The sequence below is a fragment of the Trichosurus vulpecula genome, chromosome 3 (assembly GCF_011100635.1).
Source record: "Trichosurus vulpecula isolate mTriVul1 chromosome 3, mTriVul1.pri, whole genome shotgun sequence".
NCBI lineage: Eukaryota > Metazoa > Chordata > Mammalia > Diprotodontia > Phalangeridae > Trichosurus > Trichosurus vulpecula.
Window position 1 is genome coordinate 412689747 of NC_050575.1, and position 70124 is coordinate 412759870.

General features: G+C 52.1%; 1 protein-coding gene across 1 annotated transcript; it reads left to right on the plus strand.

Annotated features, from left to right (window-relative positions):
* The first annotated feature begins 18911 nt into the window (after nt 1–18911).
* On the plus strand, nt 18912–47483 carry SDC1 (syndecan 1). The gene is made up of 5 exons (XM_036748382.1): nt 18912–19339; nt 43237–43318; nt 44525–44955; nt 45930–46068; nt 46902–47483. Exons 1-5 carry the CDS (start codon nt 19271–19273, stop codon nt 47069–47071), a joined length of 891 nt encoding a protein of 296 aa, XP_036604277.1. The 5' UTR covers nt 18912–19270; the 3' UTR covers nt 47072–47483.
* The last annotated feature ends 22641 nt before the right edge of the window (nt 47484–70124 follow it).

The window sequence follows — 70124 nt, forward strand, 5'->3', positions numbered from 1 at the left end:
AGCTTCTCCGGGGGGGGGGGAGGGGGAGGGGAAATACCACCAGGCGAGGAAGCTGATGAGGTATCTGTTCCTACACCAGACCCCTAGGTACATGATGATCAGGAAAGTCTAGCCTACAGAAAATGTGACTTGGGGGCCACAGGATAGCTGCCTTCAAATCACTTAACCTCCATGGCCCTCATGGAAGTTTCTCATTTATCAAATGAAGGAACCGAGCTAGACTGTCTCCAAGGTCTTCCGGCACTTCTGGCACGAAGTTTTGGAGAGTTAGAGACACTCTTTCTCTACTAAGGGGAGTCATCCTCGTCCTTCCTGACCCGGATTGTAGAACCAGGAGCCGTGGGAGAAAGGAACACTGAGGTCACTTCAAGCTTAAAGAAAGGAAACACGTCTTACCATTATTAGAGTGATGCCAAATTGGAATAAACCTATTCAGGAGGTGGTCTACATGGTAAAAGGGATGGGAACCATATTACTGCCTATTAGCCATTTGAAGCTAGATGTTCTATCACTATTTCAAACTCAGTGTGTCCAAAATAGATCTTATCTTTCCCCCCAAATCACTCTTCTTTTGTCCTCTTATGATTGAGGACATCAACACCTGTTCAGCCACCCGCTCTGTAACCTCATTGTCATTCTCAGCTCCTCTCTGTCTCTGTCTCTCTCTGTCTCTGTCTCTCTGTCTCTCTCTCAGTCTCTGTCTCTCTCTCTCCCTCCCTCCCTCCCTCTCTCTTTCTCTGTCTCTGCCTTTCACTCTCCACATCCAGTAAGTTGCAAAATCTTGCTGTTTGCACCTCTACAACCTTTTTTTCCCCTGTGCCCCCTTCTCTCCACTTCCATAACCACCACCTCTCTTCAGGCCCTCCATCATCTCTTGTCTGGACTATTTCAACAGCCTTCTAATGGGCCTCCCCACCTCAAATCTCTCATCTCTCCAATCCCTTCTCCATGCAGCCTCCAAAGTGATTTCCCTAAACCACAGATGTCACCATGTCTCCTCATCTGCACCCAATAAACTCCACTAGTTCTCAATTACTTCTGAAATCACATTTAAACTCCTTCATTTGACATGGAAAACTCTTCACACCCTCGTCCTGGCCTTATTACCCGTTACTCCTCTCTACATACTAACGCTAAATAGACATTTGATGTTCCCCACACCAGACCCTCCATCTCTCATCTCCAGACCTTTGCTCTGACTGTCCCCCATGCCTGGAACACCCTCCTTCAGGCCCCACTCTAATCTTTCAAGGAAACTCTCCAACAAAGCTTATGTGTGACTCATGTCTAGAGTCTCCCCTAAAAAGAGATTAACGTACTCAAGGTACAAAGTGTTTATTTTAACACAGGCAGCTATTTGTTTCTTCCACCAGAAAAGAAATGCTGAAAACACAACAGATACTAAAAGAGCATGAATTGGAATCCCTGATTTTCATTAAAATTCAGTTCAAGTGCTATCTATGAGATTAGCCCTTTTCTGGTTTCTCCAGCCCCTAGTTCCTTCTCCTCCTCCTCTTCCTCTCCCTTCTCCTCCCCCTCTTCTTCCTCTGCCCCCTCCTCCTCTCCCTCCTCTTCTTCCTCTCCCTCCTCCTTCTCCCTTCTCTTCCCCCTCCCCTCCTCCCCCTCTCTTCTCTTCTCTTCTCCCTTCCCTCCTCTTCTTCCTCTCCCTCCTCACCCCACCTCCTTCTCTCCCTCTTCCTCCTCTACAGGGTAGTTTGAATCTAAAGTATATGTATCTCTTCATGTCTATGCTGTCTTCCTAGTTAAAATGCAAATGCTCGGAGGGTGGGAGTTGTCTTGCTTCTTTGTATCCTCAGCCTCTAACACAGGTGGGGCTAATTTATTTGTATTTTGTTCCAGATGCCGGTTTAGAGGTCAGCCCTGTGCCCCAGGAAGGTGAACTGGGCAGCTCTGTGGAGGATGGATGGGAGAGAGGGGGCACGTTGGAACATGGAGGGGGGCCAACACTGAGCAAAGTCCGTCCTCAGCCTCCACTGCTGTTAGTCACTGTGCTCCCAGGCTCTGAGTCAGCTTCTTAGACTTCGTCATCCCGGATGACAGCAGTCAGATGCCCTCAGGCAGACAGATTTTCTCAGAAATGGCGCAGGCTGACTGGAGTTCTGGGGTGGCCCCGAGAGGAGGCACCTAGGAAGACCAGACACTTATTTTGGTGATGTCATCGGGTCATCTTGTCCAATCCCTTTATTTTACAGGTGAGGAAACTGAGCCCCACTGACTTACATCCGAGGTGGAAAATGAAACCAGGTCTTCTGACTTCAGAGACGGTACTCTTTGCGCTGCGCCATATTCGACAGTCCATCTCCCATCTCTGAATCTTTGCTCAGGCTGTGCCACTCACCTGGAATGCACTCCTTGCCCACCTTCATTTCCTCTTGTATACAGTCTTCTTACCCATGGTGTTAGAGTGGTGGGGCAGGGGTGGGAGATCTGGTTTTCAGCTCAAGCCAAGCCTGGATTCATCTGGGGGTGGTCTGAACCCAAAGAGAGAGAATTAAGTTTTCCTCCCACTCTCTAGTTCATTATGGCCCCACCTTGGCCTTCCAAGGAAATTTTCTTAAATAGAACTTATGTATGTCATGTTTAGGGTCTCCCCTAAAAAGAGATTAATAGAGAGCCTTCTAGAAAAAAGTAACTCATTGTAGGAAGTAGATACCAGATAGAGGACAGCTATTCATTTCCTCTCCCAAAAAAGAAATACTTAAAACAAACCGACACATAAAAGAGCACGAGCAAATGCTTAAATGAGAAACAATAACCCATTGTGATCATGCTTTTCCAGGAAGCAAAGGTAACTCTTCAGGACTGTTAGGGAGATAGTTCTTATTCATCTTGGATCTGCCCTGTCTGAACAATTGACAAATCCGCACCTTCTGGGTAGCCAGGACGTGCTTTCTGCCTTTTTCACCTGCCAAGTTACAGCGCTCTTCTGAAAATGGTCATCTTTGATGTATTAGTTGAGATATTATTATCCCTGTTGAGCAACCAAACCACGATTTCAGACACCATACTTTCACTCCCTGCTCTCTGGCCATCACCTTCCCAACCACTTTGTCCTCTTCCCTCTTGCCCACAGATACCCTTCCTCCCAACTCCATCCCTACCCCAGTTTAGGACCCACAGACTGGGCCAAATCAACGGTGCCATTGTTCCCGGATGGAATCGATCTACTCCCCTACAATCCCACCGATTAGCCTTGGAACTTTGGGGACCAAAGTGTCCCTTCCTGTCCACCATTCTTTGTGCTTGCTCTCCCGTTAGAAGGCTTTCTTTCTGGTTTTGTGTTTTTAAAGAGATTTTTGTACTTTTCCCCAACAGCCAAATGTGTTTCAAACAACATTTGTGCCATATCAGATCCCCAAGTTAATAGCCCAAGATTCCCTCCCAAAGAGTGCCAATTATTTGGTCTGTTTGAAAACCCCTGAATAATACACAAGAAGGATGGCCACAAATCCTTGACATCCCATCATATAACACTGAGCAATGAACATCTCAAAATGATCATGAGAGTCTCAGAAAAAATTCAACCCCAGGTTAAATTTCTGCAATATTATTTCTATATAAAATACTGGGAATTTTTTTCTTAAAAATAAAATATTGAAATACCAAACCAATTATATATGGGGTGCTGGGTCTGGAATCAGGAAGACTCATCAGCCTGAGTGCAAATATGGCCTTAGACACTTACTAGCTGTGTGAGTTCCTGGACGAGTCACTTCACCTTGTTGGCCTCAGTTTCTTCATCTGTAAAATGAGTTAGAGAAGGAAATGGCAAACCACTCCAGTGTTTTTGCCAAGAAAACCCCAAATGGGGTTATGGAGAGTTGGACATGACTGACAGCAACAAGGGAATGACACAAAATATCCAGTCCTTTGCTTCTCTGTGGGCAAGAAAAGAAGTCAGATCATACATTGTAGTCTGTGAAGGCATTTCAGGCAAAGCCACTTACTCATGACAGACTCAGAAAATGTTCACGGCCTGGTTTACATTTAGAGGACAACTGAGCAGCTGGAGGACAATGTTGGACTTCAGTCTTCAAGTAGAAATCTTATGTTTACTTCAGTGGGCAGAAACTGAAAATGATTTTTTTCTGATGCAGTAGACTGTGTCATTTTTTAACTCTCCTGCTCCAAGTCCTGAATTTGTGAATGAATATAGTACTGCTTTGTCATCCTCTCCAGCTGATTGGTCCATTGGAAGGTGGGAGAGCCCCTGGAAGTCTTTTCCTTGGTTTACTACTATGGCGAATGTTACTTGTCCGTACAGTTAGGCTCAGATACCAGATGGAGGCCGACTGAGCAGAGCTCGAAGGAGCAGCGCCTCTAAGGACTGAATCACCTGGATTATAAATCTGCTGTGCCCTGTCCACTGCACTGCACTGGGTTAGAGGGATTGTTGTTTGCATTCAAGAACTTTTCAGTAACCCAAAGTGTCATTGGTGCATTTTAACTCCAGAGTAGGAAGAATGATTTTCCTTCTTTGCTGCCAGTCTTTTCAGCCTCAGTTTCTTCAGGACCAGTAAGGAACAGTGCATTCAGTCATAGCAGAGAGAAGCTGAAGAAGGACAAACACAGATTCGGAAAAATAGCCACCCAAGGGAGGAAGTAGCTTCAAGGGAGATTATTCTCTCACAGCCGAGAAGAAGACTGACTGTGTACTCCAGAAAGGCTTTCTGGCAATCAGGAATTGTGGCTTTATCCACTGGCCACATGCATTCTCCATCACTTTAAGCGTGTGCCCAGTCTTCCCAAGGACCCATGTGTATTTGAAGGAGAGTGTGCTCCAGTACTTTGAGGAGATGCTTGTTTTCTTACTATCAATATATTAATAAATGCCCTTTTCTCAATCAACAAACATTTATTAAATGCCTGCTATGTGCCAGGTACTGTGCTAAGGCAAATGATAATCTGGCTGGCTAATGTTAATGGCAAGCACACCAGTGGGGGCTCATAAGAGACAGTACTAAGAGTCTAGGCCCTCAAGATTACCCCCAGAACCGTACACAGTAACAGTCAGCTGCCATCTGGAGGGAATTAGGAGGGTTATTCCAGGGTATTACATTAGAAGTGCTAAGTGGTGCTGGTGCCAAGACAGAACCAATTCACTCCACTGGAGACCTTCTGCCAAGCTGATGTGGAACCATTAATGACTTCCCTAAGTCTAGCCATTCAGCCAGGTCCAAATCCATCTGATTGTTTTACAGTCTAGTCTAGACCCCTCCATCTCTTCTACAAGAATGGTAGACTTCTAAAAATGCTACTGAAGTCTAGGAAAACCAGCCTGTGGTGCTACCCTTAGCTACAAGGTTGGCAGCCCTGAAAAAAGAAAGACCATGAGCTGAGTCTGACCTGACCTGTTCTGGATGAAGGTGCTGGTTCTTTGGAACCCTTGCCTCCTTTTCTAGGTCCACCTAGGCTGGGCCACGTAAGCCACGACCCTCCTTTTATAGAGCAGAAAATGGAAGCTCCCAAAGAGGACGTTCTTGCCGAGAGTCTCACGGGTGGGGATTCATGGAGCTGACAAGTGAACCTGGGTTCTCTGACCCCAAATCCCTGCTCTTTCAGTGAGTCACCACTTCACTCTACTCAGGAGCAAACGAGTCACCTTGTTCCACTCTGTCGAATGGGGACGACAGGCTCTGCCCCACTGGCCTGGAAGGATGGTGTGTGTGTGTATGTGTGTATGATGTGTGAATGTCCATTAGTGAGTATGTGTGTGAGTGCTGTGTGTATGTGTGAGCATTGAGTGTATGAGTATTCTCTGTGTGTGTGTGTATGTGCTAGTGTGTATGTGAGTATTGTATGTGTTAGTGTGTATGAGTGTTCTCTGTGTTAGTGAGTGTGAGTGTGGTATCAGTATGTGTGTTAGTACGTGTGGTGTGAGTGTGTGAGAGCATGTGTGAGTATGTGCAAGTGTTAGTGAATGTAAGCATGTATGTTGTGTGTTAGCGTGTGAGTATGCATTGTATGTGTATGAGTGTGTTAGTGTATGAGTGTGTGTTAGTGTGTGTGTTAGTGAGCATGTGTGCATGTGTGTGGTGTGAGTGTGTTATGTGTGTATGAGTGTGTTAGTGAGTGTGTGTGATGTGTGAATGTGCATTAGTGAGTATGTGCGTGAATGGTGTGTGTGTATTGAGTGTATGAGTGTTCCACATGTGTGCGTGTGTGTGGTGTGTTAGTGAGTGTGTATGTGAGTATTGTATGTGTTAGTGTGAATGTTGAGTGTGTGTGAGTGTTCTCTGTGTGTTAGTGAGTATGAGTGTGGTATGAGTATGTGTGTTAGTATGTGTGGTGTGAGTGTATGAGTGTGTACAAGTGTTAGTGAGTAGAAGCATGTATGTTGTGTTAGTGTGTGAGTGTTCGTTGTATGTGTGTGTTAGTGAGCATGTGTGCATGTGTGTGGTGTGAGTGTTATGTGTGTATGAATGTGCGTTAGTGTGTGTGACTGTGTGTTTGCCTTTCCTTCACCTCTGCTCCATAATTCACACATCTTTGAGAGACAGGACGGTAGAGTGGGTAGAGTGGACTTGGGTAGGGAAGATTCAGGTTTGAATCCTGCCTCTCGTCACTTCGCCTCTTTTGTCCTTCATTTCCCACCCTGAGAAATGAGGGAGTTGGACTAGCTGCTGCTGTAGCTCCTCTCAGCCCTAACTCTGGGATGCTGGGATTCCAAAGTCCTTCCCGAAGGATCCCGGGAAGGACAACCAGCTTGGGGAAGTCCAGAGGAGAGAGTTGGGAAGGCAGATTGATGGACTTTGTGACAAGCCCTACTATGGAGGACTGAGGGTGAAGCAAATGGCCCACCTCCTGCCTCCCTCAGAGAGGGGATGGGCTGGGGCAGGCTGAGACATCAATTGTTTTGGATATGTGCAGTATCAGTTAAGTTGGGTGTCTTTGATTGAGTCTTATTAGGTGCTAAACCCCAGGCCCAAAGCACTATCTACTAGGTGCTAAACCTATGTGGGCATGAAGCCCTCGGGGTCCTAAGGGGAGTTGCTAAGACAGAGCCAATAGTAGGAGCCTGAGTTCTGGTTGCTCAGATGACGTTTGATGACGGCTAAAGAGTGTATAAAAAGAGAGAACAGAGCTATTTGCGGGAGCTCTCACTCTCAGAGATGTGTTGATGTGGAGACTCCGGGGCAGCTGTAGTTAAGAGCCCCCCAGCTTGTAAACCTGGATGTTCAGGCTTTGTTAAACCCAGGTTAACTATGCACTGAGATTTGAATCAGACAAAGTCTGTCTGTTGATGTTCGTAATTTGTTTGTATTTGCTCTGAAGTTCAGGGTGCTGGCTTTTCCCCCTGAACTAAGTGAGTGACATTTGTATGTTGGATTGAAATAAGTTGTCAACCCCCTTAACACTACTTCCCTTAGTAAAGCAGATCAAAAGAACCTGTGTTGGCAGCTTTCTGTGCGCTGGTTGTTGGTGGGTCTTACACCCCTACAGCAGCTGTTAGCAGATTGTTGCTACAACGTGGCCAATGTGGGAATTTGTTTTGCATGACTAAGATTTTGTTTGTTCTTTTAAACTGGAGGGTGGGAAGGAGAGAAAACAAATGCTCATTGATTGAAAATTTTTTTTAAAAAAGAGGGAGTACCAGGGGGAGGGAAAGAAACAGAGGGAAGGAGAGAGAGAGAGGGAGGGAGGGAAGGAAGAAGGGAGGGATGTTTGATAATGACTCTGGGAGTTAGGGGGCTTCCTGGAGCTTCTGGGGCTTCAGAGGGGGCCAGGAAACATTTGGAAAGGATGAAGAGGGTGCCAGGAGCAAAGTCTGCAGGACACTTATGCTGGCCATCTCTTCACTCCCAGAGCCTGACAATGCCTAAGGCCCACCCTCATCCGCACAAGTGATGAGGAGAGGATTTGCCAAATCCCTACTATGTATGTCAGGGCAGGAGACAGCCCCCACTCTTAGGGAACCTAACAGGGGAAACAACATGCCAGCCACAACGTGCGCGTAAGATGTACGTTGAACAAACAGGCGACAATCTCAGAGGACGGTGCCAGTGCCAAGCTGAGCTGGGGAAGGCTTCTGGCAGAAGAGGCTTGAAGGAAGCCAGGGAAGTCAGGAGCTACAGGTGAGGGTGAGAGGGTAGGAGGCAGGGAAGAAAGTGGGTGAAAATTTCCTGAGGCAGAAGGCCAAGAGGCAAGTGCCACCATCTGTCCCATGCAGAAGGGAGCCTTCCCCTTGCTTCTAAAAGCCCCAGTACGTGCACAAGGGGGTCCCATTCCATCCAGTTGTCTGCCCCCCCTCCCCAGGCATCTCCTCCCTCTCACTTTCCTCCAGTCTCTCCCCATCTGCTAGCTCCACCACCCTGGTTGGTTGTTGTCCTTCATGCCTCAAAGAGGACCAAAATGACATCCCAATCTTGTGGTCAAGGAACACTGTGTCCGACTGTGGCTGATCAGACTAATGTGAGCTTGGAAAACTCTACCCCAGGTCGGGCACAAATAGTCCGTGTGAACGTTTGGAATGGAGGTATATCTGAGTTTGTGTATCTCATGTGTCTTTTGAGCTACTGCAATTCTGCTTTGCTCATAGAGCATGGCGCCATCTCTGCTAGGCGGTCCTGTGCCAGTGTCTCCCGTGTCATGCAATCTATTCCAAAATTCTTCACAGAAACCTTAAGAATGTTCTTGTATCACTTCTTCTGACCACCATGTGAACGCTTGCCCTGTGTGAATTCTCCGTAAAATAGTTTTTTTGGCACGCTTATCTTTTGCATTCAAACAACATGGCCAGCCCATCAGAGTTGCGCTCTCTGAAGCAGAGATTGAATGCTTGGCAGTTCAGCTAGAGAAAGGACCTCAGTGTCTGGCACCTCATCCTGCCGGGTGATCTTCAGAATCTTCCTAAGACAATTCAAATGGAAGTGATTCAGTTTCCTGGCATGGCGCTGGTAGACTGTTAGCAGAGGATTGTGAACTCAATGCAGCCTTTGAGGTTGAGATGCAACAAAGTATGGATAGATTCTCTGATGCTTTTGCTAAATTTAGCCCAACAATTAATACCAAGAAAACATAGGTTCTCCATCAGTCAACACTACACCATCCGTACATGGAACCATTGGGTACAGGAAATGGAGAAGTTCTGAATGCGGTGGATAAGTTCACTCACCTTGGTAGTGTACTTTCCAGGGATGCACACATCAATAATGAGATTGATGTATGCATTGACAGAGGTAGCCCAGTGTTTGGGAGGCTCCGAAGGAAAGTGTGGGAGAGAAGAGGTATTAGACTGACTACCAAACCGAAGGTCTACAGAGCCATTGTGTTAACCTCACTGTTGTATGCCTGTGAAACCTGGACAGTCTACTGACGCCAGGCAGGAAACTGAATCACTTCCTTCCCCCTACTACCTAAATACATAACCAGGTCTTCCCCATCCTCAAAAAACTCACTTGATCCATCCATCCCCACTAGCTATATATGTATATATATCCATCCATATATATATATATGGATGGATATATATATCCATATATCCATGTATCTATATATATCTGTCTATATATGTATCCCATGTGTCTCCTCCCTTTTGTGGCTGAATTCCTTGGGAAGGCTGTTTACAACAGATGCCTCCATTTCCTTTCCTCTCCCTCTTTTCTTAACTCTCTACAGTTTAGCTTCTGACCTCATCCTTCCACCAAACGCTCTCTTTCTGTAAGTTACCAGTGATCTCTTAATGGCCCTTTTCCTAATTCTGGTCCTTCTTGACCTCTCTGCAGCCTTTGGTGCTGCCAATCATTTCTCCTGCACACTCTCTCCTCTCTAGGTGTTCCTGCCCCTTTGATCCTGGATCTCCCTCTCATCTCCTTTGCTAGATCTTATCTAAACCACACTGGCTAATCTTCAGTGACCCGCAGGGCTTTGTCCTGGTCCCTCTTCTCTTCTCCCTCAATGCTGTTTCGCTTTCTGATCTCATCGCTTCCCGTAGATTCACATATCATCTCCAAGCCCTATCCTCTCTGCGGACCTTCAGTCCCACATCTCCAACTTCCTATTGGACATCTCAAACTGGATGTCCCATAGATGTCTTGAACTCAACATGTCCAAGACAAAACTCATTATCTTTGCCCTCAAGACTTCCTCTCTTCCCTGTAACTGTTGAGGGCACTACTATCCTGCCAGTCCCCCAGGCTTGAAACCTAGGCATCATCCTTGATTCCTCTCACTCTTTTTCATTCCCCCGTATCCAATCAATAGCTGAGGCCTGTCAGTTTCACCTCAGCATCATCTCTCTAATACTTCCCCTCCTCTGACACTGCCCCCACCCTGGTACAGGCCCTTATCACTCCATACCTGGTCTATTGCAATAGCCCAAGAATCAGCAAATCATGGCCCCTGGGGTTTTTATAGGCCTTCGAGCTAAGAATGGTTTTACATCTTTAAGCGGTTGGAAAAAATAAATATCAGTAGAAGAATATTTCTACATGAAAATTATATGAAATTAAAATTTCAGTGTCCATAAATAAAGTTTTGTTGGAACATAGCCACGCTCATTTGTTTACATATGTTCTCTGACCACTTTCAGGCTCCAGCAGCAAGTGGAGCAGCTTTTACAGAGACTACATTTGGTTCTTCTCATTGGTTCCTGCTGTTGCTTGGTGAATTATGAATTATAGTGACACAGTTATAACCTGACCGCCTTTCGACTGCCATGTATATTGCTGTACTGAAACTTTTAAAAACTTACCAGTGCAAACTCATTATGTCAAAACAAGAAAAGAAGAGGAAAAAGTTTAGGCTTTTTGAGCTCAGAGCCAAGATTGAAATTTTTTCTGAATGAGAACCACCGTCAGCCACCATTATCAATACTGACTGAATGGTTTGGAGACCTGACTTGCTTTTTTTTTTCCCGAATCTTTTTTTTATTTGAGGGGGGAAAGCAGGGCAATTGGGGTTAAGTGACTTGCCCAAGGTCACACAACTAGTAAGTGTGTCAAGTGTCTGAGGCCAGATTTGAACTCAGGTCCTCCTGATTTAAGGGCTGGTGCTCTACTCACTGTGCCACCTAGATGCCCTGACCTGATATTTCTTAAGGAATTCAACCTAAAATTACAAGGCCAAACAGCACACATATATAATATATTTATGGCTGCAGTGAAGCCAATCTGATGACAACTGACATTTGAATCACACATTTCAAGCTGTTTTAGACATTTGTTTTAACAATCTGGCTAGCAGCTTCTGTGGGGGCATAAGATGCACCCAGGAGGCTGCCAGCATGCCGGGAAAGCACAGGTTCTTTTTATTAGCTTAAACAAGGAAAGCACGGTGAAGAGGTTGACCAGCTTACTTTAATCCAGCATTCAGTTAGTTCAGGGGAGCATACAGACAAGCATCAACAGACAGACCAAACACAGATTCATTCAGATAGTTCAGGGGAACAAACAGCCAGCACCCTGAACTTTAGGACATTCATTTAGTTCGGGGGAAAACAAAACCAGCACCCCAAACTTCAGAACAAAATACAAACAAGTTACAAATATCAACAGACAGACCCAATACAATTCATAGTTACCAACATCTGGGCTCAGCCCAAGAGCAAGGGCTGGCCCAGAGTCACGCTCGCCACATTTCCTGTGCTGTTAAAATTTAAAAAGAGAAATGAGATCTCCATTTCCACACCAAATTGCACTGGGTACATTTTCTGAGCTCAAACTACAGTTCCAACAGCATTGATCAGATCTTGCTGCCAGTGCAAAAGAAATGTCCTTGTTTGACATTCTATTCACTGTGCAATTGAAAAGCTTCTAGCTAAGCTGAATGGCATAATAGCTGTTGCTGAATGGCATGCTGAATGGCAAGTAACAGGACAAGAATCTAAATGAGTTCTGTAAATGCCTTCCAAGTGATGAATGTGCTCAATTTAAATCATGTATTTTTTGTATTGTCCCATCATCTAACTTATACCCATGCCCTCTGTCTACATATACTCCTTCTAACTGCCCTAATAATGATAATGTTCTTAGGGGTTACAAGTATCATGTTCCCATGTAGGAATATAAACAGTTCAACTTTATTGAATTCTTTATGATTTCTATTTCCTCTTTTCTCTTTTATATTTCTCTTGAGCTCTGGTATTTTCATCAGGAATGCTTGAAAGCCCTCTATTTTGGTAAATGTTTTTCCCCCTGAAGGATTATACTCAGTTTTGCTGGGTAGGTGATTCTTGGTTGTAATCCTAACTCCTTCACCTTCCAGAATATCATATCCCAAGCCCTCTATTTCATTAATGTAGAAGCTAATAACTCCTGTGTAATTCTGACTGTGGATCCATAATGTTTGAATTATTTCTTTCTGTCTGCTTGCAATATTTTCTCCTTGATCCAGGAGCTCTGAAATTTGGCTATAATATTCTGGGAGTTTTTATCTTGGGATCTCTTTCAGGAAGTGATTGGTGGATTCTTTCAATTTCTATTTTACCCTCTGGTTCTAGAATATCAGCATAGTTTTCCTTGATAATTTCTTGAAAAATGATGTCCAGGCTCTTATTTGATCATGACTTTTAGGTGGTCCAATAATTCTTAAATTTTCTCTCCTAGATCTATTTTCCAGGTCAGTTGTGGTTTGTTTCTTCTTCCAATTATATGGTTCATATTTTCTTCTATTTTTTCATTCTTTTGATTTTGTTTTATTGTTTCTTGATGTCTCATGTAGTCATTAGCTTCCAGCTTCCCAATTCTAATTTTTAAGGAATTATTTTCTTCAGTGAGCTTTTGTACCTCCTCTTCCATTTGGCCAATTCTATTTTTTTCTCCTAACAGTTATTTTATTATTTAATATTTTAGTTTTCAACATTGATTTCTATAAGATTTTGAGTTACAAATTTTCTCCCCATTTCTGCCCTCCCCCCACTCCAAGATGGCAGATATTCTGATCGCCCTGTTCCCCAGTCAGCCCTCCTTTCTGTCACCCCACTCCCCCCATCAGCTTTCCCCTTACTTTCTTGTAGGGCAGGATAGATTTCTATGCCCCATCCCCTATATATCTTATTTCTCAGTTGCATGCATAAACAACTTTTTTTTTTTGAGCATCGCTTTTAAAACTTTGAGTTCCAAATTCTCTCCCCTCTTCCCTTCCCACCCACCCTCCCTAAGAAGACAAACAATTCAACATAGGCCACACATGTATCATTATGTAAAACACTTCCACAATACTCATGTTGTGAAAGACTAACTATATTTCCCTCCATCCTATCCTGTCCCCCTTTATTCAATCTTCTCCCTTGGCTCTGTCCCTTTTCAAAAGTGTTTGCTTTTGATTACCTCCTTCCCTGCCCTCCCTTCTATCATCCCCCCTTTTTTATCCCCTTCCTCCTACTTTCCTGTGGGGTAAGATACCCGATTGAGTGTGTATGTTATTTCCTCCTGAGGCCAAATCCAATGAGAACAAGGTTCACTCATTCCCCCTCACCTGCCCCCTCTTCCCTTCCACCAGAACTGCTTTTTCTTGCCACTTTTATGTGAGATAATTTACCCCATTCTGTCTCTTCTTTTCTCCCTCTCTCTATATATTCCTCTCTCATCCCTTAATTTTAATTTTATTTTTTTAGATATCATCCCTTCATATTCAACTCACCCTGTGCCCTCTGTCTATGTGTGTGTGTGTGTGTGTGTGTGTGTGTGTGTGTGTGTGTGTGTATTCCCTTCAACTACCCTAATACTGAGAAAGATCTCATGAATTACACACATCATCTTTCCATTTAGGAATGTAAGCAAAACAGTTCAACTTTAGTAAGTCCCTTATGAATTCTCTTTCTTGTTTACCTTTTCATGTTTCTCTTGATTCTTGTGTTTGAAAGTCAAATTTTATATTCAGCTCTGGTCTTTTCACTGAGGAAACTTGTTTGTTTCTTTTTTGCTCATTTTCTAGCCTACTTCATGACTTTTCTTTTTAAATTTATTTATTTATTTTTAGTTTATGACATTCAGTTCCATAAACTTTTGAGTTCTGAATTTTCTCCCTCTCCCTCTCCTTCCCCCACCCCAAGATGGCATCAAATCTGATATAGGCTCTACATATACATTCACATTAAACATATTTTCACATTAGTCATGTTGCAAAGAATTACAACCATGGAGTGAACCATGAGAAAGAAGAAACAAAACAAAACAAAACAAAAAAGAGAAAGCAAATAGTATGCTTCAATCTGCTTTCAGACTCCATAATTCTTTCTCTGGATGTAGATAGCATTTTCCATCATGAACCTTTTGGAGTTGTCTCAGAACCTTGCATTGCTGAGAAGAGCCAAGTCTATCAAAGTTAGTCATTGTACAATGTGGCTGTAACTGTGTACAGTGTTATGACTTTTATTTTATATTAAAGTTGGACTCTGCTCTTGAGGTGGAGGGGGCACTATCCCAAGATTCTGGTACTGGATGTGTGGGGTTGCACTGCTAGCCTGCTGTGCTGGGCTTCAGCACCTCTCTGCTGGCCTGCTGCAGCAGGGACTGCTGGACCTCACTGCTGGCTTGCCCGGAAGCCACTGGCACTGGACTGTGCTCCCCTTTCACCCAAGTGAGATAGACTTTTCTTCTAGGTTATCTTGAGCTGGCAAAGTGTTTCACCCTATCATTTTGTTGGTTCTGCTGCTCCAGAATTCATTCTGAGGCATTATTTTATAGTTGTTTGGAAATGAATTTGGGGAAAGTTCAACTGAGTTCCTGACTTACTTTGCCATCTTGGCTCCACTCCTCTATATAGTTAGTTAAAACAAGATCTGGAGCAGACTGTGACTCACATCGTGAGTTTCTTATTGGAAAATTTGGACCTAAACTGAAGAAGGTAGGGAAGACCATCAGACCATATAGGTATGACCTAAATGACATCCCTTATGAATATGAAGAAGAAGTGATGAATAAATTTAAGGGAGTAGATCTGGTAGACAGAGTGCCCGAAGGACAACAGACAGAAGTTTGCAATACTGTAGAGGAGACAGTAACAAAAAACATCCCAAAGGGGAAAAAAAGAACAAGAAAGAAAAATGGTGACCTGACGAGGCTTTAGAGATAGCTGAGGAAAGAAGGAAAGTGAAAGTGAAGGTGAAAGGGAAAGATAGACCCAACTGAGTGCAGAATTCCAGAGGATAGCAAGGAGGGATAAGAAGGTTTTCTTAAACAAGCAATGCAAAGAAATAGAGGAAAACAATAGAAGGAGAAGGACAAGAGATATCTTCAAGATAATTAGAGAGATCAAGGGAAAATTTCATGCAATAATAGGCATGACAAAAGACAAAAATGGTAGGGACTTAACAGAAGTAGAAGAGATTAAGAAGAGGTGGCAAGAACACAGAGAAGACTATGCAAGAAAGATCTTAACATCATCAGTAACTAAGATGGTGCCGGTTACTGATCTAGAGCCAGATATTCTGAAGAATGAAGTCAAGCAAGCCTTAAGAAGCATTGCTAACAATAAGACCAGTGGAGGTGATGGAATTCCAGCTGAGCTATTTAAAATCCTAAGAGATGATGTTGTTAAAGTGCTGCACTCAATATGCCAGCAAATTTGGAAAACTCAACAGTGGTTACTGGGTTGGAAAAGATCAGTTTACATCCCAATCCTAAAGAAGGGCAATGTTGAGAAATGTTCAAATTACCAGGCAATTGTGCTCATTTCACACATAAGCCAAGGTGATGCTTAAGATTCTGAAAGCTTGGCTTCAGCAATATGTGAACCAAGAATTACCAGGAGAGCAGGCTGGTTTTCAAAGAAGCAGAGGAACTGGAGACCAAATTGCCAACATTCACTGGATTATGGAGAAAACAAGGGAGTTTTAGAAAATCATCTACTTCTGCTTCCTTGACAACATGAAAGCCTTCGACTGCGTGGTTCACAGCAAAATGTGGCAAGTCCTCAAGGAAATGGGAGGACCAGATCATCTTACTTGTCTCCTGAGGAAACTGTATGCAGGCCAAGAAGCAACAGTTAGCACTGAACATGGAATAACTGATTGGTTTAAGATTGGAAAAGGACTAGTGTGGAGTTGAACATCGAAAAGTCACAGTAGTCTACAAGAAAGAAAAAAACAAACACATGCTAACAGCCACATCTTTATGAGACCATCTGTACTAGAAACACTTCAGGAACTTAGAGATTTCTTGCATTCTTATATCAGCTGCAAAAAACAGATGAAGGAGAAATTCCTTCTTTCTTGAGATCATAATTATAAAGTCATATGGTTATACAAACAGCATCAGTGTGCAAAAACCCCCCAAACATGAGAAACATCTAGCTTATTATTTGCACCTGTTTATGTGGTCAGCCAGCAGGACTAAACAGATACCTTCCAGAGATCAAGACATGGTTTATTTAACTTCAATGACCTCAGAACTACAGTAATTCAAGGTGCAGTATCCTTTTGTTAAGGTCTAAGACAACAAGTCTTTGTGGGAGAGGGACCCAAGTCACAATTGGAAGTCTTTTTTCTTGCAATACTCATCCCTAGAGAGTCTAACTTTGTGTTCTGCAGCACAGTGGTCTAATTTGAGCTCAAAAGCTTTAACATTTTAAGTCTGCTCAAAATTTTAATCCTAACCATGTAGTTACCCATAGTAGATGAGCAGAAAGAGATGCCCTTGAGAATCCCTTGGACAACAAGGAGATCAAATCAGTCAATACTTAAAGAAATTAATTCAGGTCATTCACTGGAAGGCCAAATACTGAAGCAGAAGCTTAAATACTTTGGCTACATAATGAGAAGATGGGACCCATTGGAAAAGACCCTGATGTTGGGAAAGATTGAAGGCAAAAGGAGAAGGGGACAGCGGAGGAGGAGATGGATAGATAGTGTCATGGAAGCAACCAACATGAGCTTGGACAGACTTTGAGAGATAGTGGATGGTAGAAGGGCCTGGTGTGCTCTGTCTGGTCCATGGGGTCATGAAGAGTCAGATACGACTGAACGACTGAACAACCACATTAGTAGACCTGAATTACAAAAAAATGTACTCAATTACTATTATTTTTATTTTGAATTTCATCAACATAAAATTTGTGGAAGTGTGTTTTCTGTATCATTATATAAGTACCTATATACTATCCTTGATTTTTCCTCTTGGCTTAAAAAGCTTAAAATGTACCACCTGGCTCTTTATAGGAAAAGGTTGCTAACCCTTGCAATATCCTGCTTCTTAGTCTGCCTGCCACATGTCTCTCCCCCTTGATCAAAGTGATCTTCAAGCTCAGGTCTATGTCACCCCCACCACACCCCACTAAATTCCTGTGGCTCTCTATTGCCTTCAGGATCTAAGATAAAATCCTATGAAGTCCAAAGCCCTTCTTACCATGTGCTCCTCCTAGTTTTTCCATCTTGAACTCTGTCCCCACTTTCCCAGCTTATTCTGATCTCCAGGGTCACTGGCCACATCTCCTGGCTCAGAGCATTTGCACTGACTGGTCCCTGGGCATGGGATGCTCTGATTCCTCTCTCTTTCTCTCTCTCTCTGCCTCCAGGCATCCTTCAGGCCCAGCCAAAGGCTCCCTTTCTGGAACACACCTGTCCCAGTCCTCTCTAAGCTTAGTGTCTTTCTTTCTGGAGCCTTTCCTTCACTTTATCCTTTCTCATTCTTGTCCCCCCAGTTGTCTGCATGTTGTCTCCCCCATGGACTGTGAGCTCCTTAAGATCCGGGCCTTTCTGTGTCTTTCTTTGCATCCCCAGAGCTTAGGCACCTAGAACATAGTAGACTCTTAATAAATGTGTATTGACTGACTAACCAGAAGTCCATCTTCTACAAGAAGCCTTTCCTGATCCTGTTTTCCACTCCTGCTTTTCCCTTGTTGATTATTTCCAGTTTGCCCTGTCTGCAGGATGTTTGTACCTAGCAGTATGCACCTTGTTAGCTTGAGAGAGATGGCAGGGACTGCCGTTTGCCTTATTCTGCAATCCCAAAACTTGGAGTGCTTAATAAATACCAGCTGATGGACTGACAGCTGTAGAAGGGAGAAGTCTTTCAACCTGATGTTTCTTAGAACTGGATCAGTAAAGGGTGGAGTGAGGGGCTACAAAGGGAGGGTGGACCTTGGGAATCACCTCAGGACAAAGTAGTGACTTATCTTTTCAGAAGGGAGAGGCCATCCTGCCCCAGAGGGAGCCAGGCCTGGAGGCCCGAAGGTCTCGGTGCACCTGGGTTTCTGGTGAGCTGGGGGGACCCCTCCAGAGGGAGGTTTCTGAATAGCTTGGAGGTGGAGGGACCCCTCCCGAGGGAGGTCTCTGAGCAGCTTGGGGTGGGGAGGGGTCTTTCCCAGCCTCTGAGGGTCAGTTTCAGCATCTATCAGGTAAGAGTTGGGATTCTAGGCTCCCAGCCACCTTAGAGCCCGCCAGCCTAGGCACCCTTTAGTGGTCTGGACCGGGTTCGCTTGGGTGCAGAGCAGATAGTACAAAGGCCAGAACAGCCGAGTGCTGCGCTCACATCCCGCGGGTCCTTGGTTTATCCGGCTGAGCTGTGGTTCTCAGCCAAGTCTCCTGCGCACGGTACGTGCCCGGAGTGTGGGGTATACAGGCTCGCCCAGACTGGCAGAGGGCCTACGTGCACACATTAAGTGCTCAGTAAATAAAATAGGTCTGGAGGTAGGGGGACCGGATGGGGAGAAATGGACAGCTCTCTTCCAGGAATCCATGCCCCTGTCCGACCATACCCCCACCCTGCCCTGGCCGCCACCTCTGCGTTCGGTGACCCAGAGCAAGCCAAGACCCAGGGCCCCCAGGCAGGAGGGATGGCCGCCAGGTGAGGCGGCCGCGGCCCCGCCTCGGAAGCAGGAGGCGGAGAGGCTGGGCCCTCGCCAGGGGGGGCGGGGCCGCCGAGGGTCGGACCCTGTCAGGGGAGGGGGCGGGCAGGGGGCGTGGCCCGGGCGGCAGGGAGGTAGGCCGGGAGGCAGCTCCAGCGCCAGAAGCTCGGAGGACAGTTACGGCTCCGCCTTGGCTTTATTAGGAGCGCTGGGAGGCGAGCCAGCCCTGCCGAGGCGCCCAGGCGAGCGAGCGAGCGAACCCCCGGCCCTGCCAACCCAGCTGCACCTCGCCCCACCCTGGCCATCTCCTGCCCGTCCGAGGGGTGCAGTAGCCGGAGCCCGCCCAGTGAAGCTCGACCAGGCAGTCGGAGCAGCCCCAGCCCAGTTCGGGCACCCAGCAGCGGCGGGCCGGTCCAGCCAGAGCCCAGCGGAGGCAGCGGCACCAGCACCGGCAGCGGCAGCGGCGGCCCCGCTCAGTCCTGAGCCTAGTCCCGAGCCCGACGGCGGCAGCAGCACCAGCATCATGCCCGGCGTGGCGGCGGCGCTGCTGGGGCTATGCGCCTTGGCGCTCTGTGGGCAGCCGGCTCTCTCGGTGAGTGTGAGTGTGTGTGTGAGTATGTGAGTGTGTGTGTGCGCGTGCTCTGGGACACGTGGGGCCCCCCCTTTCTCTCTCCTTCCCCCACCCGCCGTCCGATCTGAGGGGGCTTTTCCGGCCGTGGCCCCGCTTGCCTCCGCCCCCGCCCCCCCATTCAATTATTTTAAACGGCCGCACGTGTGCGCCCCTCCGCCGCTGGGATGGGGACAGCCCGGGCCCCCGTGGGCACCTCCGCCGCGGGGCCCATCCCGCCCTCATCCCGCCCCCCCCCTCCCTGCGCCGGCCCTAATTCAAACCAGACCCGGGCTTGGAGCTCGCCTCCTCCAGAGCAGATCGGATTCCTTGCGCGCCAGTCGTCGTCGTCCCCCCCCCCCCCCCAACACCGTCCCGTTCCCGGCCGTCCTTTCCCTTTGCTTCCTGCAGCAGGAAGTTTTCCAGGAGGCGGCCCGCGGGCTCCCTCCTTGCCCCTCGGACTCCCCCTTCCCCCACTGTGGCTGGGGCTCGCTTAGGTAGGGTGGTCTCCCTGGAGAGAGAGGGCTGACGTGGTGGGGGAGCGGTGGAGTAGAGCAACCCCCAGGCCGTAACTTTGTCCCATGGAGTGAAAGGGGCGGCTCTTGGCATGGGGGTGCAGCTCTGCTCTTCCCCTGCTGGGCCCAGTTCGCACCGGTGATCCTCACCCATGCATTGAACCTCCAGGCTTTGAAGCAGGACCAGTGCGCTGGGGGCGCCCCCCCCACCTCCCCTTTGCCAGGGAGAGCCGAGGAGGAGGAGGCGGGTCCCTCCCTGTAAACTGCCGGGTGAGCCTTTGGGAGCCCCACCTCCACTCAGGGTGCCTGGGGGGTTGTTTCTGCCGTCAGCACCTTCCTATTTAGAGCACGCCCCTCTCCCAGCCTGACTTCTGTCTCCCTGACTTTGCTCCCCAAAAAGCTAAAAACTTCTCAACTGGGCTGCCTCTTAAGCGCTCGGAGCTCTCCGGGTGGAGGGTTCCCCTGGCTTTGTTCTTCTAACAACAAAAAGCAAAACACCCCTCCCCACCCCCAACCAGCCCATCAGGCCCCGGGGCCAGGATGGGGGCCCTTTGGAATCCCCTCGCAGGACTTGTAAACATGGCCGCCAGGTGGACCCATTGGGCATAGAGCAGACGAGGAACCTTCCCTCCTTGCCAAACACAGCTGGAGTCAGGCCCCCCGGGATTCTAGCATGAGAACTAGAACCCGGTCTAACCTCTCCTCTTACAGATGGGGGAAACTGAGGCCCAGTGAGTTTCCAAAGGGGGCTAAACCCCTCTTCCAGAGAGCCTGGCTCCTCAGAGAGCAGGTGTATGTGTGTATCAGGGTGGGGAATGAGGAGTGGGATTGTCAGTGGTCAGCCTGGTGAAGAGCCCCACCCCCAACTGAAGGCCACTTTTTTGGGTGACCTTTGCCAAGTCTCCATCCGGGAGGGCTTGGTACCCTGTGGCCCTTCCACACCTACATACTCCAGATCTGTTTCAGCTTCTAGGAGTCAGCTGTGATGGAGGTTTAGCCTGATGTTGGAGTGAGAGTAAGATTTTAATGATCTTGGCCAACAGGGAGAAAGTGTCTAGGTTCTAGCCCTTGGAGCTTGGCTGGAGGCCAGTTTGTCTAAATTGGCCCAGGCTGCTGGCTACAGCGACTGGCCTGGCTTGCCCTGCCCTGCTTGAGTATAGTGTCTGCTGCCTCATCTGGGCCTCTCCCCACCTGGGGCTACCTCAGGGCCATGTGTCACCCTAGCTGGGCACCTGAGGGCCTCTTGGATATGGGACAGACATAGCAGCTGGGCTTGAGGATGACCTGGTTTTATGCCAAACATGGTATGATGGGTCAGTTTTGAGACCCCTGGGCCTCTCTGTGGCAAATGGCTCTTGCAACTGGAGGTGGCTGATCTCCCTGAAAATGTGTGTGATTGTGTGTGTGTGTGTGTGTGTGTGTGTGTGTGTTTATGTGTGTGTGTGTGGAGGCAGAGGGAAGTCCATGAGCATCGTTCTCACTGAAGCCAAGTGGTCAGGGGACTTAGGGGGCCGTGACTGTGGACAAGTGATTGATGATGGATTTGAATTCCTATCTCTTGGTCTCCAAGTCCAGCCTTCTGTCTGTTTGAGGAGGGGAGGAAGAAGGAAGGGAAGACCTGGGTGCTGTGGCCCTCTATTGCTTAGGTTTGAAAGAGTAGTTGTTCAGTCTTCATGACCCCCTTTGGGGTTTTCTTGGCAAAGGTAATGGAGTGATTTGCCATTTCTTTCTCCAGATCATTTTACAGATGAGGAAACTGAGGCCAACAGGGTTAAGTGACTCACCCAGGGTCACACAGTGTCTGAAGCAGGATTTGAATTTGGGTCTTTCTGACTCCAACAGTTTGGGCAGCCCAGGGTCGTTTCTGTTATCATGGTCAGCTTTTGTCTCTCTGTTTAAGGGATGGTGCTTCCCAGCCCCAAGGCACTGAGTGGATGGGTTGTGGGAAGTACTTAGCCCCCTGCCCTGGTACCTGTGGAACCCCAAAGGTTGGACCTTAGAATGGGAGCCCCAGATGAGGGATGGGAGCCCCAAAGCCAACACAGAGAGGGCCAAGGTTGCTGGTGGCTTGGCTGCCCTCCCCTCTCAATGTGCTGGGAACGCTACCCAACGTGCTTAGTCCCCACAGCAAGGACTAGGGGCCACTGAATGGTTTCTGGAAACAGCCCCAAGAGAATCAAACAGGTTTGTCTGAAATAGCTTTCTCTCTGGGGACAGGTTTGAGGGCTGCCTGTCCCCCTTTCTGATCTTGCCTTCACTTCTGGCTATGAGTTCTTGGTCTAGAATAACTTTTTCCTTTTCCTTTTTTTTTAAAGAGGCATAAAAACGACTCCCTTAATGATGGGGGACTAGTAGAGACATTTCCCTGCATGGTTGGAGAGGCTCCTGGGGAAGGAGGGGAAGGAGCTGGCTCCCTGGCCTTCTGCTGCTTTCCAGAGATGATGTCACTCTTGGCTCGGGCTTCTGGTTTGACTGGGAAGCCACATTGGGTTGGCCATTCTCTGGTCGTTACCTGCGGCTGGGGGAGGGGGTGCCACTCTGACTCAGAGGGAGGCTTTGAGATCGGGAGCATGAAGAGCCCATCCCATCCCACCTTCTCATTTTAAGATGAGGCAGCCCAGAAAGACAGTGATTCGCCTGAGAGTCACGCAGCTAGTTGGTGAGTGAGGGGCAGATTGGAAAGCCAAGTCTTCTGGCTGCCCAGGAGTCCAACCAGTGTGGAGAATGGGGCTTGACCCCCTAGTTTTAGCCCTAGAATGCCAGGCCTTGGCCACACTTTTCCCTGAATGGGTTGCCAGCGTGTGGTGCTCTGCACACAGTAGGTTCCTCATTGAGGCTTGGATCACCAGTGTGTTCGAGGCTATTGCACTACTATGGGCTTAGGAAACTAGATCAAGTTTGTTAGAAATATACTTAAAATAAGGGTAAAGAGGCTTGAAGTGAGAGCCAACGAGACACTGCTGTCCTTCACGGTCCAATCTTTAGTTGCTTGGGGCCATTTCTTGCCTCTACCAGACTTGTGTTTTAGACATGGGTCTGTCAGAGGCAAGGGCTAGTCTGACCACTGGGCTCAGCAAAGCAACTCCAGTCAGTCTACCATGTCAGGTTAGATCTAATTTCGTGAGGAGATAAGGTGTCCAGATGGGAAGTCTGGGAGGTGTTAGAATATCCAGAAGGCCAGCGGCTATGGTGAAATCTGGGATTTGGAACCGGAGGGATGGATTTGGGCCATTCCCCTCCCCTCTCCCCAGCCCAGGGGAAGGGGAGGGCAGGAAAAGGAGCTCCCCAAGGTCCTGAGGATTCAAACCTATGTCTTTGGAGCCTATCTAGGGTTTTTTCTACAAGGCCCACCCCCTTCAATGTCAATCACAGAGATACAAAGTGTCTGCGGTAGATTGCCAGCCTTTATGTCCCCATTTTTTCTTACAAGAAAATTCAAATCCACCCAACAATCGTTGAATTAATGCTGACTGTGTGCCAAGCGCTAGGCCAGGGGCCAACTTGTTCCTGCCCTCCTGAAGCTTACACTCTCCCGAGATAACACCTCTACAGATAAGCAAACCCCAAGCATGTGCACAATTTCAAGTAATTTCCAGCAGATGTTAACAACTGGGGTGACTCTTGTGCCCACCTCCCTCTCTTCCTGCCTGGATCTGGGGGACGGGGATGATGGATACCCCCTGTGGCCATGTTCCACACTGTTTTGTACCGATGAATGGAAACCGTCCATGAGCTGCTGTGGAAGCCAGGGAAGTGGGGGACAGGGGCTCCTTGCGAGGGTTAGACGTCTCCTTCAGCCCAGCTGGGATGGAGGGTGGCCTTAGCCCACTCTGTCATGGGGAGGCATGCTAGACTGGCTTCTGAACCACTTTGACCATTGAAAGGGAAAGTCTTGGTTTCTCCCCATGGTAATGATTTCCTGCTTCCTGTCTTGCCTTTTCATGGTCCATCTGGGAGATCTTGGGGCAAACAATATAGAGGCAGAGAACCTGGGTCTCGTGTGTGCTAGCTTCCTGGTCATGTCTGCTTGGGCCTTGCTCTAAGAAGTCGGGGTGGGGGTGAAGGGCAGGGCAGGTACCTGGCTGGATTGAGCAGGGATTGAGGAAGGCCATGCCACCCCACAAAAGGGTGCTGGGCACGGGAATCCTAGGTTACACCAGGCTGGCACTCATGACTGGGAAAGGGGAGCCCATGTGCTTGTCAGCTCTGCCCGGGTTCCTGAGCCAGGCTAGGGATGGGGGAGGTAGACTTGGTCTTCGGTCCAGTGTGATATTCCCCTCCTCATTCCAGCCCCTGCTTTCTCCCCCACTAACAAGACTAAAAATGATTTACAGTCCTTTCCTACCCTGGCATATAGTAGGTATTTAATATATGTTTATAGATTGATTGATTGGGAGGTAGAGGGCTCAGTAGGAGCCCCCTGGAGTTAGAGGGATAATGCAGACCAGCCGGACAGTGATTGGGCCTTGTGCAGCCCCTTCCCCTCCTGCCACAGCCCTGGTGTAGGGGGAGAGTGGGCAGTGCAAAGGGTCTTATTGCCTTTGTCCAGAAGAATAAACTGAGAGCCCAGGGTTGCCCAGCTGGTAAAGAACGGGGCTGGGGTCAGGATCTAGGCCTCTCACCTCTGCCATCATGGTTCTTTCCATGATAATGATGATGATAGTTATGTTCTGTGACCTCCAATGTTTACAGCCATTCTCAGGGGAAATGCTATTATTCTCCCTGTCCTACAGGTGGAAAAACTGAGTCTCAGACTGGGGAAGGGACTTTAGAGGCACTGTGCTGTGGTCAGAGAAGGCCTGAGTTCAAATCCTCCCACACACTTGACAAATGGTCACGGGTTTTAGCTTGAGAGCTGCCAGGGAGGGGGGAAGTCGGCCTGCCTCTGTTCATCTGGAAACTCTCTGTCCATTCTACCTGCATAGCGTGAGCAGGTCTCTCTCTGGCCCTCAGTTCCCTCACCTGTAAAATGAGGATGTTTCCTTGAGGTCCTTCTCTGATCCCACAACTGGCCCTGGGTCACTCCATGAGAGTCAGAGACAGGATTTGAATGTGGATGTTGCTGACTATAGGTCCAGCTTGCTGCCTCTGGAGGAGGTTTCTGGAGTCTTGAGCACCTCGAATGTGCCAAACATGGGGTGGGGGGGGGCGGGCAGGAGAAGCTGTGGCTCCTGCTCTCCAGGAGCTTGCTCTAGTCCCAGCCAACATGGAAGGTGGCAGGGTCTGTGTGATGTGTCCCTGGCCCTCCAAGGTCAGACAGTCAGATTGGGCCCTGCAGAATGGGGAGGGGTCAGAGAGAGCTTGAATCTCCCTGAGGGCAGGCCCAGCACCCACTCTGGGGGCTGGCTCAAAGCAGGGCTGAGGATGTTAGGAGAGAAGGAAGGAGCAGGTTTGTATGGAGGTGGGGGAAGGGAATGGGGAGAGATTGGGGGACCCACTGGACCACACAGAGAGGTTTCATGGATTTGGAGTTTAGACCTGGGTTTGAATGCAGGCAGAATCACGGCTCCCTCTCCCTCCCTGAGCCTCAAATGGAGAGCCCATTCCCCCGGGCCCTGTCCCCAGAGATGAGGCCCTGGTTGGGGGCGGTCTGGAGGTCCACATCCATGGCCAGCTTAGGGGCTAGAGGGCAGCTTGACCATCTTTTAGCTGGGGGACTCTGCTGTTGACCCCTGTCTAGCTGTGGCACATCTGCCTCTTCTTTCCATTCCTATTTCCTTCCCCTGTCAGGCCTCTCTGTTAAGGCCTCGATGGCTGCCTAATGCTAGGTATTTGGCCCTTCCTCCTTCCTGGGGGTGACTCACCCAGGTGTGGGCCCCAGGGAAGGAAGTGGGGCTGTGTGTGCTGGGAGAGACCCGGGAGAGATTCCCATAGTTAAATCCCCAGGTGTGGCTTTCCTGTGGATTCATAGAGGCTGCTGGAACCCGGACTGAGAGGAGGGAGATGGCTGGTGATACAGTGGGGGTGGGCAGGAGACCAGGGCCTGCTCTGTGTGTGATATGAAGCAAATCCGTTCTGCTCCTGGCTCTCCATTTCCCCATCTGCCCAACAAAGGTTGGATCCAATGTTCCCCAAGGGCCTTTCCAGCCAGGACATCCCATGGCACCTTTGCTGGGATGCTTGCTCTGTGTTTCCTTCAGAGCTCAGTCTAGAGTCCATGAGGGACATGGAAGTTTTCAGTTTGAGAGGAAGGAATTAAGGGGATGAGGGTGAGGGCTATGAGGAAGGTGGGGAGGGAGGTGGTTCCTGACCTGGGAAAAGCAGGGCATCCCTGGCACGGGGCACTGAGTGAGCAAACACAAGGAGGTCGGGTACGGTGTGGCAGGACAAGGTGTCCGAGTGGCTGAGATCCGCTTGGACCAGAATGTGGAGGATGTGAGGGAGATCTGGTCTCCGCTGGCCCTGAGCCGTGAGAGAAGCTGAAGGCAGGCTATTGGGCTGATGCCTTAGGGACAAACAGGTCATCCTGCCCTGTTCTGGGCTGGGTGGGCTGGAACACACCCCTGCCTGGCCCTGCCTGGTGGTGAGGGTCATCCCAGATTTCTCTGAAACTTGCACTGGCCATCAGAGGCCAAGCAGACCTTGGGTCCAGGCCCTGCCTCGGTGACCTTGGGAAAGTCCTTTCCCTCTCCCAGGGCTCTGTTCTGTCCCATCCTCTCTGCCTCCCCCACCCCCGCCCTGGGGCCACTGAGGGGCCCACACTTGGGGGTCCCCATGTGTCATCCAGATCTAACATTCTGGGATTTCACCTCCCTCCCACCCCAGGAGCTCAATAAATATTTGTTGATTGAGTAACTTTTCGGGTTCCTCGATTGGGGTCCACTGTCTGTCCCCCTGATTGTCAGGCTGCCAAACCCCAGGCCCTCGGCCCGGAGGGCAAAGGTGACTGGGTCTGGGTTTGGGGCATGTGAGGATAAGAGATAAGAAGATTCATCAATTTGGGGGCCTTAGCCTCTTCCCGGCAGGATGATGCTTCCGGGAGGTGCTCCTGGGGCCTGTTCTCCCCAGCCTGCCCTGAGGGCTCTGCCCATGGCTAGCTTCTGTGGGTCAAGCTCGAAGCCAGAGCAAGAGCCATCCGAGCCAGTCTCTATCACTCCCTGTGGGACCTGGGACATAAAATGTGGAGGTGGGACTCAATGCCCTGGCTTCTGGGTCACTCTAGAACTGCTCTCATGGCTTGATGGCTAGAGCTGACCCAGGATCCTGGGACTTTAAACCCAGAGACCCAGAGAAGGGGAAACACCTGCCCAGATCCCACAGCAAATCAGCCACAGAGCCAGGATTAATTCCTGAGGTTTTTGAAATGAAAAACGTAAATAGAGGAAGAGAGAGACTATCCACGGTGATCCGATAACTGTGGATGCCCATCCTGTTCCAGGATGCCTGCATCCCGTCCTGGGCAGGCAGGTGGCATCTGGCCTCATTGGTGCTCTCCTGGGCCTGGCTGACACGCCCCCCACATGGACATCCTTGAGCATAGCAGTGCCACAAGAACCATCCTTGGCTTGTCCTTGGTGAGGGCATCTGGGTTTGAGCCCCTGGGCCACAGGAGAGGAACCAGGGCAGTGGGGAAGGCCGGGGGGCTGGCTCATGTCTTCTGCTCCCCAAGCAGGGCAGTAAGCCTCCTTCCCCTGCCTCCCTCTCCCCCACCTCCTCCTCTTCCCCCTCCTCTTCCCCCTCCCCCCACTCTTCCTCTCCAGCCATTTCCTCTTTCCACAAGTGTCTGGGCTCTGGCCTCCCCAACTCATAGCCATGTCCAGGGAGAAGTGCCCTCTGCCCCTGGGGGTGCTCCCCTTCTGGCCAGAGGCAGGACTCCCTCAGGCTTGGGGAGGGAGATGGGCAGTCAGGATGAGCAGGGACCAGGCTTCACCCTCCTCTCTCCGTGGCCTCTCTTGGGTGTCTAGTGGCATACCCCCGCCCCCCAGATGCTGTGCCAGGCCAGGCAGGGTCCATTTTACAGAGGAGGAAACCAAGGCTCAGGGCCTTACTGCAACCTGCCTTGCATCCCAGGCTGGTAGTGGAGAAGGCCCTGAACAAAGCTCTGGGTTTGAATCCTGCCTCCACCATTTGGCTGGCTCAGAGCCCTTCTCAGCCCCCTCCCATGAGGGGCATGGACTCGATAATGTGGTAAATGTCTGAGAAAAGAAAGGGTCAGCCGATGTCGCTGGCTTGTGTCTGTGGCTGGTTGAGGGGCCACTGTCGAGGGGGGACCCCAGGGCGCTGTGGCCTCTGGATACCAGGCTGGGCCCCTCTGTCTATAAAGTGGGGAGAGAGCCCAGGCCTGGTCTGGATCCAGCTCTACCCGCTACCTCCTGTGGGAGCTGGCGGAAGCCCCTCCCCTGCCCAGGGCCTCTATTTCCTACCCCATAAAGTAGGGGCACTGGTTGCTCCAGCTCCCACCCTTTGGGCTGAGCCTCATTTGTCCAGCAGAGTTGAGTGCGTGCGAGACATTGTGGGGTGGGCATGCACACCAAGGCCCTGGAGCCACTGAGAGGGCCTGGGCCGCTTCTCTGGGGGGTGCCCTGAGCGGATGTGGGGGTGAGCCGGGCGCCTGGAGCCCACTCAGCTCCCCTTGGAGGCTGTTTTGGGGGCTGACGTCACCCTGAGGTTTCATTGTAGGGAGAGAACACCCTCTGTAGGTGTGCCCATGGTGACTAAGGAAGGGCCCCTCCCAGGACACTGGGCCTCTCCTGGGTAGGGGGAGGCTCCCGAAGAGCTGGCCTGAGCCGAGCTTTCTCCCCGGCCTCACTTCGGGCCAGCCTGGCAGCCAGCGGCTCTCCAGCCCCAACCTCCCGGGAAGCATGACTGGGGTGGGGGTGGGGACAGGTGTGGCCCTCAGGTACCCACAGGGCCCAGGGCCGGGCACCGGGCAGGATCTAGGTCCCCGGGCACTGGGGAAGTGTCCAGAGCTAATGCTGAGCCAGGGTCTTGCCCCTGCCTTGTGCCTGATGGTGGCCAGATCTGCTGGCCTGGCCCCAGGGAGGTAGGGAGGAGAGGGCCTCACCCTTAGGGTGGGGGGCAGCACAGGCATCCCAGGAGTGCTGGCTGCAGGGCCCGCCCAGGTTCAAATCCTGATGCTCTAGGTTACCTCCAGCAAGGCCCTACCCTGTCTGGGGCTCATTCTCCTCTGTAAACTGGAGTTGTTGGACTGAGAGCCTGATATGCCAACTTCCTGCCTGTGCTAAAGAAAGCCCCAGATCTGTGGAGGCTGAGCTGACCCCTTGGGAGGATGTACGGGATTCCCATGGGGAACCGGAGGGCCCAGCAGGAGCAAATAGCAAATATGTATGTGTACATGTGTGTGTGCTTGTGCACACACATGGCACATGTGTGTGTGCGCACATCATCGATGCTTTAGGGGACAGCCAGATGTCCAATGGGTCTGGCCCCCTAAGCCAGGCCAGGAACTGGCCTGACAGAGGTGGGGTCTGTTATTGTTCTCTGGCCCCCTCGAGGTGATGGAGCTCCTGGAGGGCAGGGGCTGTTTGTGATTCCAGGGTGTAGAGCTGGGTCATCTTGGTGAGCTCCTACCCCCAGGAGGTCACTGAGGCCTGCAGGAGAGAGGGGGCCCCGGGTGCCTAGGCCATGTGTAGGGAGCGGTGTTGCCGGCTTTGTCCCAATGCCTCTGGGGAGGGGGGCTGCAGCCAGTCTTTTGGTCTGTCTTCATGGGGTACTGTGTGGAATAGGCACCTACCAACATGGGCACTGGTGCCAGCTCTCCTCTCTGGGCTCTGTCTGGTCTGAAAAGTGGCAGGTGTGTCCCCCTCGGAGCTGCCCCTGGGCCTCCCTGGAGCTCAGCCTCTGGGAGCCTGCTGGGTAGGCCGAGGGTGGCGTCCCCTCTGTTTGCTCCACCCGCCTCTCCCCGGGGCTGGACTGCTGGTCCTTCACTTTTGCCCTGCTTTCTGCCGAGCCAGGTGGGAGGGCAGAGGCAAAGTCCAGCAGAACATGGGGGGTGGGGGGACCGGCAGACTGGTGCGCCCAGGGGGTGTTCGGACTGGGCCACCTTGGAGCTGTTCGAATGTGAGCTTCCCGAGGGCAGGGACCGTGATTCTGCCCTTCTTTGTATCCCTGGGGCACTTAAGCAGAATGAAGCGCACAGTGAGAGCTTAACCATGCTTGTTGTCTGACTTGTTGTGGCTGTTGATGGGTGGGGGGGACAGCACAGAGGAAGAGGTGTCAGGGCCCGGAGAGACCTCGAGACTCAGAACAGACCTTCAGGGGTCTTCTGGTGTGGCCTGCTTATTTTAGACCTAGGTATCTGCTGGCTCTTTGAGGCCCAGACAGGCAGTGTGATCCCTCGGCTCCTCTGTGGTCAATCGCAGGATTCTTGGGCGGGTGACAGGGCTCCTCTGGAGGGGGAATGCCCCACGGTGGGTTGGCTTTGCCCGTCCAGGCTTCCATTCCTCTAACATTCCCAGAACTAGGCCCAAGCTGCCCCAGCCAGGAGCCCAACTGTAAGAACCCCAGGCTGAGTCAGAAGGGCTTTAGAACATGACTCCCGACCACTGGTTCCTTGTTATAGATGGGAAAACTGAGGCTGACCTGCCCTTTAGTGATGCTGAGAGGGACATCAGAGACAGGTGGTAGGAAATGCCCAGTCTTAGGAAATGCGATCTTTTCGGTGAAGGGTGTTGCACGTTGCTGAAATATTCATCCTTGAAATATGTGAGATCACCCTTGCCCAGTACATATTCCAGCTCAGATGTCTTACTTACAGTGCCCACCTTCTCCACAGGCTCTCTGGCTGTGGCTGGAAACCTGCCCCGGGTCCTTCCTGCCACCCCGGGACAGTGCAGACTCGCAGCCTGGACAAAGGACCCGGCTTTGGGCCACCAGGGCTGCATGGTGGCTGCACGGGATTCTGTGCTGGGAGAATCAGGTTCAAATCCCGCCTCCGGCTGACGTCACCTCCAATCCTTGGTTCCTTCATCTGTGAAATAAGGCCGTTATGGGCAGAGAGGCTTGTAGCCCTCTGAGCTAGAGGGAAGTGTCTGAAGGTGAGCCTGGCCAGAGGAGGGAGCTGGGGGCCATTTCTGCCTCGACTCTCTCGGTCTGCTGACATTATTGGTGATGTGCTGGAGGGAGCCACCGATGGGCTCCAAGGCCTGGCTCCTCACTCGGGCCCTTCCCCTCCTTGGTCTCAGTTTCCCCATCTGTACAGCAAAGGCGACGGGGATTAGACTCACTGATCTCTAAGCTCCTTCCAGCCAGGGGCTGCAGTGAGCTCCAGAAAGGCTACTTGGAGGCAGGGGCAGTTCAGGAGCCTGGAGCCCCCCTGGGAAGGGGCAAGGACTGCATCCTGGGAGTTTGGAAACCCCAGTTCAGGTTTACAGAGCCACCTGCCCCAGGCACCTTATGAGGTAGACGTGGAGTCAGCGACTCCTATTTAATTGGGGCAGACACTGAAGCTCAGGAGAGTACATGGAGTTCTAGTGAGCGTCCACACCTCCTGGTCATGGTGCGGGGTTCAGCCTGTGGTGGCTCAGCCTGGGGGTCAGGAGGTGCTTTCAGGAAGCCTGGTGGGTTGAGTTGTCTCCTTTCAGGGCCTCCTGAGCCTGAGGATGCATGTCCCAGACAGGCTGCCCAGGAACAAAGGAAACAAAGGAAAAATCCAGTTAATTCAAACCAATGGATGGAGGTCCTACAGTGTATACAGCATTATGCACCCACAGTCCCCCACCTCTCCTAAGCAAGGAGGGGAGTCAGACTTCAGATTTTTTTAGAGTGGAAAAACATTGCTAGCCCTCAAATGTTCTCAGGGAAAATGCTCCCCCTCCTTCAACCGCCAGGGTGTCACTGGGGCAGGATCTGGGGCAGTTGGGAAGTCTGTCATGGGCTCCTTGTACCTGAGGCCTAGAAGGTGGGCAGGTAAGTGGTGCCACAACTGATAGAGGAATATTTATCTTCATGAGTTCAAATCCAGTCTCAGACACTTCCTAGCTATGTGACCCTGGGCAAGTCACTTAACTGTTTGCCTCAGTTTCCTCAAATGTAAAAGGAGCTGGAGAAGGAAATAGCCAACCACTCCAGGATCTTTGCCAAGAAAACCCCCAGTGGGGTCACAAAGAGTCAGCTGAACAGCAAAAGCAGTGTCCTTCATCTCGGGGGCCCTGCTCACCCCTCAGGAGACCAGAGGAGCCATACTCTGGGATGGCTAGGAGGTCAGTCAACCTCCCTCCTTTTACAGAGGAGGAAGTTGATGCCTCAGCAGGGCCTTGCCCTGGGAATGCAGGCGGAAGGGAGAAGAAGCAGGATTGGCTGGCCCGCAGGCTGCCTGATTCCCAGTCTGGGCTCCCCGCCAGGCTGCAGAAATCAGGGGAGACTCGGTCACTGGATGGTGAGCTACCTGGGAGGCCGGGGAGGGGGCAGGGCTGCCTCACTTTCCCCTGCCCCCAGGATGGCCTGGGTGAGCTGGGGTGGGAGAGCAGGAATCTGGGCAGGGCCAGTGTGCCCACCCACGCCCAGGTGAAAGGCAAGCCGAGGAACTGGTCCTCCCCCGCCCGCCCGTTATCCTGGAGCCCTGCTCCCCAGCTTGGTGCAGGGACGAGTCCTGGCTTGTGTGGGCTCTCTTCTGCTCTCTGCCCAAGGCTGGGTCCTCTTCTTCAACCTGGGACCTGGCAGCCAGGGCCCAGGTCTGGCCATTCTGTGCTGCCAGGTCGGGGAGCTTGGTGGAAGCCCCTGCCAGGGAAAAGAAACCATTAGCATCTCAGTATGAGTTAGGCTCTCCAAGTTGGGGCTCCCCTCCCCTCCTTCCCCATGATAATTGCCAGGCCGGGCTGGATGGGGGAGGTGGGTGGGAGAGCAGCCTGGGCATAATAACACATGCCTCCAGAACCAAGTTCTGCACAGAATCCTCCTCTTGATCTCTGGGGGGCACAAAGAGCTGTCAGGAGTCAGAGACCCCTGCCTCCACGAGGCCCAGGACAAGGCAGGCAGACGGCCTTCCCACCCATCCCCATCTGCTATACGCCGGCTGCCTTTCCAAGTTCTGACTTCCTGGGATGCCCATTCTACAGATTGGGCCTGAAAGCCCTAAGTTCTGAGTCCTAGCTGGACCCCAGGGACATTGGGACCAAGCTCTTCCCTTCTTGTGCCAGCAAGGGAGATGAGGCCCAGAGGTTGGGGCTTGTTTGCGCTCCTGTGCCTCTGAGTCCGGGGTCGGAGAGAGGCTCCCCTGGACTCCCTTCACATTCCCCCAGCCCCTAGTCAGGAAGCCAGGGGCTCCTCGAGGTCTCTTTTCTGGTCCTCACTTTTCCCATCTGTAGAAGGAGAGGGCTCAGGGGTCTCGGAGGATCCCTCTGGGTCTGATCTCCCCTAGCTCTGAAGTTGAGACTCATGGGTATCCCTGTGGGGTGTGTGTGTGTGTGTGTGTGTGTGTGTGTGTGTGTGTGTGTGTGCGCGCGCGCGCACGTGCACGCACATGCCTGTGAAAGGATTATTGTCTCTGTTTACGGTGGAGGAAAAGGGGAGGAAACTGAGTCATTTTGCCAGGGCTCCCAAAGCTAGTGTGTTGCAAAGTTCAGAGGGCAGCCACTTGCCCCCAGCCTCTCAGGAGGAAAGCTCTATGAAGCCGGAGCAACTGCCCCCCCCACCCTCGTTCCTTACTCAGGATCCTAGAAGGTGCCCCCTCCCAGGGAAAATGGGCTAAGTCAGCTCGGTGACAGTGGCTCATTGGCAAGGGGTGTGTGCCTAGGTGTGATCCTGGCCAGAGCCAGGGTGGAGCCAGGTCTCTCCCTGCCTCCCCTGCTTCTCTCTGTGTCAGGGAGCATGCCCTCTTGTGCCACCCTCAGCCATGGCACCCCAAGCTCTACCCTCTCCCTCATGTGAAGGGGATAAGTCCATAAGGCCCCGAGCAGATCAGGGTCTTGTTGCCAAGCACCCCAACTCTTGCTCCCTTCAGAAAGGCCCCTTCTGGGATGACTCAGGGCTCGCTCTTCTGCTCCCCCGCTCCTTGCCTCTGGGTCCCTGCCTGCCCCCCCCCTTGCCCTGCCCTTCCCTGCTGCAGCCGCACCCGGCCTGGGCACGCTATGGCTTGTCTTGGATTCTTGGTGGGAGGAGAGGAAGCTGATAAAGGATTGGATCTGCCAGGATGAAAGATGGTACTGCCTGCTGGCCACTGGCAGGCGGGTGCAGGGAGGGGTGGCTGAGTGGCTGACCCGGCCTGGAAGCTCCTGCCTCTGTTCGACAAAGCTTTAGAGTGGTGGGCCTGAGTTCTCAGAGACAGTCTCTCACTTGGGCCTTGGCAGCCCTGTGAGAGGTCAGGGCATTGACCAGTGGGGAAGGGCAGCCACTCTGTGGCCTGTGCCTGGCCTGAGGGTGCAGATTTCTGGATCACTGACCCCAGTGGGCCTCTAGAGCTGCCCTGAGCAGTGCCTGGAGAGATTGCAGAAGAAGACAGGGCTGTTTTCTGGTTCATGTCTCTTCCAAGGTGGAGCCCATCCTCTTGACACTGGGGTCTGATGGACAAGGAGTCTGGAGGTCTGGGCCCTAGTCCTGGCTCTGTGACCCCAGGCAAGCTCCATTCCCCATCTGGGCCTCAATTCCTCATCTTTAAACTGAAAGGAGAGGGGCCTCCCAGCTCCCTCTCAGCTCTGCCCCCTCTGAATTCTGCTCCCGGGTTTGTCAGCCCCACCCCAGACTCGCTGAGACTGGGTCTTTCCCTGGAGTCTCTGCTTCTCCCCTCACTAGTTTTAGGGTTGATTTGCAAGTTGGTCCTAGAGGGGAACACCTGGCTTGGCCCCCCTCTGGGGTATCCCCCAGAACACCTGCCCAGGGCCATTGAGGGAGCAGCTGGGGGTGGAGGCGAGCAGGGCTGCTGACAGCTAGCTGTTCGAGGACTCCGTGCTCTGATGGGTGAGTGCTGCAATGGTGTCCTTGAGGCCGGGCCTCAAAAGGCCACTCAGTGGGCATTCCTGCTTCAGGCAGGGCAGGGGCAGCCACATTTCTCTGATAGGGAGACGTGCTCAGCAGTCCTCATATGCACTTGAGTCTGGGTCATGTTCTTCTTGAAGGAAAAGGCTGCCTAAAGAATGCAATGGCCAGAAGTGTGAAGAGAGTCCACAGCATGTGAGGACGTAGAGCGGGGAGGCTCAGGGTGGCCCTCGACTTCAACCCCCTATTTTAGAGGGGAAACCGAGGCGGCTTGCCCAAGGTCACAAGGTCCTGAGACCTAAAGCCAAAGGTGCTTAGCACAGGGCTGGGTATATCATAGGTGTATAATAAATCCTTGTTGCCTGACAGGCCAATTTTGATCAGGAGAATTCCAGGCTTGAACAGATGGGATTATCACCAGGATGGTGGAGTACATTTAGGAATGGTACAACTCTGTCCTTATTCCAGATCCCCATCACCAATGGGTGCTCGTGGCTAGTTTCAGCCATTCACTGGCAGATAACTCAGGGGTAAGGAAACATAGCCTGGAGAGGGCCACTGAGCCAGGACTGTCTTACAAATGAGCACTACTAGCTTCTGGGTTGGGAGTGTGAGAGCTAAGGTCCATTTGGAAAGGCAAAATTTTGCTAGAAGCTTCTGTCCAGGCCAGCCGCCTCTCTTGTGCTGGAGAGGCTCAGGGGCAGGGCCTGTGTGGCCTCTACCCACATTTCCCGTGATCCTCTAAGGCCCTTCCTTTGTGCTGTCTCTCCCCTCCTCCTCTTCCTCTTGAATCCTCCTTTGTGACTAAGAAAAAAGTGAAACAGAATCAGCCCACAGAGTGACCTTGGACGCCTATGTATGCAACACTCTGCCCCCGTCCTCCCCTGCTTGCCTAGTGAGAGGAGGGAAGGAGCTTCATCTCTGTTCTCACTGTGGACAGCCCAGCCTTGGGCTGCATGGGGCACTGTGGCTTCCCTCAGGGCACTGCAGCTTCCTTTGAGGTTCTTCCCTTGGTTTGATGGCCTTGCTTTGGTCTGGGTTGGGGCTGAGACTCTGGTGAATTCAGGCCTCTTGGGTTTATCTGCACCTCCCCTGGCTGATGGCTACCCTTCTTTCCCGTAGTGAGGAGTGGACCTTGGACTACTTCCTTCCTTCAGTTAGAAAAAGCCCTCTCCAACCAGGTGGAACCACAAAGCACAGGCCCACGTCTCTGGCCAGAGACTGAGACCTGACTCCCCAGGACCACAGGTGCTTTTAAGCTGTTGAGGCCCAGGGGCCATTGAATTGGCACATTTTGAACCCAGAACCTCTGACCCCAGATTGAGGTGCATGCCCCCCTCCCCCACCCCCATCATGATCTTTTTGTTTAGAATGCTTTCCTTCTGAGCTTTCAGAAGATGCTGGGAAGGGGGAATGAAAGCCGAGTGATGGAGGCACCCTTTGGCTTTGAGTCCGAGGGGCAGCAGGCAGGGTACACACATTCACTGGGCTTGAGGGGAAGTGGAAGGATCAGAGAACTGTTAAGCCCAGGCTTCTTTCTGGGGGGTCTACATGTGCCCTCTGGGCCCTGGGGCGGCCCTTCCCACTCCCCACTCTCTGGGGCCCTCCTGAAATCCTTCCTGAGGAGGCAGTGAGCGTGCCAGCATGGGCACACATGGTCCTGCTCTAGGGGCTGGACTCAGCTTCACCCCCTGCGTGACCATGGTCAGTCCCTTCTTTCCCCCTGGCCTTCGCCTTTTTCCCCTGTACAATGACGGGCTTGGGTCACAGCCTCCCAAGCAGGGCCTCTTCCTGCCCAGGCTTCTCTGCTTTGCAGACTCCGTGTCTTGGCAGAGATGCCCAGGCTGGGAGCTGCCAGCTGAGCCGGCTGGCTTTGGGCAAGCCCACTGCCCTCTCTGGGCCACTGCTTCCTTCTTTGTAAACTGAGGCTCACAGACAAGGGCTAAGCTCTGGGCATCCCTGCCATGTGGACAATCTGACAGTTAGTTCAGGGAGGTGAGCCCAGCCACTCCTGCTCATTCCTGGGAGGTCCATGGATGATCAGCCCAGGCCTCCTTGTTCTAATACTGTTAGCATCTCCATTGTGCAAGGTGGGGGGCTGAGGATACCACCCCTCATGCTGGCCTGGGCCTGTTGGCAGCCCAATGGAGAAAAGGTCGATTACACATGCCCAGACAAATCCATCAAGGTAGGGCATGATGGGGGCAATGGGAAGGGCAGATGGAGGACTCAAGGAACTTTTGGGTGTGTGGGCATCTAGGAAGGCTGCCCTTGTGGGGAGAGGGGCCCTGAGCTGGGCCTGGAAGGAAGGTCTGCATTTCAGCAGCCAGTGACATGGCTGGTCAATGGCGCTTTCTTCTCTGTTGGTGGCTTTGGGCAGGGACTCCAAGAGAGCTGCATGTGCCTGCTCGGCCCCCAGCCCCCGGGAGAGCTGCGTGTGCCCACTCGGCCCCCAGCCCTTGGGAGAGCTGCGTGTGCCCACTCGGCCCCCAGCCCCAGGGAGAGCTGCGTGTGCCCACTTGGCTCCCAGCCCCCGGGACAGCTGCGTGTGCTTGCTTGACTCCCAGCCCCTGGGAGAGCTGCGTGTGCCTGCTAGGCCCCCATCCCCTGGGAGAGCTGTGTGTGCCCACTTGGCCTCCAGCTGCCAGGCAGGCGGGTTTGGCGTAGCTGCTGCTCCAATGTGGGTCAGTTCCCTGGCTTAGAGAGGGTTATGAAAGACTCTCACCTAACCTGTTTGCTCTCCACTGGCAGCTCATTCACCTCAGCCCTGCCCCTTGCCCACCCCCCCCACACCCCCGCCCAGGGTCCTGACTCACCAGATACTCTTCTCAGATGACTTCCACCCACAGGAGCTGGGCTCCCATTACGCCACCCATCCCAGCCTTCCTGTTCAGCAAGGCTTCCACTCCTGGCTCCTTCCTGGGCTCCCCTCACCCAGGAAGCCTGGGGTGGGGGAGCGTCCTTGTCTGGATAGGAGCTCCTCCAGGCAGGGACATTAGGCCCCTGGTCCCACCTGCCTCATTTTACAGAGAGGGAAACTGAGGTGGAGAATGGTCAAGAGACTTGTCCAGGGTCACACAACTAGCAAGTGTTTGAGGCAGGATTTGAACCCAGGGCTTCCTGACCCCAAGCCCAGTGCTCTGTCCCCTCTCTCCAGGTTCTCTGACTCCCTCCATGGTGTTGCCAACCATGTGGCTTCATTGGGCATGTGTGAAGGGTTGATCTCCAGGGAGTGGACCTTGGGTGGGCTCAGGGATGGCTTTCTGCTTGTCCTTATGCCCCCTTCTAGTGTGGATCGACAAGGGGCCAGGTCCCTGTGGGGGGATTGATGGCAGCCCCTCTGCTCTTGTCCTTTTTCTTGAGCCGTGGTGGATGGGTGGGGTATGTGTCCCCACCCAGACCCCAGCCTTCTCCTCAGCTCTCAGCTGCCTTCTGGCCTCTCTCCTCTGCAGTCAGGCCCTCGCTGCAGACTCTCCCAGAGGCATCCCCATGATCACCTCGATCCCTCACTCAGAAACAGTCAATGGCTCCCCATTGCCCCGCAGATCAAGGTTAGGCTCCTGATCCTGGCATTCGGGGCTTCTTTCCAAAGTCTTTCACCACCTACCCTAGCTCATGGTGCTCTCCTTCCCCTCCTGTCCATTTACACCCAGTTCGATGACTTCCCATTCTCTCTGTCTGCGCTGTCTTCTCTGGCTCTGGGCTCTCTCCTTCCTGTAACTGGACTCTACTCCCCACCCCTGGCCTGTCTTTGGAGGGTCTCCTCTGGCATTTATTAGGAGCTCCTCATGGGCCAGAGCTGGGAGAGCTGTGGGAGCCCAAAGGTAGAAATGAAACCCTCCCTGTCCTCTGGGGGACCCAGCACGTCTAAGAGGCTCGGAGAAGCTGAGGGAGGCAGCCCTGCCGGGACTGATTGGTCCTCTCTGCAGCAGCCAAAGGGCGCTTTGGAGAGCCAGGAGTCTGCTTGGTCCATGGCTGACAAACGCAGAGTCAGCAGACTGGAGTCTAATCCTGCCTCTGCTGGGTAACCTTGGACTGGTCACTGGCCCTCTCTGAGGGCTGGTTGATTGTCTTCCAGATGGGGCTAGTCAGCATGGGTGCAGCCTCCCAACTGTGCTGCTAGGGAGAGAGAGAGAGATGCCATGAGAGGGATCAACAAATGAGGTGGGCTCCTCATGGGAGGCAGGAGCCTTGGCATTGGCCTGGGAAGGCTCTCTCAGTTCACTGGAGGGGCAGAGGCTGTGGGCCAGCATGGGGGTGGGGAAGGGGCTGGTCAAGTGTCACAGAGAAAGTGAAAGGGTAGGGAAAGGACCTAGGGCTACCCCCTTCCCAGAAATGTCCTGCCTGGGGGTGGAGAGAGGCCAAGGCAGGGCTGGGCCAGCTGGGCCATTCCTTAGCCCTGGCTCAGGGTCAGAGGATGAGGATTATAGCCCTGCCCCGTCCCCTTAGCATCTCAGTGACCTTGGACAAGTCACTTGGCTACACGTGGTTCGTCTTCTTCTGTCTAAAGAGTCCCACTGCCCAGCACTTCCTCCTCTTCTCTGTGCCTCAGTTTACCCCTCTGTGAAATGAGGCTGTGCATGTGCTATTTTAGAAAGCACCTCCCACCTCCTTCATGCTCCCTTTTAGCTCACCTCCTTCATGCTCCCTTTTAGCTCAGTTCTGATTAATTGTGACTGGCGGTTTCTCTGTTCCCCTTTCCCCAAATTACTGCAATTTTGTGTGTGTTTGAGAGTGTGAGTGTGAATGTGTGAGTGTGTGTGAAGGGGGAAGAGATAGACAGAGATAGAGACAGGGACAGGGAGAAGGAGAATTTTGAAAAAATGCATTGTGGGGCTCCTGGGCTGCTCCTGGCTCTTCAGTGTAAATGAGAAATGGGGGCCAAGGGGGTCCTCGGGAGCCATGTTCCCCAACCAGCCATCCTGGCATCTGACCCTCTGGAAGTCTGGCCCTATGAGTCTCAGTCCTTGCCCACTGCCCTGGCAGCTTTTGCCAGGGACCCCCACTGCCCACGTTCCGTCTGTCAGGATGGGGATAAGCCTTGGTGGAGGCAGAAACAGCTTCCTCTGGCTTTCCTGCTTTCTCTCCTGACTGGCTGCTTCCTTCCAAATCTCAGTCAATCCTGGGAGGGGCCCCAGGGAGACTGGACTGAGGGATGAGGGGTGTGTGGCACCAAAGAGGGCCAGAGCTCACCTGACTCTCTTTTTTCTGGGGGGTGGGGGATCTGGCACTCACTGTCTGTGAGCCCCTGAGCTCCCCCATTTCCTCCTCTCTGAATCTCAGTTTCCTCATCGGTAAGATGGTCTTGCTGCCCCTGTGGGGCTGAGATCGCATCGTCAAAGGCTGTCATTGACACTGAGCAGAGATGTGTAGGGGCTGCTGTCTGCTTCTTCCGAGGGCCTCTCCCCACAGTGAGACAGCACCTTGCATCCAGGTCTGCTCACCTCACCCATCACCAGGGCCAGGCCTCAGCCAGTGCTCAGTGAGGAGGGTGCCCCTCCCATGAGCCCACGGTACTCTGGGCTGAAGCCCTGCCTGACCTCCGGGGCCTTTCAGGCAATGTCCTGGCCGGCAGAGTGTAGACACAGGCATTAAGGACCGGCATTGGAGGCTGGGGTCCTGACAGAAGCTCCGTTTGCTTGTGGGGAAGCCTCAAAGGCCCTGCCCTGGCTCTCAACTGGCACTGGAGGCCTGTCTGCATGTGGGGCCTGGGAGGGGTGGGGAGGGGCTAGTATCCTGCTGAGTGCCAGGCAGCTTCTACTTCATCAGGGCCTTACGTAGCAGCTGGGAGCAACCAACATCTTCATTTTACAGGGGAGGAAACTGAGGAAGCCTTCACAGAGGTGAAGGAAGTAGCTTCCCAAGGGCAGCAAGTGTCAGGCAGGATTCCAGCGTGGGCCTCTGCCTCCAGAGCCTGGGTTCCTTCTACTGGATGCTTCTTCGGAGGCCAATGGTATCAGAAGGGCCCATTTTACAGAGGGACAGACTGAATTTCAGAGGGCCCGGGTTCCTGCTCCTAGGACTCTTTCCACAGCCCTTGGGGCTGCTGAGGCTCAGAAGGACCTACGTTTGAATCCTCCCACAGATGCTTCTGCACTCACCTGTACAGTGCAGGACAGAACACCTATTTCTGGGAGGGTCAGAGAAGGAGCTAGAGACCTCAGTGTTCTGTGAACCTGCCAAGCCTATGAAGCATAGTGGAGCATCCTTGTGATTGGTTCTCTGATGCCCAGCCTGTGTTGTGACTCTGCAGTCTGTGTTTCTGCTGCTCGACCCAGCCCCGTGCCTGGGCCCGGCCTGGAGTGGTGTGGCACCAGCTTTGGCTCAGCCCTGGGTCCCAAGGCCTCTCCCCGTCTTTTCCTGCCTTCAGGACCTGGCTACAGGCTTGTCTGGATGGTCAGGCCTTCCCTGACCACCCCCCCCCCCCCCCGCCCCATTTGATGGCAGTAAGCTCAGGCCTCTGCTGGGAGGAGACGTGGCTGAGCCAGGGTCAGAGCCCCGCTTTCACTTCCAGACCCTCCAGGCCACGCTGCTGGGTACCAGCTTCTGCTTCTCCTGGAAGAGGAGATGCCCAGCAGGGAGCCAGGTGCCCTCCCTGACACACTGTGCTCTGGTGACCAGAATGCCAGAAAGGCAGCCAGCCCCAGCTCCCAGGGAGCTCTCCCTGACCTACTTATGGCCCGGCCCATCTGATCTGGGCTCCCGGCTCCAAGCCCCAGCAGGCTTCTCTTTCCCAGCCCCACCCCTGGCTTACAGCTCCCAGCCTGGGCTGCTGAGGGCCCCTGGGCAGGGAGTGGGGTAGTCTGGCAAGGTGCAGAGGTAGGGGGAGAGCTCTGGGAATCTGTGGGTCCTGGTGATGGCCAGCCTGGGGCTTAGACTCTGGGCCAGGCCTGTGCCGAGCCAGCCCCAGCTCTGACCCTCCCATAATAAGAGCATCAGGGCTGAAGGAGGGGGTGCCAGAAGGGGTTGCCTCCAGCCCAGCTGAGGGGTCTGGGCCACAGTGGAGAGTCCCCTCGTTGGGATTATGACTGCCCTGACTTCCAGTTGACCTTGGCAAGGCAGCTCCCTTGGATTCTCAGCTTCTGTTTGGCTGCATCCCCTTCCAGATGGAAGTCTCTGGCCTTGGGCTCTCTTGGGATCTCAGGGTCCACTTCTGTAAAGCAATGGGAGCAGAGGGTTTGAGTCAGGGGGAGGAAACAGTGGGGAAGGGACTTGGCCAGGGTCACTCAGCTTGAAGGGCAAAGCTGGGATTTGGCATGGCTCCACGTTCACTTTTCTTGGTCCTTGGCCTGGGGGGGCGGGGTTTGGTTGGGCTCCCCCCGCCCCATCAGAGGCAGGAGGGGCCACCAGGAAAATGACCTAGAAATAGCCTGGTTTTCAAGGTTGGGGCTACCAGGCGGCTCTCCCAGACCCTGAACCCCCATTCTGCCTCTGGCTGGCAAGGGGCCTGGTAGGTGGGTCCTGACTGCCCTGGCCATCAAAGGATCTGGGTTCAAATCCCAGCTCTGCCTGGGTGAGCCTAGGGAAGGCTGAGCTTCATTTGCCTCATCTTTAAAATGGGTGGATTGGACTAGATGGCCTCTGGGGACCATCCCAGCTCTACAGTGGGGATCTGGGCTGGGGGAGAAGCCTATGGCTTACATGTGTAGCCTCTGAAATCCAGCTGGGCAGATGGGGAGAAGAGCTGGCTTCCATGCTCTCCCACCTTCGAGGGTCCGAAGCACTTCCCCCATAGCCCTGGAATAGGCCATGTTAAGGCTCACTTCCATTTTACAGATGAGAAAACCGAGGAGCTGAGGATAAGTGACCTCAGAGCTCCTGAGGTCTCAGCTGGGCCGGCTCCTGGTCTTGTGACCTCCAGCTCTCGATCCCTGATGCCGGGTCTGCTCTGCTCAAATGGTGGCAAGAAGTGTGGCCGATGTTCCTTCAGCCCACCTCGTTGGGGGCTCTTTTCCTCTTCTTTGATTGGGGGTATCCTTGGCAAGGAGCCCCCAGCTTGGAGCTCACAGGCTTTCCTGCCTCATAGGCGTTATCAGACATGGCCAAGTGGCCCAGAGTCCTTCCCTCTGGGGCTCGTGGGATGTGACCCCAGTGGTCCCCAGGCTGTCCTCTTATGGGCCAGCAGAGGAAGCAAAGGCGTGCTCAGAGGGGCTGGTGGGGACTCCACATTGGGGAGGAGGCCCGTGCTCACAGGACAGCTTTTCTTGTCCCTTTGGGAGTGGATTTTATGGTCACATTTGTCTGTTCTGTGAGAGCAGCCTGTGGTGTGGTGCTCAAGTCCTGGGTCCGAGGAGGCCCTGAGTATACCTGGCAGCCCCCAGGGCTGGGATTGAGGGAGAGCCAGCTCAGCCTCTCTGGGGCCCGGTGTCTCCTCCTCCTCCGCCATTGCCCTGTCTGGCCTCCTCCCCACCTGGGGCTGCCTGGGAGGAAGGGGCTTTGGCCCCTGACCAGCATAACTTCCCCACTGACATCCCCTTCTCTGAAATCTTTTTACAGCAGACCATGGGGACAAACACTCCACCAGAGGATCTCGATGGTTCTGGTGATGATGACGATGCATTCTCGGGCTCTGGGGCAGGTGAGTTTCTCGTTGCTCCAGGGGCTGGGTGGTGGGCCGGCTCTTCTCCCCCTCCCCCTCCAAAGTGGGGGTGTCAGGCTTCCCCACCTTAGTCACAGGCATTCAAGGCTCACCAAGGGCTCTTTTAGGGGGCTTCTCATTCAAGGTCCATAGAGGGGAAGGGGCTAGCCTTAGGTCACAGAGCCAGGATCTCAGGGCCTCTGAGCTCCATAGACTCTGTGTCCCCAGCTCCGTGTGAGACCCACCAGAGAAGACCTCAGGGTGAGCCTCTCCTTCAGACCAGGCAAGGCCAGGATGGTGGGGATCACCTAGGGACCATCCTGGGAGTGTGTGGGAGCTGGGAGGCATTGCCCAGCCTGTCCCCCAGGAGTTTACACTCTGGAGAGGTAACATGGACCAAGGAGGAAACATAATCAGCAGCCCAAGGGCGGCATGAGCATCCTGGGAGGGCTGGTTGAACAGAGAGCAGGTGATGTCAGAATTAAGAGGGAGCTGGAACTCAGAACCCCAGCCAGGATGGGGGCATCAGACTTTGGCCAAGTAGGATCCACTTTCTCGTGCTTTGGGAGGTAGTGAGCTCCCTCCCCATTGTTGGAGGTCTGCATTCAAAGACCCAGCTCCTATCCTCAAGCTGCTTGTAGTCCATCAGCAACGGCAATGACAATTACAATAATTATTATTCCTAACAACACTTCCTATTTCTAGAACGCTGGGAGACTCACAGAGTGTTTTCCTAGCTACAGCGGGGGGGGGGGGGAGAGGATGGGTAGTTTGAGGATTGTTCTCCCTATTATACAGATAAGGAAACTGAGTCTCAGAAGAGGGAAAAGGCATGGCTAGAGTTCTGCAGCTAGGAAGTGCCTGGACCCAGATTGGAAGCCTGCTATCCAGGGAAGCCTTGGCTAAACCTTTTTGAAAGCCATTTACACTGACGTATTTGAAGGCCCTTTTCTATAGGGTCTTATGGTTTGCCAACCCTTTCCCCCCTCTTATTAGGCATTTTATCCCCCTTGAACTGGGAGGAGAAGCTGAGTGATTTTTCTCCCAGGTTGTCTTTTGTGAGCCGGCCCAGCCATGTGCAGCCGCAGCCGTGCAGCCGAAGCCATGCACCGGCTGCCTGCCCTGGCTTACTTACTGAGGGGTTGTAGTGCTCTGTCTCTCCCACCTCATGAGTGCCCTGGCAGCCGACTGGTCATTGTTCTGCAGGGGCCTTGCTGGAGACGTCAGTTTTGGACCCGAGACTCATATCGAGGAAGACGACAGTGCTCACCACGACCTTGACCGCTGCTCCTGCTGGGCCCACACACACCAGCCCAGGGGAAGCATCCCCAACTGGACAAGAAACCTCAGGAGAGGCATCTGTGCTCCTGGCTGGAAGGGGGCCTGAGGCAGAGCCTGCCCCCAACCATGAGCCCACCCACTCATCTCCTGCAGTGACACTCCCTCCCACCACCCACCATCCTTTGACAGTGGGAGTGACCGTGGCCTCAGATCCTGGTGTGGTGCACCCAAGGGTGTCTGCAACCGAGTCCCCGAGCTCTGGAGATGAAGGCCCCTCGGCCAGTGTTCCTCCAGGGAACGACCAGACAGACAATGGCTCAAGTCAGCATCTAGGAGAGGAGAGCTCAGGAAGTGGGGTAAGTATTCTCGTCATGCATGGGCGGGCATTAGAGGTCTGGGCTGCGGCACAGTTCAGGATGGAAGCAGAGGGTCTCAGTAGCCAGGAGATGGTGCAGAAGCAAGGAAGGGCCCTCTAGCTCTTTCCCGGCACTGAGTAAGAAACTGAGGCCCTGGCCAGGGCAGGGATTGCCTAGGATCTGCCAGTCCTTGAGTGCTACCCCCGGCTCCTGACTGTGTGTTCAGCCCTCTCTTAGGAGAGAATGGAAGCCTGAGGCAGAGTGGGGAAGTCTGCCCCCACTCATAGCATCTCCTCAGTCTTCTGGCCTCCTCTTGCCCCCTTGCTGAGCTATCCTCGCACCCCAGCCTCAAACAGGCAGGAGAGAATTAGGCGGGTGCTGGGAGAAGCTTCTGAATGGCCAGACTTCGTCCCCGAGGGAATGTGTGTCCCATAAGGCCCTCGCTGGAGGTCTCCATGTGGAGGCTCATGTCTGAACTGAGGTTGGACTCCTGGCCCCTGAGGGCCCTTGCAATGTGGAGGGAGCTTTTCTGTGGGAGCCCTCCTGGGAGAGGCTGCCTGTGTGGCCATGCCTAGAGGCAGCAGAGCTTCAGATTTGGGTGGGGCTTTCACCTCCACATCTGCTGAAGGAAGGAGACAAGGTGGGAAGGATCAGTAGCAATGGATGAAGAGGTGAAGGGCTCTCAGGAGGGATGCACAGCCTGAACAAAAACTTGATGGTGGGAAAAGTGGATCAGGGACAGGAAGAAGGCTGAGCTCCCTCCTTAAACGAGGTTCTTGGTTCTGTCTGCCAACCAGAGGGGCAGAGGGTACTGACGAGGCAGGTAGCCCAGGGGAGTGGCATCCTGCAAAGTGATGAGGTTTTCCCAATAATGAGAGTAGGGTGGGCAGTCAGGGCAGAGACCCCCCCCCCCCCATTGGAGGCTGGTAGAGGCTCACATGAGAGCTGACCCAACTTTGTGTCCTTTCCCACAGAGTGATGACTTCACCTTTGCCCCCTCCGGAGAGAAACCTATCCCGTCACTGGAGGAGAACAAACTTCACCCAGAGGTGTTGGACTCTGAGGCCACAGGAGCCTCGCAGAGCATCCTGGACCGGAAGGAGGTTTTAGGAGGTGACTTTCAGTCTTTCGTTAAGGGCCTACTGTGTGCAGGGTGGGCGGGGGGAGGCTGGGAGTTGGGTTCCCTGGGTGTAGCCTCAGGGAGGCCTAGGCACAAGTGAGAGCCCTGAGTGAAGCAGAGGGAGCAGATCAGAGGCATCACCTGTTTGGGTGGGGCTTGAGTTTCCCACCTCCGAGTCTTTGTTCATGCTATTTCTCCTGCCTGGGAGTCCTTCCCTTCTCCTCTCCAAAGCAAATGAAAGCTCTAAGTAGGGTTGTTTTCCAAATCTCCCTCTTGTTTGGGGTGAGAAACGGGAGACTCGCTCAGTTTGTAGCATCCCCTGGAACACTTCTTGGGGTCTGGCCATGCAGGGGAGGGTGAGTGACTTCCTGAGACCTGCTCCAGGGTAGTTCACACTGGGCACAGGGAAGTCCTAAGCCTGGTGCCAGTAGTGGCAAGATGCCGGCTTGCTCTTGACATCAACCAGGCAACTGGAAGCAGGGTGGAGGCCGCAGGTGGGAAGTGAGCTGGGTGAGGAGAGTTGTCGGCCCATTTTACAGATTGGGAGTGGTGAAGCGGGAGGTTCACTGACGGGGAAGCCCCAGGGCTCAGCCTGCCTCCCCACGCTCAGAGTCGTTGCCTCGGTTTCTGAACTGTGTGGCCGAGGGCTAGTCCTCCCATGGGGAAGCCGGCAGTGAGGGGCTTGCTCTGGCCAAGGCGGGAGCTTCTGGCTTGTTCTAGTTCTAGTTTTGTTTTGTTCTTTCTTAAAGGGCTAACTCTGTGTGTGTGTGTGTGTGTGTGTGTGTGTGTGTGCATGTGCACGTGTGTCCCCTTTCTGCTCCCCCAGGAGTCATCGCCGGCGGCCTCGTGGGCCTGCTCTTTGCTGTCTTCCTGGTGGGATTCATGCTGTACCGGATGAAGAAGAAAGATGAAGGCAGCTATTCCTTGGAGGAGCCAAAGCAGGCCAATGGCGGTGCCTACCAGAAGCCTCAGCGGCAGGAAGAGTTCTATGCTTGAGGGCCTGGCGGCTCCTGGAGAATGGCGGATGTTCCTCCCCTTCCCTGGCTGCCTCACCCCCTTGCACACAGACCCTCAACCGTCTCTTCCACTCAGGACTTGGAGCCCGGAGTCTCCCGCACGCCTGGCTGTGTCTCCAGTTTTGGCTCTGGCCTGGTCCACTCTGGACCAGAGCTCATCAAAGGCCAGAGCATAGACTCTACAGCCTAGGCTGGGTCTCTATATGCCAGCTTGGGGTGGGGTGGGGTGGGGGACAGGAGGGAAGACTTACATGTGACCTTTCAAAAAGAATGAGACTTTACTCCCTGGTTCTTCCAACATTGGCCTTGCCAGCTGGCCTCCCTCCCCTTCCTCAGTCCCGCTCCTCTCCCTTCCTCAGCCCCCCTTCCCTTGCTCTGGCCCCACCCTTGCTCCAGCCCCCCTCCCCTCCCTTCCTCAGCCTACTTCCCCTCCCTCCAGTCCCCCTCAGCCCACCACCCCTCCCGATGGTCCCCTCCCTTCCCTCCAGTACCCCTCAGCACACCCCTCTCTCAGAGGGGCCTCAGCTAGCTAAGGCTGTGGCCAGTGGCTAGTGGTGTTTCACCTGGCTGGCACCAACAGATGCCCCTGTGAATGACCAGGCTCCAGGGATCCCCCAGCAGCCCCTGCTAGCCGGGAGAAGGAAAGAGTTTGGACAAGTCTGCCTTCCCTTTGTGCCGGGGGCAGGCCTCCCCCAGAACCCCAGTGATTCTTTTGCACATTCCTCTGTGATTCCCTCACCCCACCCTCTTGGCCCACACATAATTAACTGGGCTGTGTTACTTTGGACATAAATTAACTTCACCCCCACCAATTCCGTCTAAAGTCCACAGGGCCCCAAGGGTCAGGGGACAAGGCTTGATTTTTTTCCCCCAAAAGGTACCAAAATTTGAAGCCAAAACATAGTTTCTGTTTGTGATGTTTGTCCCTTGTTTAACAACAGGGTATGAATGATCTGGTACTTATCCCCAGGGAGTGACACTAGCTATGCCTGGGTCCGAGCTTTGCCGCCTCCCCCAACTCTGACCTACGGTACCAAGACAAAGGCGCTTAGCCTGTCTCCGGGCTTGGGAACTGGGGCCGACCCATCCCTGGGCCTCCAGCCTCTCTCATTGGAGGCCACACGGATGGGACACTTCTTTGGAATTGGGCAGTCGTGGTGGCGGCTAACCTCTGGCTCACCTCCACCCCCAAGGCCCAGCCAGAGGTGGGAATCTTCCTTTCCCTGAGTGGTGGTCATCTTTGGCTTTTGGCAAAGCTGTGCTAAATCCAATGGGTTTTTCCATGTACAGTAGATTTTCATAATGTAATAAACTTTTAATATAAAGTAGTGGGAGCTCCCATCTCTGACTCTCTCTGCACTGGCTGGGGATAGTGGGTGGGCTTTGGGGTCTAGGGAGGCCCAGCTGGCCTCTCTTTGCTCCCAGCATCCCATGCTACATCCGGGAGGGGTGGTGGGAGTGGGGATGACATTGAACCATGGGAGGCTTTCTGAGGCCTGGCATTTAACTGGATCCTCTTTCTCCAGCTGATGGAGACCACAGACTTCAGTCCCCTCATTTTACACAGGGAAGGAGGTCTGAAGCCTCTCATCCAGGGTCCCAGGTGCAGTGGGTATCAGAGATGGGGTCTGAAGCTTAGGTCTCCGACTTCACAGTCAGGGCTCTCTCCACCAGTGCCTCCAGCCTTGTTCCCTATCAGTAAGACACCAACCCAGAGACCCTGAAGACACAATCACAGTGTCCTAGGCCATGCAATTCTGCCCAGAGCCCTGAAGTCACACAGGTGGGACACGGCCTGTGGGGGCTGCTCCATGTCCCCAAGGATAGGGCCAGCCCCAAGGGAGCAGCTGGCCAGTGCTGCTTGGAGAGCCTGGCAGTCCCTGCCTCCCCCTGCTCCCTGCTGGGCTCTAGGCTCACACTCACTCAAGTAGGGGCCAGCCTCTGTTCCCTCACCCCAGTGGGGCCAGGAGCAAAAAATCAAGAAGCATTTGGTAGGTGCCCATGGTGTGCCCCCCACTCCCAGGTGCCGGGCATGCAGAACAAGGAGATTAGCCCTGCCTAGACAGATGCCTGCAACATGCCTGAGGTCTACCTGGGGGGAAGGGCAGGGGAAGGGAGGGTGGCCATCAGCACTTGGGGAAGGGTGTCAGGTGAGGTTTCATGGAGGAGATAATGTGGAGCAGAATTTTCTTGGAAGCCAGGAATTCCATGAGATGGAGGAGAGGAGGGAGAGGAAGATGGCGGGCTTGGAAGAACAGCTGTAGTGGGGGGTATAATGGTGTGTAATGAATATGCTTGGCAGCAGAGGCTGGGGCCAGGCTGGAAGGAGATTTTCTGCTTGGCCCTGTAGAGGATAGGGAGTCTTTGGCACTGAGCTCTTCGGGGAAGGGTGTGATGTGGTCAGTCAGTGATTTAGGGAGATCAATTGAACAAGAGCCCTGGGTTCAGGTCCTGCCTCTGGGACCTGGCCTAGGACACAGATAAGTTGGGGCTCCGCCCCAGGGAGGGACTCCACACGGATCACATCACCAGAAGGTCCTCGGTCTGTGCCCAGGCACTGCCTGGTTGCTGGAGGGGAAGCCCTGAGGAGGTTCCTCTGTTGGCTTGTCACCTTGGCAGATAGGAAGAGCCTGGCCCAAGAAGGGATGAAGGAGGGAGCAGAGAGGCCATCAGCAGTTGGGGAGGAGGGTCAGATGAGGGAACGCAAAGTTAAGGTGGGGCCCGTGGCACACACTGACACCTCCCTCCCAAGGCACCAGGGAGTCTTTCAAGATGCCTGAGCCGAGATGTTCAGAGCCTCCATTTCCTAGTCGGACCTATCCCCCACACCCAGGCCACCATTTATGATCTTGTAAAGGGATGTGGCCGGGGGAGGTCCTGGGGGACCCTGTTTCCAGGGACCCGAAGCAAGGCCTGAGCATCCTGGTCACAGAGTTGGACAGACAGACACACAGAGAAACGGCTATGGAAAGATGGAGGGATAGAGGAGGATGGGGCGGAGGGTTCTAACAAGGATGGATGGGCAGCGTGTACCACCTACCTACCTCCTCACGCAGACCCCAGGCCTCCGCTGTAGTGACCCCCATCACTGCAGGCTGCCCCAGCCCACAGCCCACCTACCTGCCCCCTGGCCTAGCACAGAGTTCCCTCCCCTCCGGCCTCCCCTTCCAAGAGGGCTAGAATAATCTTTGTTCAGTTTCTTGACACCCAGGGAGGAGGAAGGGAAAGTAGCTGAGAGGTGGTGGTGAGAGTCTGTGGGACCCTGCCAAGCCCCACCCTCTGCCCAACTTTCACCATCTACAGTCTGGGGAGAGAGTCCTTTGTTTTGTTTTGTTTTTTATTTACATTGTGTCCTACTCAAATGCATCTTTCCATATTTAAGTGGGTTTTTTTTTAATGTCCAGTTTTGTTGACTATCTTTTGGGTTTACATCGGTTGTGTTTCCTAATGTATCTCTCCCTCATCTGATCAAACGAGCGCACCTCTTGTAATAAAGAATGAAAAAGAAAGGGGCAGAAAAAGGCAGTTCCAGCAAAGGAGTTACTTCGCCCTCCCTAGGGGATTTCCCCAGCTCCCCGCTTGCACGGCTAGGTTGGGTTCACAGGGGGTGCCCACTATCAGTGGTCCCGGTGATAAGTCTGTGGGGCTATATGGCTAACACTTTCACTCATGAGCCCCCACTGGTGTGTTTCCTATTATCAATTAGTCAATGGCCTAATTAGCTCTTAGCAAAGGCATTTAATCAAATGTTGTAGCAGGAAAAGGAATATCCTCCCTTTGGGGAAGAGACACTTTAAAAATGGAAAAATGGTCTGAATGGGGAAGATCTCCATGGCTAACCACCCCCTCATCCATGGACTGCCCATCCTTCCCTCTGGGGAACTGGTACACTTGATGTCCAGGGTTTGAGCTTTTGGGCTTGCCTCTCAGGGAGGCAGACCGCTCTGAAGTTTTCTGGTGAATGTAGCCCTCACTAGGACCCAGTCACCTGCCAAGGGGGCAGCCTCAGAGCCCATCACAGTTCTGGCTTGGCACCATCCTGGATCTGTCTGTTCCCAGAGCAGGGATCTGAGTTGTCAGAGCTGGCAGGGGTCTTAGAGATGAACTAGCCCAACCCTTTCATTTTAGGGATGGAGAAACTGAAGCCCAGGGAGAGGAGGAAATTGTGCAAGGTCATACAGGTGGTGAGAATGAGAGCTGGGATCCAAACTCAGGTGTCCTGACTCCAAATTTGGTGTGCTTTCCCCAGGACTGTCCTTCTGCCTCTCATGGCCTTGGCCAGGGTTCACGAAGCCCCTGGGGAGCTGAGCTCACACTAGTAATGTTTGGTGTGGGGCTGGGGCACAAACGACTCCCTAATTTATCTCAGGTGGGGAAGGATGACCCTGGTACACTAAGGCTCACAGGGGAGAGGCTGCAGGAGAGCATGGACGGGGAGGGGAGAACTTAGCTCCTGGGAGCTGCCTCCTGTTGTAGCTAATTATGTTTGTTGACTGGGGGGGGTATAGTATCCTGTGATGGGGAGAGGCACCTTGAGGCCAGGAGACCTACCCCTGAAACATACTGCCTTTGTCCTGGCAAATCTTTGAATTCCTCAGTTCAGTTCACTCTCCAAAGCTATGTTTCAGAAGAGTCACCATATCTGCATTGATTGGAAGCACATTGATGAAAACCCAGGTCTGGACAAAAGCAAATACTATCAAAGGAGAGGCTAAGCTCAATGGATCAGAGTTGTTAGGTCTAAGTTGTTCAAAGTGTGGCTATCCTCAGGCTTTCCAGGGGAAGGATTGACCATAGGATGAGGGACAGTGGAACAGAAGGGTGGGCTGACCAGCTTGTCACAGGCACTTAATAGGCTCTGGAACCCAGAGCAGCCAGCAGCCCCTCCCTGGGATCATCAGCACCCTGCCAGGCACCAGAACTCTCAATTCTATAGACTCTTATTGGGAGCCTTGTGGGGCCCTATGCTGGTTCTATGAAGATCAATATGATGTAGGAGCCATTCTCAAGGAGCGTAGCATCTCATGGGGGTACAGAGCACTCGGAAGACCCAGGGATCAGGTCCCAGCTCTGTCCCCAATTCACCGTGTGACTGGGCAAATCCCTTCTTCCTATGTGCCTCAGTTTCCTGCATCTGACCAATGAGTGAAATGGGATAGATTATCTCTAGGTTCCTCCCAGCTCTGACATTCTATTCTTTTTTTATTTTGAAATAATATTTTATTTTTTCCAATTACATGTAAAGACTATTTTTCACATTTATTTTTATAAGATTTTAAGTTCCAAATTCTCTCCCTCCCTCCTTCCCCTCCCACTCCCTAAGTTGGTAGGCAATTTGAAATAAGTTCTATATGTGCAATCATGCAAAACGTATTTCCATATTTGTCATGCTGTGAAAGAAGAAACAGAACAAAAGGAAAAAAAAAACTATGAAAAGAAAGTGAAAATCATCTGCTTCAATCGGCATTCAAACTCCATTAGCTTTTTCTCTGGATGTGGAGAGCATTTCCATCATGAGTCTCCTGGAATTCTGATATTCTTTTCTAAGACAACTCCCATCCCCCACTAAAGCCTCCTCTAGCTCTGGTATCACATGTTCTGTGGTACAAGTGTGGGGATCCCCACCCCTCTCAACTTGCACAGTGAACCACAGAAGAGCTGCTCCAGGTTTAAGTGACACATATATTCAAAACCATAGCTTACAAGCCCCCACTAGTAGGTTTACTGCTACTAGTCAGTAAAAGGTCATAATTAGTTCATAGCAAAGATATTTAATGAAACAGCATAGCAAGAAAAGTAGCATTGAAACATTCCCTCCTTAATCCTGGGGTATCTTCTTTCACAACTAGGCCCACTCTGAATGGGAAGAATGGACACGTGGGAAACCACAAATTTAAATGACATTTATATCCAGAGCACCCATGTGGAAGAGTACTGGTAAGCTTAGAGCCTGTTTTCTTGTACTTACATGGGCCTTCCTGGCAGGATCCTTCTCTCAAAGCCTTTAGGTTTCTGGCTGGCTCTTTGTGCAGTCCTGGTCCAGATGAACTCACTTCCTATGGTTTCTCTTAGGATTTCTTGATCATTATTCAGTCTGGTACCTTTCTAAATCTTGGAGGGTGTGTGGAGGATCTGGGCTTCCCTATGACTTTTCCTTCTTCCTCCCTCCTCTCCTTCTCTCCTTTCTTCTTTCCTCCCTCCCTCCCTCCTTCTTTCTTTCCTTCCCTCTTTTCCTTCCTTCCTTCCTTCCTTCCTTCCTTCCTTCCTTCCTTCCTTCCTTCCTTCCTTCCTTCCTTCCTTCCTTCCTTCCTCAAAATACAGACCTGTGATTTTTTTCCACATAGGGCATTCCACGTATTGAAGAAACTCTTTCCAATACAGTGGTCAGCTCAACAAATTGAATTGTCCAAGGTATTGACCAAGAGGGAAGTGGCTTAGGCTCCTGGACTCATAGTAAAGATGTGCCTGAGGTGCAACTGGAGCTCTGTCTAGTGCACAGTAGGCACTTAATTAATGAGAGGCCTAGGTGATTGATTGATGAAGCGCCTTGCTCAGGTCAGTGTCTCCCAGCCAGTCTGTGGATAGGACCACAATTGGGATCCCTGGACTGGAAGATTAGCTTTCTTCCCCTGCCTTGCCTCTCCTTACCACATAATACTAATTAATCCACAGCCTTAATGGGCCGTACTTTATCCAGCAGTACCCAGGGGTTGAGTGAATGGCTTGTTTCCAGCTGAAAATATCTGCGTCCAGAAAGGTTGACTGATCTTAACAGCTCAATTTTTGTTCCCACAATAACGAACTAATTTTCATGACCCTGATCCATTCATTAAAGCTGGTTTGTCAGGCTTTATCGCCTCCCAAAGTTTGGGCTGCTTGTAGATTTGTGAGAGCCTCTTCCTCCATCAGGATTTATCAAGTCAAATCAATTCTGGAGAGGTGGATGAAGCATCTACTATGTGCCAGCACCTTGGCTCAACCCCGGTAAGACAAATGTGACTGGAGCAGAAAGGGGGCATGCACCCGGACAGTCACACAAGTCAACTGCAAGTCATGTCATCATTTCGCTGATGTCATGGTCCTCTTCGAAAATGGAGGACGAACACAACCTAATACATGGCGTGGACTCTTTGGGAATGATGAAGCCATCTCTCCCCTTCCTGGTCCCTGAGCAGGAAGAGACAAGGCCTCAGTGAGCCTTAAGAGGCAGCTTCAGCATCCTCAAAGCACCCACTGAGCGCACACACGTGGTTGGCCAGAAGCAGTAAGGGTTGCTCTGCACATACCCTGCTCAGACCTTATACCAATTTGACAAAGACACAGCTCAGTGCTCTCAAGGAGCTTCCAACCTGCTGGGGAGAAAGAACCTGCTTGTTGATAAGACTGGACAGGTGAAATAAAAGGCAGACTGTGAAGGAAAGATGGAAACAACACCTAGTGTCCTTGTGGTTGGGGGGAATCAAGGAAGGCTTCATGGAGGAGGAAGTACTTAAATTCAGCTGTGTAGGAAGAGAAGGAAATGTGCCCCAAGTGGAGATGGGAGAGGGGGTCCCCTCCCGAGGCAGCCATGTTGGGCACTGGTGCATGTTTGGGGCATGTTACTCTGCATGAGGGAACCTGCTTCTGAGAGAGTTGGGTTGACATGATGGGAGCGTTTGTAGACAATCTGTAACTGGCTCCCTTTGCTGACCATGACAACGAGAAAAGCCTCTTTGGCTGGCTGCGCAGCTGGAACTGGGGGTGTCTTGGCCTTCTCCTTCTCTTGGAGCTCTGCTCTTGGGGAGAGACAGCATTATCGGGGAGAAGCCTTGGACCCTCTTCTCTCTGAAGAAAAGGGACATGTGGCCTGTGAAAATGGGCCTTGGTCTTCTGCTTCACTGGCTGTTCTTTCTTCTTAAATGAAGATTAATCTGGTGGCTTTTACCTTGTGAATTGGAAAAAGGTCAGCAGCCCTGGAGTCTGGAGTGGGAGACGGCCCAGCATCAATGCCTCGAGGGGCCCGGAGGATCCTTCAGAAGTGGCTTTTGGGACAAAGAGTCGAGCAGCAATCCTGCCGCGTCTGGACTTGAACTTGTCCAGGCGATGTTCTGTAGACACTGCTGAGTCTGGGCCTGCTCTCCCCGGAGGCTGCGGTGGTGTGGGCCCCTGGGGGATGGAGAGGGAGCATATGTCCCCGTTACATCTTCTAAGTTAATGTCCCTTTGCAAAAGCTAATGGTTAGTAAGTGTTTCAAAGGAGTGGCCCCTAACAGCAGTGGGACACACACAGCTGGGGCGTGGAGGAGAAACAGTGTGCCCCCTCAAGGCAGCCCTGGGACGCCCCCCAGGAGAGGGGACGGACAGTCCTTGCTCTGAGAGAAGAAGGAGGGACAGCAGCGCGTTGTTGAGGAACTCTTTGCATCTCCACAAGCATCTCTGCGCCTTCCCCATAGCTGCTGGTTCTGCCCTCGGGGGCCAATGCCTTATTCCTTGTAAGACACTTCAAATCTGTGAGAACAGCTGCTCTGTCCCCATTGGCCTTCTCTTCTGTTAATCAATCCATAAACACTTACTAAGTGGTTGCTATGTGCCAGGCATTGTGCTAAGCGCTGGGGATAAAGAGGCCAAGGACAATCCCTGCCTAAAGGAGCTAACATTAACAGGGAGACTTCTCCAGAAGAAATAGTCTTCCTATGACATGATCTTGAGGGGCCTTATCTACACTGTTCCCTTGGTTTACTAACCTAATGAAACCCAGCAGTTTTGCTGTCGACAGAAGTTTGCTGAAGAACCCTTCTCCCCCCAGCCCTGCTCCCCACTCCTTTCAGGGGAGTGGGGGGTCCTGATTCTCCCAGCCACACCTTCCTCTGCCCACTGGGGCCACCTCAAGGTGGGAGTGTTTCTAGAGTTCCCCACCTCTCATCTCCTTCCTCTCTCTCCTGTAGCAGGTAGAGAAAACCCAAAGGCCCCTCGTTCAAAGCAGCTAGTTGGTCGGGAAACATGTAGATTAGCTCAGGACGGTTTTAGTCTGGGGTAGGGATTCTTAATCTTTTTTGGGTCATGGGACACTTTGTCAGTCTGATAAAAATTGGCTTCAGTCTATAGACCTCTTCTCAGAATAATTTTTAAAAAATTTATAACAGAAGAAATATTAAATTTTAGAGAAAATAAAGCTGTAATTTTCCCTCATCCTCATTCACAGATCTCCTAATATTCATCAATGGACCCTTGGTTGGGGGTGGGTCTGTGGACCCCAAGAACTTTTGGTCTACTGTAAGATCTCACATAACATTTTGTTTCTGCAAAACTAGGAAGATTAAAAATACAGATTATTAATACAATTCATAAAAGCCCTGAGCCTTCAGGTAATCCTTTGACTGACAGGCTGGAAATGAGGCATTGTGGTCAGTTAAATTTGTTGGATCCAATCATCCACTGGCTTTTCCCTTATCCATGTTATCTATGTCAAAGGTACTCATTTAAGACAAAATAAAAATGATCTTATCTTTATCTAGAAAAACATCATTTACAAAAAATAACCAGTAAGCAAATTTAAAACATCAAATGACTACTTTTAAACAATGCTGGCCAGTTGTATGTGGCAATAAAGGAAAAAGAGGAGACCGAGAGAGATAGTAATTTCAGCCCCCTTGCAGTGGTTTCTCTGCTTAGGCATAACTGTCACTCTCTGCCGGGTTCTTTCTCTTAATCAGACAACTGGTGAACTAAAGAAAGGAAAAGACTCTGGCTCACTCCAGGTAAGGGTCAGCTCCTGGAAAGCATCCTCCACCTGATGTTGCTGATGTTGCGGTTCCCTGTCCCCCTGCCTGACTATGCCCGGCCTCTCTTAAAGAGACCTTCAAACTGTTGCTTCAGTGAAAAAATGTCATCCACCAGTGCCCATGGTGCCCAGGCCATGATAGCTTCATCTCTTCCTGGGCAGGGAAAATGCGCCTTTCTGGGTCTTTAGTGACTAGGATCCCCTCCCTAGGCAGCTAGTCTGAGCCTTCTCTGAATGCCTGTTGAGTTAGTGCCCCCATCAGAGAGGAGATGAGGCTGGTCCAGTATGGTCTGTACCAGATGAAGTTGTGCTAAGCCTGGGCCATCGCTGCTTCCCTTTCTAAATGCTCAGAAACCATCACTTTAACAGCATGGTTCTGAGTTTTGCCAGCAGCAGAAAAGCCTGTTTGTGTACACACACACACACACACACACACACACACACTCACATACATATACTGGACACTTCTTACTCTGTTAGCTGACGCAGAGCCTCAGAGCCAACCCCTACCTACTGGAACAAGAATTCTCTGTACACAAAGCAGTTGTGACGTACAAGTGACTTTCTAGCCTCTCCCTGAAGATCTCTGAGGAGGGGAAATCTGCCACCCCTTCTCCAGGCAGCCCATTCTCCTTTGGAACAACTCTCATGGTTCAGAAATTTCCCCCAAGATCCAGCCTAAATTGGCCACTTTCCAGCTCCCTCCATCTCTCCTCGTTCTGGCAGAAGATACAGGGAATATAAAAGGGAGAGATGGAAAATCAAGTGAATAGCCAGCATTTGTATAGTGCTTTTTTAAAAGTTATTTTGCACACTAACAGTCTGCCCCTCCCCGAACCTTCTGCCTGCCTGCCTGCCCCTGAGTGAGGAAATGAGCCTGAATACTTATCCTCCACCTGCTTCTGGCTTTGAGAGACTCCTCACTGGGTTGGAGTCCCCTTTACAGGCCTTGATGGAAAAGCTACTGATGAGGGCGGTCCCACTGGACAGAAGCAGCAGCAGCTTAAAGCTAGTAAGATTCTTAGGGGATGAGATTCCAGCCAGGGGCTCCTCCAGAAGAAGCTATCTTTGCCTCCCCTTTTGGGATTCCCTTCTCTGGCATTGCCTTTGTGAACAACGAAAGGTCCTGCGAGGTCTGTAAAGGTTTTGGATTTTTTTTTACTGCCCTCACCTCTGTGTTGGGGAAACCCTCAACTAGAAGAAAAACAAAATTACTATAATTGACAACTTTTCTAAGGAAACCAAGGTGGGGCTGAGGAACCAGTGAATGTGAGAACAACTGCCATGTGACTGAGACACATCAAAATAGAGCAAGTTTGGAGAAGAGAGGGGGTCTCTCAGTAGGATTGGGGCTCAGAAGCTAATTCTGAGTGGGCAAATCCACATTCATCACAGTCTCCAGACTGATGAGTTGGTATAGTCACCCAAACAGAGGCAGAGCTAGGGCTTAGAAGGTCTCCCGTTCTGGGGACTCCTCCAGCATTTTTTAAAAATGGAAGTTCGATTGCTTCTTTTCTTTCTGTTTTTTTAATTGATGCCTTCTATTTCTACATCACATGCATTTCCAGATATCTTTTTTATACATCAAATCTTTATTTATAACAAAGACTCTGGAAGAGTCAAAACAAACAGTTCAGCAATCCAAACAATGTATTACTTGCATCAGGTGGTACCAAAAATATTTCATACCCAGAGCCCTTTGCTTCTTCATTCCAAAGAGGGAAATGCATTTCTTCAGCTTTTATCTACCCCACCCCCCCACCCCAACACTTCTGATCTGTGCCATCCCTGCTAGGGTCTAAGGAGCCTGCCTATTGAATCAGATCAGGTAAGTGGCTAGCAGCACCACCTGGTGGTTGGATCTCCCAATGTCAGGACAACACAAGACAACTTTATGGTTGTAGAATTTATCAAACCAGTCTGATTCCAAAGGCCCTGCTTTCTATTAGCCCTGGAGAAATTCAGAATCTCTGTTGTTCTTGCTGGTCTTTAAAACTTACAATATTGAATAGACCTCTCCATTTACAGAAAGGAAACCAGTCTGGGTCTTGGAGAAGACTTGTCAGAGGTCACAAAGTTGAGACCTAGGGGCTACAGAACTTCTCTAATTGTGAGCATAAGTCATGGAAGGTAGCCCATAAGCACCTTTCTCCTGCTTCTAAGAAGCAGGTCTGTGAACTTTTTTAAAAAAAAAATTTGATAGCTGTGTCTCAGTAGAATTGACTTCCTTTGTAACTGTGTGTACTTTATTGGTGCATCAAAAAACCTGATTTGGAGAAGGAGTCCATAGACTTGGCCAGACACAAAAGGAGTCAAACACACACACACACACACACACACACACACACACACACACACACACACAGAATGGGAAACCTCCGGATTTAAGATGACTCCTGGGTGTCCACACCTCCTTCCCATCTCCCTTTCCAACATGGTATTGTCTGTCTCCAGACCTTTGCATAGGCTGAGTCCTCCTCTGCCTGGAATGCCCTCCCTCCTCAGCTCTGCCATGCTCCTTTCAAGGCTTTGTTGAGGAGCCTTCTTGCAGGACTCTCCTGACGTCCTCAGTTGCTAATTTTCCCCCTCCCTCTTCTCCACCCCATCACTTTTTATTTCCTATTTACATATCTGTATATGGGTTATAGGAAATTCTCCACCCTCCAGGAGAAGGTAAGCTCCTTAAGGACAGGCAGGGACTCTTACTTGGTTTTTACTTTTGTATCCTCAGCACCCAGCACAAATACCTCCTGAACTGAAATGAATCTTTTCCAAGGGGTCTCCCCTGAAGTCCAACCCTGGAGTCATCCTGGTACTTACTTTGATGATCGAGGGCTGGAAGTGGAGAAAAGAGGTTGGAAGAGAAGGGAATTTAAGCCAATAGCGTGACCAAAATATAAGCAGGCTGTACAGAAAGGGACTGGCTCTTATTTTCCCTTGAACCCACCAAGGCCAGGAGAGCCTCTGGGTGCTCCCACCCCTATTCCTGGGCTCAGACAAGGGTCAGGGTCCAACCCTCAGGCTGCCCCCCCCACCCCAGCACACCTGCCAACACTCTCATTGGTGCCTTCCTCCAGCTTTGGGGCAACTAAACTCATTTCACTCAAGGGAGGGAGAATGCTGTGTCACAGCAGGGGATCTCATCACCCTAAGGTTTTCAGGTTTACAAAGCCTTTCCTCATGGACACTTGGGGAGGGAGTGCAAGTGTGATCACCTCCGTTTTACAGACAAGACTCAGGCTCATTGGAGGAAAGGGACTTACCTAAGGTCACACAGCTAGTAAGTATCACAGGCAGGATTTGAACTCAGGTCTCCAGACTCCCATAGAGTTCGTGGAGTCCAACCTGTAGCTGAACCAGAATTCTCTTCATATGTGCTTCACTGGATCAAACCACTTAGCCCCCTCTGGAAGCCCTCAAGTGATGGGGAACCTTCAGCCTCCAAGGCCGCACAGGCCACCTTGGGCCAGCCATTGTGGGGACAAAGCATTTCCTCCTAGCAGAAGCAGCATCCCTCTCCCTGTGGCTCCCACCCATTGGTGGGGCAAGCAGTGACTTGCCCAAGGGCCAGCAGCTCCTGATTCCCAGGGCCTCCCTCCTTCCGCCCTAGTATCCGGGCAGTGAAAACTCACCCTGGCTCCTTCCTCCCTAGTACCTGGGCAGTGAAGACCTGTCCTGGGGACCTCCTGAAATCTCCTGGGTCCTGCTCCTCTGGCCCTAGGAGGTAAGAGGGTATTCCCACTCCCAACCCCAGGCTAGCTGTCGGTCCAAGGATGGCCAAACCTACTGCCTGCAGGGCTGCCTGTCCATACCTCTCCCCAGAGTGGAACTGCAGAGTCCTGGGCTGGGGGGGGGGCTGCGAGTGCCCAAAGGGCCCAGCCTCCACCTGGCTCCAGAAACTTCTAGGGAGGCGGCCCTGAGGCAGCCCCCATTCCAGGGCCCAGCCTCGATCCCTGAAAGTGAGTGTTGGGTGAGTCCTGGCCCAAGGAGGCTCCGGCTCACACCTGCTAGGTGACCTTGGGAAGGTCCCTCCATCACCTGCCTGGCCCTGCTCCAGATGCTGACCGTCTGAGATTTTGCCCTTTCAAGTTACCCTTTCTGCTCTCAGATCTGAGCGTATATGTGGCCACCCTCAGGTGTTTCCAGCTTCCTCTGTCAGCTCAGGTCATAGTCTATTTCTCAATCATATTATTTCCTCTATGGATACAGGAATTCATTCCTGTAGTGGCCTGAGAGCTGTGAGACCTGGGTTTGAATCCTGCCTTGGGATCTTATAAGTTCAGTGCCCCTAAGGTGGTCTGCTCCCCAGCCTGGGCCTCTGTTTCCCCATTTGTCAAATGAGGGGGCTGGGCTGTGTGGCCCTCAAGGTTCCCTCCAGCTCTGAGACTCCCTCTGAGGAGCTTTCGTTTCCAGTCAGTGAAAGGGAGTGAACACTGCCAGCCCAACCCCCTTCCTGGCTCAGCCTGAGGACTTCTGTGAAAGTGCTTTCCAGCCAGCCCTGGAAGTGGGAGGGATTATCCTTAAGTGAAGGGCTCAGGGGAAACAGAGGCTGACAAAAGCCTGCCCCCCAGCCCTGGTGGGCAGAGAGCCCACCTGGGCAGGCAGGTAGGCCTCCTGACTTGGCTAGCTCCTGAACAGGGCTGGAGGACCTGGACTCATCAGCCCCGAGTCCTGTCGGGGGGTGGGGGGGTGGGGGGGAGGAGGTGGGGAGGGGGAGAGGGAGTCTGCCACGCCCCACCCATGCATACCTTCCCCCCAAGTACACACACACACACACACACACACATACACACACACCAGGTCTAAAGTCAATAAACCTGTGTTTTTCCTGGCAAAGCCCATAGGGAGCCATGGTCACCGGGTATACAAATATGGAGAGGAGAGGCTGGGTGGGGCCCAGGCCTCGCTGGGAGCTGAAATCAGGGCCAGAGCAAGTGCAGGCCTGCCCCAGGCAGGGAGCTGGCGCTGGCGTACCACCCCCTCCTGGGGCATGCTGGTGACCTAGGGCCTTTCAGGAGCATCCCCAAAGGTGGGGCTATGGGAGGGATGGGCAAGGGTGAGGGGTCCTCTATCCCCCAGGCCCTCAGGTGGCCCCTGCTCCTCCAGGATCCCAGGCAGCCCAGGAGGGTCTCCCTGAACTGCCAGGGTGTTGGGGCAGCTCCTCTGCTCTCCCACAGAGGCTCTGAGACTCTGGGTGGGGGGCAGGGGGGTGGGTAACATGGCCCAGATCATCTTGGGAGCTGGTGACATAGCCAGAATCGGAGCCTAAAGCTCCCCATGCCTGGGTCAGTGCTCTGTCCCAAACTTGCTGTATCTCGTTAAGGGGAACACCAGAAAGAATCCTAGCTTTGAATTAAACAGAGAATCCCAGCATCCCAGCTGAGAGGGACCTCAGAGGTATCTGGTCCAACCCAGAGGTGAAGGGGGGCTCCTCTACTGGAATAGGCTGCCTCAAGAGGTGACAAGCTTCTCACCCCTGCAGGTCTCCAGGCAGAAGCTGGATGACGCTTGTCCAGTCCACCTTAGATTGGAGATTGCTTTGGGGTGCTCTGGACTGGGTGCTGCTGTGGCCCCTGCTAGCTGTCAGATTCTGTCCATTCAGCCTTTCTTTAAAGGCTACTAATGAGGGCAAATCTGGCCACTGGACCCAGATGGCTCTGGAGGAGAGAGTGAGGCTGGCGACCTTGCATAGCCCTGCCTCACTTAAATTCAATCACTTGCATGTCATGGCATCACCTCCCAGAAGTCATGGTCCTCTTCAAGAATGAAGGACAAACAACAGCTGGTGGGGACACTCAGCCTCCTGAGATGGCCCGTCTGCTGACCTCCAGTTGCCATCTCAAGGTGCCTTTCAGAGAAGCAGACATCCTCTAGGCATCTTATATCCAGTGCATCCCAATTGGATGCTACCTGCACCATCAACTCATCTCTTTCCTCTTCCTAACTTTCACTGGCAAAGGCACCACCATCCTCCCAGGACCCAGGTTCACAACGGATGGGTCACCTCATGACTCCTCACTCTCTCAACCCCCATAGCTAATCAGCTGTTGAATCCTGTCAATTTTATCTTCATAACCTTTTCCATATATACACCTCCTTCTCTCCTCTGACTGGCCCCTGCCCGATGCAGACCCTCATCACCCCTGGGCTAGCGAAGTAGCTGCTGGGGGAGGGGTCTAGTCTCCCCCCACCACATTTCATCCTTTATCCAATCTGCCGCCAAAGGGATTTCCCTAAGCAAAAGTCTGACCGGGTCAAAGGCAATCAACTCTGGCATCTCTCTATAACCTTTAGGATCAAATATAAATCCTCTGTTTGACCTCTCCCTGACTTCCCCCTTTCCAGTCTTCTCATACCTGACATTTCCCCATACTCTGCCATTTAGTGACACCCTCTATCTTCTGACTCCAGGTCTTTGCACTGGCTGTGCCCCATGCCTGGAATGTTCCACCTCCTGGCTTTTTCTAGCTTCCAGCTAAAACCTTGCCTCCTATAGGAAGCCTTTCCTGATCCTCCTTAGTTCTAGACTGATTTCCTACAATTTCTCCCATCTATATCTTGTTTGTACATAATTGTTTCCAAGTTGTCTCTCAGTTAGACTGTGAGGTCCTTGTGGGGATAGACTATAATTTTTTTGTATAACCCCAGTGCTTATAAGGCACAATGCCTGGCACATAGTAGGTCCTTAATACACGTTTATTGACTGACTGACTGACTCCAGGGCAATTTTCCCACATGGCATCTCCTGACGCCCCTGAACCTTCTTCTCTTCTGCAATGATACCCTGGCCGTCCTCCTTCCAGATACGATGCTCTTTGAGTTGGGCTGGAGCCGAGTAGGGGCAGCCATGGGTTTGAAGGTAGCTCAAGTGCTGGCTTTGCTACTTCCTAGCAGGATGACCTTAAGCAAATGCCTTTCTTTCTCTGAACCTCATTTATCCCATCTGTAAAATGGAGATACTTGCCAGTTCATAAGTCATTCAACAAGCACATACAACATGACTACTATGTGCTACTCACTGAGCTCCCCTCTGGTGATAGAAGAAAAGCCCAAATTGGCCCCACCTTCAAAGAGCACAGTCTATTGTAGGAGACAACATGCAAACAGCCATGTACCGACATGATAAATACAGGTCATATTAGGGGTGATCTCAGAGGGAAGGCACTAAGATTCAGGGGGACTGGAAAGTCCAACCCTCTTCTGGCATTCAACTTTAGCTCGGACTAGAAAGAAGCCAGAGAAGGCAGGAGGTGATGAGGAGGGAGAGCATTCTAGGTGTGGGGTACAGCCAAGAAAAATGCCTGGAGTCAGGAGATGGAGGGTCTTGTTTAAGCAACAACCAGGAGGCTGGTGTCACTGGGCTGCAGTGCACATGGTGGCATCTAAGATACAAAAAGACAAGGAAGGAGGGAGGAGCTTTTCTTTTTCTCGTTGTTCATTCCTTCTTGAAGAGAATCAGTGACATCACAAGGAAGCCAAGATTTTTTTGGGCAGGCATGTATTTCTCTTTGGCAATGGGGAATGTGCCGTACAGATGATGATTGTTCTGCATCTGGGGAGCAGATCCTGGGCTAGGCCCCTTTGTTTATTCACTCAACAAACCTTTCCTAAAGCCCTCTGTGGGAGATCCAGGAAGAGGCCCTGCTCTGTCCTCGGGGTTCTTCCAGTCTGCTCAGAGACAGCTCAACTCCTAGGACGGCTGAGGGTCATAGGAAAGCTGTGGAGAAAAGCTTCGGGAGGAAGGCCAAAGAAGAAACAAAGGTGGGGTGGCCGAGGCTGTGTTCCAGGCACCAACATCCAACGGGGATGTTTTTCCTTCCCATTTACCCTTTGTGAGACTGGGTTGTTAAGTCACCAGTGTCTGGTACAGAGTAGGCACTTAATAGTGAGTTTGATGGGATTAGATACTTAGAGCTGGAAGAGCTGCTCACCCAACACTCATTTCACAGATTAAGAAACTGAGAAACTGAGTCCCAGGGAGGAGATGTGGCTCACTTAGGGTCTCCTGGCCCCCAAACCAGTTCTTTTTACAGTTGGCTGCCCCGGGGCATCTGCTGGTTCATCACCCATCTGTTGCTCCCTGGCCCCCCGCTTCATCCCGGACTCTCTGCTCTTCCCCTCGCCTCCCCAAGGCTCTAATCTATGGGCTGGGCTCAGGCATGGATCAGAACCAGAGGTCTGAGCAAGCCAGCAGAGACCTCATCACTGGCAGCTGGGGTCTGAGCTCCAGGATAAGGGATTCTGGGGCAGGGTTGATTCAGTGCCCTGTGCCCCAGCCCTCGGCTGCCTTGGGGAAGGTTAAGAGGGCTGCAGGACAAGCCAGGAGAGCTCGTCCCCAAGCCAGGAAGCTGGAGGTTTCAGCCTGTCCCTTCTTGACTGGCCAGAGTTACCTGGTCCCAGGTACCAGCCTCTTCTGCTGACTCCACACCTCTGGGGCTGTGCCTTCAGAGCTGGGTGGAATCTTAGAGGCAAGCCCCAAGAACAGCCCAAGGTCACCCAGTTAGGAAGAGGCAGGGCTGGGATTTGTCCAGCATCTCCTGGCTCCCCTGCCCTTTCCCCAGGATGCTCAATGTGCATCCCTGGCTGGCACTGCTCCTTCCTCCCCTCCCATTCACTCAGCCTTTTAAAAGACAGCTGGGGTGGGGTAGAGGGGAGTGTACCAAAAGGGGAACAATGAGGGAACTTCTGTGCCAGGTCTGGATCTCAAGAGATTTCCAGGGCTCGAGGAAGCTGCCGGCACTGGCTGTCAGGGGAGCCGCCAACAACTTCCAGGAGGGGAAGTCCTCCTGTGCCCAGCCTGCTTACTCTGGGGACGATGTGGGGAGAGCTGTGAGCCTGGAGATGAAAAGAACAGAAACAGCTGTGGACACCAGGCCTTCTAGGAAGGAAGCAGCCCGGGCCTGGGCTACCCAGGACCCCCAGCCCCAGGCCTCAGGTCAGGCTACCCAGGACCCCCCAGCCACAGGGTGTCCCAGCTCGCCCAGGTTCCAAGAGCATGTCTTCACAAGGGTTGTCAGCCTCTGGGCTTTGGTTTGTTTTCTTTTTTAAAGACTCTGTTGGAGTCCAGCCAAGTGACAGGGGCAAGCCCTTGGACCATGGCTGGATTTAGAACACCTGGGTTTGATCCTCAACTCTGCCCCTTCACTACTCATGTGACCCTGGGGAAGTCCCTTTACCTTCTCTGGGCCTCAGTTCCCCAATGTGTAAAATGAGGGGTCCCCACCCTGTTGGTCCTGCTTCCCTGTCTCCTCCCATGTTTCCTCAGAAGCTCCAAGAGATGCCTTCATTTTGGGCCTGTCCGGAGTCTCCAGGCACATGATGGGAAGCGGGGAGCATCCGCTGCCCTGGTCAGGCTACACCTTGGAGACCTTGTTCAGTTCCAGGCTCCACAGCTTAGGGAGGACGTTGATGAGCCAGAGAGTCCAGGGGAGGCCAGCCGAGATAGAGAAGGCCAGCTTGTCCTGGAGAAGAAAAGGCACTTTGGAGGGGCACAGGACCCGTATTAGACCATCTGAAGGTCTGTCCCACATCACAGAAACTGTGCCTTGTTCTGATCAGCCCCAGAGGCCCCAGGCACTGAGGGGAAGGGGTAAGGGCATAGACCGGACTCTAACAAAGAAGCTTTCCCATGTGGAAGGGCACGTGGCCTGGGCACATGGGGAGCTCCGACACAGCTGGAGGGCTCTGGCATGCCAATAGCTTCTGTGCGGTGGGGGAGGGGGAGGGGGAAGGGGCAGTGTCCGACTCAGAATCAGGAAGGCCTGAGTTTGAATTCTGCCTCATCTCTGTGACCCTAGGTGACTCCCTTAACCTGCCTCAGTTTTCCCATCTGTCCAATAGGGTTAGTAACATAACCACCTCACAAGGGTGTCGTGAGGATGACGTGTGAAGGGCTTAGCAAAACTGAAAACACTTTAGAGCTGTGAGTGCTGTGACCTCAGACATCTTCTTCCCTACATCTCTGGGTCTCTCTCCAGAAAACTACCCTGTGTTCCTTCTGTACCTTAGTTTTGGGATGCTGACCCTGGGTGAGGGAGGGTCCCTCTTCCAGAGGTCACACTTCATGCCTTCCATCCCCCACCCCCATTCACCATTAGTTTGCAGCCCTGGGAACAGTTACCAAATTAACCCTGGTCTTGCCCTGCCTTGGCTCCCCTCTGCACCAGCTGTGTGGCTGCCCAGTAAAACACCCTTTCCTGGCCATCGCTGGCTCCATGTTCAGCCTCTTTACATGGATGTTCATGAAAGGCAGGGCCTGTTATACCTTTTTGTAACTGTCTGTAACCCTGGGGCTTAGCACAGTGCCCAGCACATAGTCAGACCAGTGCGTCAAGCATTTACTAGGCACTGCTCATTCACCTTTGGTATCCACCTGCCTCCCAGTTCTCTCCTGTGGCTCTAAGAAGCAGTAACAGGTACAGGGGCCCCACCCTGGTAAATCATCTTGGGGTAAGTGATGGGCCACAAACCCATTGGTAAGTCGGGGGGGGGGCGGTGCTACCCCAAGCTTGGGAAGACATTCCCCCTGCAGAATGGGCAGATGAGAACAATTTGTCCCAACAGCCATGAAGGCGGCCGAAGCAGGTGCTGGGGAGCACTTAAAGCTTGGTCAGACATGGAAGACCAAGGTCATCCGTTGCACCCCCGGCCAGGCCTGACTCTTCCTGCTGCAAGACTTCAATGACTCAGGAGGCTGACTACCATGTGCAGCTCCACCTCATGGAATCCAGTTCACAGACAAGTCAAGACATCGCCAGTGACATCATTGGTCCTGTTCAAAAACATGAACAGTAGGTATGTTCCAGACATTGTGCTAAGCCCCTGGGAAACAAATATAGCAAAAGGAAGGACCATGTCTGCCCACAGGGAGTTTACATTCTATGGGGGGAGGGGGGAGAAGCACATAAAATGGGAGCTGAAAAGCTGAGCTGGAGGAAAGGAGAGGAGGAGGCAGCAGGGCAGGCCCATGGCGGCAAGGTCCAGAGAATGTGCGATGGCCGTCTTGGGCCCTTCTCCAAAACGGGGTTTCCAGGGAGAACTCACCCACGGGAGAAGGGACCCACAGAAGCAGAGTCAGGAGGCAGTGAAACTCAGGGGCTCAGCTGGGACAATGTACTTAATACATACTTTGAGTTCATCTATCTGTCAATCCATCCATCCATCCATCCCTCTGTCCATCCATCCTTCTGTCCATCTGTCCATCCATCCATCCATCTATCCATCCACACGTTTTTCATGGAACACAAACTCATTGAGGGCAGGAACAGTTTTGTTTTTGTATCTGTATTCCTAGCACCTAGCACACACAAGGTCTGGCATATAGCAGGTGCAAAATGAATGCCTTTTGATTGATCTTGTGATCTCTTTTTTAAAAAATATTGCTCAGTGGGAGGTGGGGTGGTGGGAGGGACAGATTTTTAAAAACCCTTTTTTTTCTTTCAAATAAATGAAAGAACAGGAAGGAATCCCACATTGCCCAAAGCCCGGAAACTTTGTTTCCAAGTGGAAAAAAAGTCTGTGACTCAGAGAGCCTGAGCCTGAGTCTAGACAGGGTAGAATAGGCCAGAGGCCTGGGGGTCCAAGGTGAAGCTGGGCAGATGCACCCCAAGGCCCAGGCTCCCGAGCTCTTTAACCAGAGGTGCTCATCCAAGTCTGCACAGACTTCCCAGGGTTATCTGAGCAGTTCTGAACTCCTTCTCATGTAGAGGTGGGATTAGGGGCGAGATATCACACCTCTGACCTGTGTGGGATGGATTTTACGAATCCAAAAATTAACAACAGAGGCGTCTCAAGGTGAAAGTAGAAAGGAAAGTTTATTACGATCCCGGGAAAGGGCCACTCGGACACTGAAGGTCTCTCAGTGTCAGAGCGCACTGGACACAGAAAATTGGGGTGTTTATATAGGTCCCTAACCGCAATTCCCCCTCCCAACCTCCTTCCTCTCAGCTTGCAGACGTAAGCTTTGAGGGTACAATCTGGACGCGATAAATCTACCCAGGGACAATGGCAAGGAACAAACAGTATGGTTATTTTTGACAAGCAGGTGGCGGACATAAACTTCCCACCATTCTTGTTTCATTCTACTATCAACCTCAAGGTAGTAAATCTGTCTTAATAACAATGACAATGACGATTGAACAAACAGTTCGGTTATCGGTGACAGGCAGGAATTAGTTGTTAGTTACCTCATCTTCACATCTGTGGCTATGGCGGATATCCCCAGTATCCTTACACCTTGCCTCCCATCATTCTTATACCTATCTGATCTTGCACATCTATATTGCACCTGGCTTTCCGGCTTTTCATCCATTCTTCCCCAAACGGAGGTTCTCTCATCCTGGGGTCTATGTACAGGGGGTGAGCATCCTGTGTCCTATCCTTACCCTCAGAGAATTTTATGGTTGCTGACTTATTCGCCCCAACCCTTCTTTCTTTCAGGCCTCTCGCCATTAGGTAAATACACAGGGGTCGGAGTATCCGGTGTCCGATTCCTAACCCTGGGACCCTACGGTCACTAGCTTAGCTTGCAGAATGCAGAAGGAAAAATATCTGAGTAGAGAAATGGCCTTACGGAAAAGAAAATATCCAAGTAACTTGCTATTCTACTTATTTTATTTTATTTAATTCTTCCCCTTTTATGAGAGGTCTTCACTCGTCCCACACAGACCTAAGAGTTACAGCCCTAGGTTTTCAGAGGATGAAGCTTTGGCTCCAAATCTAGGCCAACCTGTGCCTGGACAAGAATCTGCTTCATAAATGCTAGTTGGTGAAGGATTTCATCAATCAAATGGATCGATTGCTGCAGTCTCTGAGTAAGGGCCTCCAAGGAGGGAGCACCCACAAGCCTCTGAGTGAAGGCCTCCAGGGAGGGAGCACCAACCAGCCTCTGAGTGAAGGCCTCCAGAGAGAGAGCACCCACTATTTCTAAAGATAGCTTCCACTCTAGGACAGCTCTGAGGTTTTCCTGACTCAAGCTAAGCTGGCCTCTCCACAACCAGCAGCCCTTGCTTCTTGCTCACCCTCTGGGGCCAAACAGAACAGGGTGAATCCTGCTTCCACGGGTCAGTCAGTCCTTCCCATTCTTCAAGACCTTGCCTTGTTAGGTCAAGGTGGTGGGGCTCCCCACAGCACTCCCTGAGGTGAGGTCTGAGCAGCCTTCAGGGCAGATAGATGGGGTGGGGTGGGGAGGGCACCCCCTCCTCCCAGTGAGCTCCCTTGTTTCTTCCTTATTGACCTGAGTCTATACTGCCCTGGGCCAGAGTCTAACTTACAGC

Bases quoted from the DNA above. Each gene is read 5' to 3' on its own strand.
- SDC1 (XM_036748382.1), top strand. From the start codon at position 19,271: ATGCCCGGCGTGGCGGCGGCGCTGCTGGGGCTATGCGCCTTGGCGCTC. The intron at 19,340-43,236 runs GTGAGTGTGAGT...ATCTTTTTACAG, and splicing joins GTGGGCAGCCGGCTCTCTCG to CAGACCATGGGGACAAACAC. The intron at 44,956-45,929 runs GTAAGTATTCTC...CCTTTCCCACAG, and splicing joins AGGAGAGCTCAGGAAGTGGG to AGTGATGACTTCACCTTTGC.